General features: G+C 40.1%; 4 protein-coding genes and 1 long non-coding RNA gene across 5 annotated transcripts in view; 3 read left to right on the top strand and 2 right to left on the bottom strand.

Moving 5' to 3' along the window:
* Positions 1-17,724: 17,724 nt before the first annotated feature.
* On the top strand, positions 17,725-18,279 carry LOC109152043. Its single transcript, XM_019299626.1, has one exon. It carries the CDS (start codon positions 17,725-17,727, stop codon positions 18,277-18,279), a length of 555 nt encoding a protein of 184 aa, XP_019155171.1.
* Positions 18,280-26,016: 7,737 nt separating this feature from the next.
* LOC109152042 lies at positions 26,017-26,925 on the top strand. Its single transcript, XM_019299625.1, has 2 exons — positions 26,017-26,419; positions 26,561-26,925. The coding sequence occupies exons 1-2, from the start codon at positions 26,017-26,019 to the stop codon at positions 26,923-26,925; spliced, it is 768 nt and encodes a 255-aa protein (XP_019155170.1).
* A 3,950-nt stretch (positions 26,926-30,875) lies between these two features.
* LOC109152057 lies at positions 30,876-44,798 on the top strand. The gene is made up of 3 exons (XR_002049335.1): positions 30,876-30,973; positions 35,730-35,731; positions 44,788-44,798. It is a non-coding gene; the product is annotated as an uncharacterized LOC109152057 (long non-coding RNA).
* Positions 44,799-47,448: 2,650 nt separating this feature from the next.
* Positions 47,449-49,543, bottom strand: LOC109152074 (probable aspartyl protease At4g16563). Its single transcript, XM_019299654.1, has one exon. The coding sequence runs from the start codon at positions 49,280-49,282 to the stop codon at positions 47,825-47,827; it is 1,458 nt and encodes a 485-aa protein (XP_019155199.1). The 5' UTR covers positions 49,283-49,543; the 3' UTR covers positions 47,449-47,824.
* A 17,701-nt stretch (positions 49,544-67,244) lies between these two features.
* LOC109152041 overlaps positions 67,245-72,089 on the bottom strand; it is a 6,176-nt gene continuing 1,331 nt past the window's right edge. The window contains exons 2-4 of the mRNA XM_019299623.1: positions 71,189-72,089; positions 68,536-71,140; positions 67,245-67,249 (exon numbers count right to left, since the gene is read on the bottom strand). The exon at positions 71,189-72,089 is cut by the window's right edge and continues 83 nt beyond it. Of these exons, the coding sequence (XP_019155168.1) occupies positions 67,245-67,249; positions 68,536-71,140; positions 71,189-72,089 (3,511 nt within the window). The remainder of the gene's footprint in view (positions 67,250-68,535; positions 71,141-71,188) is intronic.

Raw genomic sequence — 72,089 nt, 5'->3', positions numbered from 1 at the left:
GGAAAACCAAAGAGCGTTATGCCACATTCACCTCAACGTGATTGCACAGGCAAGTCTAAAACCATCAAACCATTTTGTTCAACAACTGTGGCACACAGGCCAAAACACTAACGACATTGTTCAAGGGAGCTAAACTACCAACGGCTAACGCTTTCGCCATGTCTACTCAGGACCTGTAAAGCACATAAAGAAAGGGGATGACGCCCGGTCAACGAATATCGCTGGTAACCCATCAATACGCGTTCAATAGCATATATAGATAGTATAATACAAAATCATTTTCGAAACGGAATACAGTATATATCAGTTCAAACCGTAAAGAGAGAAGTCAACTACAAAGACTCTATTTCACTCTCAAAACAACAAGGGAAATCAACATCCCAAGACAACATCAAGACAAGAACAACAACAGTACAACTCAACACAGCTCAAGATATAATCTACTGATCACAAAGTAGAAAACATCGAGGCAAAGACAACCACAACACAAGTACAACTCGAGGTGTATTCTACTGATCACAAAGTAGAATACCACTCGACATGCTCATTAGAAAAGGATAGACAATCACACATTGGCACTACATGCCACCGTGACACTTCATGTCACAAATTCCAACCATATGCTCTGTTCCAACCTTATGGCTACCCACGGCCTTATTACAGTTCCAACCATTACCTCCGAGAACCCCTGTACTTCTGAGTCCAACCTTATGCCTCCGGGAACCGTTGTTCCCCCACCAACAACCACCAACAATTCCACCAACACATAGTACACGAGGGTACCGTCCATTTCAATCACACAACCACCTACAAGTGAGCCTGAAGCCCAGATTACAACTCCAATATCATTTCATGGCCACCACGAGGACCACATCTGTACGTTGGTGATTAATGTCCCATACCATTAACCGTGCAATCAAGGTACAACCAATACACACACATTCATCACATTCTTACCAACTAAGCTAATCATCCTATTGTGAACTTAGGCAACAATACTAGTAAATAAACTAATGACCAAACTCAAGATAAACTATATAATAAAAGCTAGCAATTAAAAACTTAATACCTTAGGCAAGGTTCAAACCTAGGCCACCCACAAACATAACCACCTCTCATATCACTAAGCTAATAACTCAATTGGTAACCTTACTGAACAACAACTAATTAATTCTAAAATAAATAGCAACAACCAAAGCCAAAGCTCACCACTGCCAATTCGCTTCTTCATCTTCTTCATGCAACCCGCGGGTGGAACACGGGTACTCCCACCACCCGTGCCTGCTCTGCTTCACCGGAGCCTCATATCACGCCGAGAGAGGAGAAGATGCCACCAACGCTGAGATACGCTGCTGCCGGAGATGCCACGCACCACCACCGCCCTGCATCACGGCAGTTGCTGCTGTCCAAAGTTCCGCCGCCGTCGACGCGAGGGTGAGCTCTGAACACTGCTACTGCCTAGCTCTACTCCGTTTGGTTTGATGGTTCTTCGCCGAAAACCGCCGCGAGAGGGAGAGAGAGCGAGAAGTTCTGAACGCCGACCAAGGTGTTGCCGTCCCACTCCATCATCGTTGGTTCAAGGCATTGCCAAAAGAAGAAGGGGAGCTGATGTATTTGCTGCTGACCAGGGAGAAACGAAGGGAAAGAGGAGCTTGTGCGTTGTCCAAGCTGTCGCCGAAAAGTTGCTCGCCAGTTGCTGCCGTTCAACGAGGGTCACGGTCATCATCAAGCTTGACGGAAGGTAGAAGAGAGGCGAAGGAGGTTGCTCGGTTGTTCTCGACAAAGCCGGGAGGGAGAGGAGGTGTTTGAGTTGAGTTCACGGCTGCTTGGATTATAGGAGAGGGATGATACAATGCATACACACACACAAGAGATGGTAGGGTTATCTTTCTAGGTTGGGCTTATGCTAGTTGGGTTTAAGGCTTGATAGAAAATACATATCATTTTGGGTATAAAATAATCTGGTGGGCTCAAGACCAACTTTAGCCTATAAAATACTTATATACAAATACTTTGGGCTTACAACAAATAGGTAGACTTTAGGTAATTAAAATCTTCTTTTGGGCTTAAGGCATTTGGGTACAAAATACTGGTTCACCATACTAAATAGACCCGAGCCCATTTTATATTAAATAGCTATATAAATATTTTTATTAAAATATTTAATAGCGGGACTATAATTTATTTTAGGAAAATACGGGGTGTCACACAACAACAAGCGCCCTCCTGGCAACCACGAGACACACGAAGACCATTATAGACCATATTCTGGCACCACATGATACGAGTATGGACCATATTCTAAGATACGACACACAATTCACATTACGGCATACAAGACATCACACTAGACCCAAAAACATCAACGAAGACACCACGGAGCAAGAGGTTCGACCCGCAGAGACCGAATGACCCTGCACCGCCAGGCTTCCAAACTAAAAATACTTCAAATGATGTTTATAAGCTGAATAAGGCTTTATATGGCTTAAAACAAGCTCCAATGGCTTGGTATGATACCTTATCTTGCTTTCTAGTAAATTGTGGATTCACTAAGGGGCAAGTGGATAAAACATTGTTTCGAATCAAGGATGGGAAGCATATCCTATTGGTTCAAATATATGTTGACAACATTATCTTTGGAAGTACAAATCCTTCCTTGTGCGAAACATTTTCTAGACTCATGAAAGGAAAATTTGAAATGAGTATGATGGGGGAACTAAACTACTTCCTTGGATTACAAGTCAAGCAGCTTCCAAATGGAATATTCATTAATCAAGCTAAATATACCAAAGAACTAATTAAAAAGTTCGGTATAGATGGCAAAGCATTAGTGAAAATACCAATGAATACTTCATTAAGAATGGAAATTGACAACGAAGGAAAAGAAGTTGATCAGGCTAGATACCGAGGCATTATCGGCTCGTTGTTATATCTAACAGCTAGTCGACCCGATATCTCCTTTCCTATTGTAGTTTGTGCACGTTGTCAAGAAAATCCCAAGGAAAGTCATCTAAGTACAACCAAGAAAATTCTCAGATACCTTAAGGGAACTCAAAGTGTAGGACTTTGGTACCCAAAAGAAGGATCTTTTGAATTAATTGGTTACTCTGATGCTGACTTTGCTGGTTTCAAAATTGACCGAAAAAAGTACGTCTGGAACATGCTAGTTCCTAGGAGGAGACTCGTGTCATGGTTTAGTAAAAAGCAAAACTCTATTACTACAAGTACTACTGAGGCAGAATATATTGCTGCAGGAAGTTGTTGTACACAAATCCTATGGATAATGCAATAATTAAAGGACTATGGTGTTATAACACAAGAAGTGTGCATCAAATGTGACAATACAAGTGCTATTGCTATTACAGAAAATCCTGTGTTACATTCAAGAACAAAGCATATTGACATCAAATACCACTTTATTAGAGATCATGTGGGGAAGAAGGATGTCACTATAGAATATGTTAACATAGAACATCAGTTGGCAGATATTCTAGCAAAACCTCTACCTGAGAATCGTTTCTCATCCTTGAGACATGAACTGGGGATGATTGAGTTAAATTAACTTTTACTAGTTAGTGGATAATGACTCAAATCAGCTCATTTATTTATGCTCTCAACCACCAAAAACTCATCTTTTTAAGTTAACCGAGAATACTAATGATTTGGAGTTGAAATGTCTCTCAAAGGTCACATCGAATTTAATAATCCAAGCAAGGAAGAGGCACTCCACTCAACTATAAAAGGAGACGACTCCTTGAGGTAAAACTCACTCCAATCTTATTTATCTCTATCTTGCTGTCTCTATTCTCTCTCCCTCTCGAATCCATGGAAAACAATAAAGGGAAAAGAAAAGCTAAGGAAACAGCTATCCAATATCGGAGGAGGTTCACCAAGCGACTAATGCTCGCTGAGTCACGTGAAAGAGTGTGAAGGATCGTGCTCAAGCTGGAGGATACCTGCCAGGGGATGGATCTAAGGCACCAGTCATCTGATGATGACAAAGAAATCAATGGTTTTCTTAACAGTCCCACTAACCAATCTGCCTACCCTCTTGTCCTAGAGAACGAAGCTCCTCCTCCCGCACCTTTCTCTCCTAAGCCCAATTCCCCATCCTATCACTCTTTCATGGACGAGTTCTTGCCCAATCCTCGGCACTTCTATCTTGGGAGTCCAGGATATGAACCACGAGCTCCTCATGCTGATCTTGCTTATCCAGATCTTGCATATTATCTGGACATCTTTCGAGACTCTCATGATGACTTCCAAAGCTGCTTCTCACCATCCTCCCCCACAGTGTCAAACACATGGTCTTCCATTGAAAAATCAACTGCGTCAAGCAAAAAGGCCAAAAAGACCTAGGGGTTGGTGATTGGTAGTAGCTTCCAGTAGGGTAGAAAGGTGGTGATGACCAGGTGTTATCTTGCTCCATGCTTGTTGAAAAATCTTTTTGTTAATCTATCTAATTAATGCTTAGATCGTCTTTTTATGATTGATTTAGTCTCCTGCTCGTAAAAAGAACGAATCGTCTAAAATCACAATATCATCAGATAGATTAGAAATGCTTTTAACACAAAAAGGGAAATTAGTCAATTTTGGTAACTGACAACTTTACTTGACCAATCTAGTATAAAAATGGAGTAGATCAAAGGTTGAAAATCCTCTAAGGCTCACACCACCTACTAAAGTTTTCTCCATTTAGTAATACAATCGGTTTACTTTCCACAAGTATAGGAGGATAAAGCTCTACTTAATTTACACGTGTCCTCTTCTCTTTGGGATAACTGAGTTGTAACATCAAAAGTCATCAGTTCCCAATGCACGTAGTGACAGTTCTGATGGATGGCTTGACGTGCGCAGCTGGATGCAAAGGCACTCGAGTAGTTTTTCTCTCTCCTCATTTAATGTGGTTTTCACATTTTGATGATACCCCCTCCATCTTATCAAAATAAACCGTACCTATTGACTAAAGTTAAACCTCTTTTGTAAAATTTTTAAATTTAGAGGTCCTCTATGAGATTAAGACTACTCTCTGGTATCTATCAAAAAGACCTCACACTTTTTGTTGTTTCATAAACCTCTTCTTCTCACTTCCTCTGAAAAACCTCAATCCCTCTCCTATGGCAAATAACCCAGAAACCCAACTCTCTAAACTTAATCAATCCGAGAATATGGAGAACCCGACCTCATCTATTGAACCTAAACCCTATGTTGATCCACAACCCGAATCTGAAATTCAAGAGATCAAGAAGAAAACCGGACCTAGAATCAAGACAGGGTCAATGTTCAATCTCGAAGGATTTCACGGATGGGTTCTTGACAAAGAATTTGGGAAAAGAGTATAATATCTTCTTGAGACATCTGGACTCTTGACCTTTGTCTATGATGCTCATTACCCAAAATCTTCCTTAACCTTTTATGAGAATGCAAAGCTGGGTCAGGATGGTGATTCCATTATCTCCAAAGTTCTTGATCAAGAAGTTACAATCACACATGAAGATATCCGAAAGCTCTTCAACTTTCCAGAAAGGCATGACACCTTTCGAAGCCACATTTATAACAAAGATACGTTTTATGCTTCCATTCATGCTCCTTCTGCTCCTAAACTTCTCACTTTTCCTATTAAAAAGAAAGATTTATTGCTTGATTATGAGTTCACTGTTCATATTTTCACCAAAATTGTTGAGAGTAAAGCTTCAGGATCAGATGATGTCTCTGAGGACAAACTGAAAATGCTGAGTGCATTTCTTCGTGAATATGCTGTGGACTGGTCTAGGGTTGTTTTTGACTTCCAAAAACTCTTTGTTCAAAAACCTTATATTGTTGATGGAAAACTAACAGAATTTGTAGGTTTTGGTTATATGGTTGGAGATATGCTGAAATCCAAAGGCTTCAAGCTTAAGGATGCAGTAGTACCCTACTAGTCTCATTACTTTATGAAGCCACAACCCCCTCTCTATGAGAAAAGGAAACGAGAATGCCTACCTGCTTTACAAGAACCATCTCATAAACATCCTAAAACCTTACCCAAACCAGCAAAGAAACCAACCTCACCCTCACACAAGACCAAACCAAAACCCCCACCTAAGAAAAATCCCAGAACCCACCGAGCCACTTCACAAAAATCCTCATATTTCCAAGCCGAATCATCTTTTGACTCAGAAGAAACTGTAAGTGATGCACTAGAGGATCCAGATGACAATGTTCCACTTATCATGGCTTTTGACAAGCTAAAGAAGAGATCATCTCAAAGCACTGACATCTCCAAACCAGATCGAGAAAGAAGGAAATTGGTAAAGAAGCACACTGCTGGAAGTTCTCAAGGGGAAGATGATTCTATTGACAATATCGAGTCCTTGCAATCTTTAGAACTTTTGGGTCACCAAGAGTTAGATGCCTCTCATTTACCTTCCTCAGAGCATATCCCAACAATGGATCTCCCACAAGAACCTGTGGACACAGAAGAGATTACTGAGACACTGAATCTTCCACAAGAACCTGTGCAAACAGTTGAGATTGCTACACCATTGGGTCTCCCACAAGAACCTGAGCAATCAGAAGAGACACCTAGGGATATTGCAACTTCGATCCAAATCCATATAAATCCTGCTGATTCTGACCATGTGCATGAAACTGTTGTTCCTCGCTTAATCATTGGGAACATGCTTGACAGACCACCCCATCCCATCAGCACGATGATTCATTTAACGAATCTATCTACTTAGCAAGACACTAGCATCAATCTCACAAACGATGAAATCGCCAAACGATTCCAACGAGTTCTCAACTGGCAACGATGGAGAACCTCAAAACTCACTCTTGTTGCTGAAAGACTGGTCAATATGTTTGAGGAAGAGGAGTTTGCACTGAAATGGCAAGGAACTGACGATGTATATGCTGCCTTACACACAGATGAAATTGAACGTGTTTATGCCTACAAGCTAGCTAGAAGGGATCCATCAAAAGGAAAGAATCCTACCATTGGAGATATGAAGACTCGAGATCAGACTATGAAAGAGGAATTTCGTCAACTAAAGGAAGCACTGATGTAGTCACGATTTGCTTAACTGTTTGTTGATCATAATCCTGAGACTGGAACGAGTCGCCTTCCCGAATCCTTACAGGATGAACATCAAAGGCTATCACAAGATCATAACTCTGTTCATGACAATGAAGATTTGCATGCTGACACTCACCCTGCGACACCTCTTGGAAACACTGGGAATCAGATCGAAGTATCTCATCCAATTGACACACAGGCATAACCAACCACTGCTGAGGAACAGGTCGAGGTCGAGTCCTTGCCAAATGAGTCTGTTCCATCCCCACCAGTTAGAAGTGTCACTCTCTTTTCTACAGATGTTGAGATCAATGCTTAATCTGCAATTGTCTCAATGCAAGACACTCCTGTTCCAAGACATGATACTGAAACCAGACAAATGGATTCTCCCCCAGCAGCGGGTAATGAAGTTCATGACACCCTGAGCTCTATGCCAAATCCCCACTCACCATGTCAAAGAGAGACACAACCACCTACAGATGATCCCAGTTCTCGTTCAGCCACTGATGGAAATCCGGAAGCATCACTTTGGTGCGAACAATGAAAACGAAAGATCACATCCTTCTGTTGGTTTAGCTTTGACAAATCTCCATCATCTCTTCAAAATGACATCAAGAACATTCTCACTTCTGTTGAAGCTTTATGCAAAGAGTGTGGAAGATGTTTTAGAGAAACAAGTCGAGTCACTCGTCATACTCGAGATGATGTTGAAAAAATGAAGTCTGTTGTTCTACTTGAAGCTACGGCTGCAAACAACTTCATTCAGACGAAACTATCTAAGTTGATGACTTCATCTCAAAGAGATCAAGCATTCCAGAGCAGTGTCCTAAGTTCCTTGGATACACTTCAAGCCCAGACTTCTTCCATTCAAGACTCTCTAACGAATCAACTTGTACCAAAGGAGGATGTTTTCAAAAAAAGAAAAAAAAAATAAATAGAGGACTAAAAGTTGACTGCCACCTATAAATCCAAAACAACAAATGAAATTAGATCATTTTTATTATTTGAATTTATAGTAATGTATAAATACATTTTTATTACATATACGATTCAGTTACATGTAATAACTTTGTTTTTGAATACTACTAACTCTATTGTAATATAGTATACTAGTATTGTTCATACATACTTTCTCGACCTATTAAAGTACAAAAAGTCAATATTTCGTAAATGACTATTAACTCATTGAGTTCATTCGAGGGTATAACTAGTTGATAACAATAGCTTAGTGTAGAAAGGTGTTTGGTAAATTAGTTGTTAGCTTATAGTTGTTTGATATAATTTCTTTTTGCAAAAAGCTCATTAAAAAAGTTGTTTTGAGCAGTTTTTTGAATTTTAACATTTTGAAGTTACAATAAGCTATTTAACCAAACACTTATATTAATTTTTTAACTAAGCCAAACAATTAATAATGATCAAATAAGCCAAAATTAACTGATAATCTAACTAGTTTATTAAATAGAACGAAATGACCAATGTCTTCACTGGGATGCCATTTGGCTACAATCTATTTGGTATTACGTGTAATAACATAAGACTTTAATAAGTATGCGATTTTTTAGAATTTCTTTATGGCGACAAATTACAAGTAGTACGAGTGTCGCTTTCATGTAATATAAAAGGGGAACCACATAATAATAATTAAGGATATAATAAATTAATAAAAAGAAGCGGACAAGGATATAGATTATAGAATCGCGCGCACGTATGGCAATGGAGTTATGGCGGACAGCTATCACTCACCAAACACACGTTTTATGTGTATTAAATTTCTTTTAAAAAAAAAAAAAAAAAGATGAGTATGTATTCTGCCTTTTTTTTTTTAAGGATGCATTATTTTCTTTTAAAATAAAATTCAAATAGACTATCAAATTACATACCAAATGTAAGGATCATGAACTATTTCAAATAATGAAATTAAACTAAAAATGACATGTTTACTCGGTCTCTATTTATGAAGCAGTTATCTTATTAAAAGTTTGTTTTTAACATTTATTTCAATAATTTAAAATAAAATAAAAACTAAAAACCCAACCCCCCACCCTCTCCTTCATATCCCGTCGAAGACCCAAAAACTTCACTGTCTCCAGGCTCGAGATAAAGAAATAATCTTTGTCTCTATGCAGATGAAAGAAAAATAAAATAAAATAAAATAAACAAGTTTCTTTGTCTCCATGTAGTAGGGAGGTGATGAGATTTCTTCATCTCTGAAGATGAAGAGGTTTCTTTGTCTCATGAGGGGTTAGGTTTTTATTTTTTAATTTATCTTATTTTATTTTAGAATTATCTTAATAAGGTAACTTCAATGTCAGCAAAAATAGAGTAATTTGAACACATTTTTTGTTTAATTGCATGATTTTATGCTGGTTAGAGATTCAATTGTATTTTTTGAATTGGATAGCCCAATTGTAGTTTTGCTTGTAATTCAATGCCCTATTTGATCCTTAATCATTTTCTTGATAAAAAAAAAAAAACAATATTGAGAAATATAATTTTCATTTTTAACACACACACACACACATATATAAGGATCCCATGAGAACAAACCCAAACAGAAAATTAAAAATCAATATTAAGCTTACATTTGTAAAAATTAAACGGATCATATCAAATAAAAAATTTGGTGGCATTTTCGTAATTATCACAAACTTTACGTTGCAACTTGTAACACTATACTTTGAACTTTGTAACAACTAAATATACATTTATGGATAACTTTTAAAACGTCAATAAAAAAAATAAAAAACTAAAATTTAAACCTAAATCATAAATGTTAAACTAACCCTAAACAGTAAAAAGTAAACCCCTAAATCAAATAAAACAAAAACAATCAAGCATAAACTCTAAAATCCAAACCCAATGTGCACTACACTTGCTTTCGCATTTTGCAAAGTGAAATTTTAATACTAGAAATGCATATTGTAACAACTATATGTGCACTTTATAGCAATTAAATGTGAATTTCTATAAAAAAAAAAAATAATAATAATGTGATGGCATTTTACAAAAGTGAACTTTGTAACAACTAAATGTACATTTCGTAACAACTAAATATGCATTCATGTAATACATACTGTTGGGCGTCTGCCGAGTGGGCTGAGTTCAACCCCTGCTCGATTCGAGAAGTGGTGTTGTGGCTTACCGTGGAGGGATGTGGTTAAATGGTTAATGTCCATCTACTTATCATCAGTTGGTTTTAAGTATGGTACGACAACCAGATAGCCAAAGAACTTTGTGGTTAAGCGTGCTTGACTTACAACAGTCATAGGATGAGTGATCGATGGTGAGGTGAAAGCTATGTCCAATCCCAAATAGGATATGGGCGTAGATCGGGCCAAATCCAATCCCAGGATATCAGGGGGATGTGCAATGGGCTTGGTTATCAAAAGTTGGGGCAGGTGCTGGGAGGAAATTGGGTTGGCTGAGTTCAGCCCCTACTCAATTCGAGACGTGGTATTGTGGCTCACTATGGAGGGATGTGGTTAAATGGTTAATGCCCACATATTTGTAGATATGGCTTCACTTACAACAATCACAGGATGGGTTACCCATTCGAAAGCAACGTTGAGATCCAACACATACTGTGTTAAAAATTGAAAAATAAAGTTGGTGATAATTACAAAAATATAACAATACTTTTATATTTGATCTAATCCGCACACGCACGCACGTGTGCGCACACACACACAATAATGTTACTACTCCACCCATCAAATTATTTATTGAAAAATTCAATTTAGTTATTGTTTTTAGTATTTTCTTATTTTTTAAAAATTTTGAATTTTGCATTTAATACCTCTCACTTAATTTTTAAATATATAAATTTTACTCTTATTTTATCTATGATGTTTACTATTCATTGGTCAAATAGACCTTTTTTTTTTTTTTTGTGGGTACAGTACCTCTGGATTGTCCTTTGATTCTTTAATTAGGTGTTTTTAACACTCCACCGAATGATCTCCGAAACTCAAGTGGCTTGATCTTTAGAAGAGCGTATATGGATTGTTCTTTGTTGAAGGGCTTCTGGACTCAACTTGATCTTCAATGGAGGGTTAGGAGATATTAGAAGTGTTTTATTTTCAGGGTCATGGTGATCAGCTTTAAAAATTTCTAATATGTTTTCAGGACGATCTTTCAATGATGTTTTTTTAGGATTTTCTCTCTATAAATTAGAACTCTTATTTATAGTTTGGATAAGAAGAGTTTGGATATGTTCAAACTCTTTTGATATTATTATCTAATTAAACAAATTAGATAATATTAATATTATCTAAATATATATATATATATATATATATATATATATATATATATATATATATATTAAAAAAAAAACATCTTTATCAATTTTTAAGTGTCTACAGTATCAATCTTAAATTAAATATTATAAAAATTTGAATTGTACATCATTTTAGTTAAATTTGTCAATAAATTAAACATATAAAAGGTGATAGAGAAAAATGCTTCGAAATGAAATATATATATATATATATATATATATATATATATATATATATATATATATATATATATATATATATATATATATATATATATATATAATACAGATCAAATGCTAATGGTGTGCTCAGGTGCAAACGTGGGGTGAGATGAGAACCATTGATCTTCCCAAGACCAATGTCTATGATTAACAAGGATTAAAAAAAATGCGGTGATTAAAAGAAAATGCGGTGGCAATTTGGTCTTTTTGCATTTAGGTCAAACTTAAGGTGCATGGTTTGTCCTTTTTAAGGTGTGTGATTTTTGTGCTTAAGGTGCGAGATTTCTGTGTTATGTGCTTAAGGTGCGTCAGTTGTTGAAACTTAAGGTGTGTCGGTCTAAAGCTATAGGTGCGTGGTTTTCATTCTTAAGGTGCATGGTTTTTCTTCTTAAGGTGCGTGGTCTGTGTGCTTAAGGTGCATCAGTTGTTGAAACTTAAGGTGTGCTGGCCTAAAGTTTTAGGTGCGTGGTTTTCCTTCTTAAAGTGCGTTGTTTTCCTTCTTAAAGTGCTTTGTTTTCCATCATAAGATGCAGATGTCTAAAGATTTAGGTGCGTGGTTTTAATTCTTAAGGTGTGTTGTTTTGATTCTTAAGGTACTTTGTTTTCCTTCTTAAGATACGTTGTTTTCCTTCTTAAGGTGCGCTATTTTTTTACAATTTGCCAGCTCTCGAAACTTCTTATAAATATCACCATTGTAAAACTTCCTAGTCCTGACAACCAGAACTACAGAAACGAGAACTCCAAAAGTCGTGATGACAGTGATGATAATGAAAGCCAACTGAAAACACTCACCCTCCCCCCCCCCCCCCCCCCCCTTACAACCAAAGTTTTCTCCAACTGACATGGTTTTTTTTTTTTTTCATTTTCATTGATTTGAGTCATTGATCAAGATTTAATCGACGGCTCAGATCTAACCCCATCTTTCACCTGGTAGGTCAGGTCTTCCCGTGCGGTCAGTGCGGCATACACCATTAGGTATGCATAAATGCACCATACAGTGTTCGAAAATACACCATTATGTGTGGTGTATTTATGCATACCTAATGGTGTATGCCGCACTGATCGCACGGGACGACCTGACGTCACACGAACCTAACCCTTTATATATATATATATATATATATATATATATATATATATATATATATATATATATATATATATATATATATATATATAGAGAGAGAGAGAGAGAGAGATTAAGGATCAAATGAGGACTCATTCTTAGGTGAGGACTAATCTTGTGAGTTCGTTTATTTATTTCGATGGCCCAGATTTGATTTTCAAAGATGACATCGATTGATCTTTTTTGTTAAAGTTGGGTAGTAGTGTCTTTTTCTTTTTTTTTTTTTAAGTATGAACGCATGTGTAATCCTTGCCTTAATTGGTTTCCTATTTGTTTGGATCACCACCGTTGCGATTTGGAGCCGCGATTTCTTCACCATTGATTGAGTGTTCGCCCATGCAATGTAATCGGTATTTCTTTATTTTTTTCGCTCGTTCTTTTGAATATAATATTGCATATATTTGGATGGTCGTGTATACGTACAAATGCCTGAATAGTACGATTGTGCATTTGTGTCATCGTGTGTGCTGGTTGTGTAACCTAGTGTTGTAAGTTATGCATTGTAGGCTGGTGAGTTGTGCATTAGTGCACATAGTTCAGTTCATCGTAGGACATTGAGATGTCAACTGTAGAATTTTTAGGTGGTGTTTGAATGCACAACTATAGACTTACCGATGCACAATACTCTGTATAGGAATGCACAATATTTTGTATAGTAATGCACAGATTCTAATAATACTAATTTACCCATAAATTTATATTTTTTAATATTTTAAAGAGAATTGTTTCTTAATCCATGTGATTTGTTCCTTTTAATCTCAACCATGCTTTATTCTGATTTAATGGTCTAGATTAGTCCTCACGTTCTCACCTAAGGTTAGGTCCTCACTTGATCGTCACCCGGGACTAGGGTGAGGATCAAGTGAGGACCTAACCTAGGTGAGGACGTTAGAAAATGCGGCGGATCTGTCCTGTGTGACGGAGTTCCAGAATACACCAACAGTGTTAACAATAAGCACCAACAGTGTAAGGGAAACACACCTCAATGAAATACAAAAATACACCAAAAATACAGCACACCCAAAAAATACACCATATATCTCACTACTCCTAATATTGTATTTCAGAACACAGTATGGTGCTTTTATTTACACCTAATGGTGTATTTTTTGTGATGCGTACCTAATTTGTGTGTATTTTGTGGTGCATTTTCTAATGTTGATGGTGTGTATTTGCTTAACTATTGTGACACCGCACCGCCGCACAGGAAGGGTCCACCGCACCTGAACCTTCATATATATATATATATATATATATATATATATATATATATATATATATATATATATATATATATATATATATATATATATATATATCAAATGCGGTAATAGGCTTCAAGTGCGGAGATGGGATTTATTCTCAGCCCTTGATCTAATCAAAATCAAAAGCCTAGATTGAAGTATAGATGAAAAAAATAGGGTGGCATTTTGGTCTTTTTGCATCTAGGTTAATTTAAGGTACGTGATTTTCCATTTTAAGATGCGTTGTTTTAGTGCTTAAGGTGCATGGTTTCTATGTTGTGTGCTTAAGGTGCATGGTTTCTATGTTGTGTACTTAAGGTGCGTCAGTTGTTGAAACTTTAGGTGCGCCGGTCTAAAGCTTTTGCTGTGTGATTTTCCTTCTTAAAGTGCATGATTATTATGCTTAAGGTGCGTCAAGTGTTGAAACTTAAAGTGCGTCGCCTAAAGTACTTGAAATATATATATATATATATATATATATATATATATATATATATATATATATATATAGAGGCGGGTTCAGGTGCGGCAGTGTCTTACGGTGCGGTTATTTCTTACGGTGCGGCAACACCAATAGTTCACCAAATATGCACCATCAACGTTAGGAAATACACCACACAAAACAGAGTAAACAGAGCCCTGCATCACCAAACACACACCATTAGGTGTGAGTAAAAACACCAAACACTGTTCGGAAATACACCATTGGGGGTGGTGAGTTATATGGTGTGTTTTTTTGAGTCTGTGGTGTATTTTGTGATGTTTTATTACATTTCATTGGGGTGTGTTTTTATTACACTGTTGGTGCATATTGTTAACACTGTTGATGTATTCTGGAATTTGACCGTACCATCGCACCGTAAGACCCCGCCGCATATGAGCGCTCTTTTATATATATATATATATATATATATATATATATATATATATATATATATATATATATATATATACAAATCATTGAAATACATAATATTGATGCAGGTCTCGAGTATAGAGGTTCATAAAAGTAAGCATCTCTTGGGGAATGGAAAAGACTGAAGCAATGACGTCATCTATAAACATACTCAGTTAATTGCTTAATACTTGGCGGCGTGCTTTGTCGTTTCTGCCATGTGTAACACATCTTTGAATACTGTAATACCAACTTCAACTTTTTTTTTTTAAAAATTTTTTTAATCTTAAAGTGATGTCATAGTTTTACGTTTTTCTCCACTTTAGGTATCTTAATTCTTAAAGAATTGAATTTTATCTTCTCTTTAACTAGAGTAGAGTTGAATTTTTTTTGAATGATTGTTCCGGAGCTCTCTTACATGTACTCTAAAATCTTACCCTCTCAAATTTACTTCGTGATATGAGGGGTACTTATAGAGTGTATTTTTTATGTGGACCACTATAAATATATTTACATCACCCGTGTGCGCATCTGCACAAAGGTGTGTGCATTGCGACCTGTGTAGTTTTAACCACCTAGACATAGTGCACAAATCGTTCACATACGTGTATAGGTGTGTGCTTCCCCCTGTAAACCACGACTTAGTCACCATACAATGTTGCATTAGAGAGATTAAGGCCACACATTAGTAAATTTATGACATTTCAAGCTCGTACAATTCTGGTAACATAATCCAATACGTCTTGCTTAGATCTCTAAAAATAATTGAACCATCCGATATGGCATACGTGCACACAAGTCATACCCTTCAGTACCTGTGTGCACAAGTACACATTTCTGTGTGCACGCGGCCTTGTTAGTGTACTTCCCATATTGCAGACTAAATTTCAAACCAACAACTGTAGCCTTCAATTTATTTAATTATGAGTCAGTTCAATAAGCAAACAAATTGCAGTCTATTTTCTACGCATTCTAAATACTTGTATAATAGTCTTTTTTATTGCTATTAAAAGTACGTCAGTTTAGTTTTCTGATTGTGCTATTTTGTCTGGAGTTGACTAAGCGTCGACTCCTTTTACAGGCCTCCAGTCAACCCTAAACACCCAATATTTTACCGACTCCCTTTTTAGGCGTCTAACTCCAAGTGAACTAACTTGTACTTCATTATTTGTCACCCTTTTGTACAAAGGGGCCAGCCATTGCGACTAATCGCCAAGCTCTAAAGAGCCGAGTGGCCAAGTGCTTTAATGATCGAGAGGTTGATCATTTTAGTATCTTGTAAAAATTTAGACATCAAAATTAAATAAAAAGCATCTGTACGAGATGTGTCCCCTTGCAGGGGTATGGTCTGGGCCAATTACTCCCTCAGTCCCGAAATGCTTGTCCTATTCTCTTTTTGCACAGAATTTTAGGCAGCTAAGCAAAAGCAATTTACCTTCCAATTTTGCCCCTCTTATTACTTTCTGTTACCAGACACTCAATAACTAATAACCCATTAAAGACTAAAACACACCATACAATTCTTCAGAGTAAAACACACCACACAATTCTTCTTCTTCTCTCCCTTTATCTTTAGCTATATTTTTCTGGGTCAATTTTTTTTTCAGATAAAAATTCTAAAATTCTTTCTTCCATGGAGACATACGCATCGCCATACTCATAAGAATTCTAAAATTCTACATCGCCATGGGAAGATATTGAAGATATGCATCGCCTAATTTCGTAGACATTTCAACACATGAATATGGAGTTTTGATGAAATTGGAGCATGGGTTCTGCAATCTTTCAATCAATTTAAAAAATTGATACTAATATTAGTGTTCTACCCTCAATCTATGGAGTTTTCTTGAGAATATTGACTTTAAGATTAAAACTTTTGAAAAATTATTCTTAGTTCTCCTTCAATCTAGGTTTTTTTTTTCCTTTTTTAAAAAAAAAAAAAAATTGATTGAATCTCAAATCCTACAAATTGAAATACAAAGCACGAAGAAAATCTGTAATTTTGAATCTCCTTTTTTTTTTCCTCTTTTTATTTATTTATTTTTTATTTTTACAGAGTACTCAATTTTCTCAATTTTGATGAGTATACATAGCACTCGTTTTTATAGTCTGTAATTCTCAAAAAAAAAAAATTATGTACTACTCTGTAGTTTCTATCTATATATGCAATAAGCAACCCAAGATTGAGAAAAAATAGTGGCAAAATTTTCCGCCAATTTTTGATATGACATTTACAGATTAAAATACTCTATTTTGTTTACCTTTTAGTCAATAGATTACTTAGTACTCTGTATATATAGAGTGTTTGTAGGAAGCCTTTTTGATTTCTTTCTCAGAGTACTTCATAACAGAGAGGTTTTCTATATTTAAAAAAAAAATTGTATGCTAAAGGACTCTATACCTGAAGAGAGTTCTAATGGTGTTCACTTAGGCATGAGATGTTTCAAGGATAAGAGGAATGTTATTTTTGAAACTTTGTTAAAACACAGTGTGGATGGAAAAGTAAAATATGGTTCAATCAAAGTTGTTGCAAATATGTACTCTGCTTCTACAAGAACTGTTAGTAGAATATGGAAAAAAGGGATTGCATGTGTTGCAAATGGTGTTCCAGTTAACATTTCTTTAAACTTGTCAGGTAATGTTGGAAGGAAAAGCATTGCGATTAATCCCGAAGATGTTGCTAGAATCCCGTTGAATCGCCGGACAACAATTCGTTCTATGGCTAGTGCACTAAGCATGTAAAAAACAAGCCTTCACCGGAGAGTTAAAGATGGATCTTTGAAATCCCACTCAAATGCTATCAAGCCTATGTTAATAGAGGAAAATAGGAAGGTAAGATTGCAATTCTGCATATCTATGATTGAATCAAGTTCGCCTCATAATAATCCATGTTTCATAGATATGTATGACCGTGTGCATATAGATGAAAAATGGTTTTTCCTCTCAAGAACTTCTCAAAAATATTACTTGCAGCCCAATGAAGATGAACCATATCGTACTTGTAAAAGTAAAAAATTTATAACAAAAGTTATGTTTCTTTGTGCTGTTGCTCGCCCTCAGTTTGATTTAGAAAGAAACGAAATGTTTGATGGGAAAATTGGGATGTTCTCATTTGTTTATAAAGAACCAACTAAGCGTAGAAGTAAGAACCGGGAAGATGGAACCTTAGAAACTAAGCCTATCGAATCTGTAAATAAAGAAGTTACAAGAAAATGGTTGATTGACTATGTATTGCCTGCAATACGAGCAAAATGGCCTCCAAGTAGTTCAAAGACTATATATATTCAACAAGATAATGCAAGGCCACATATTACTATGAATGATGCTGAATTTTTGGAGGCTGCAAAGAAAGATGGCTTTGATATTCACTTAACTTGTCAGCCTCCAAACAGTCCAGACATGAATGTATTGGATCTTGGGTTTTTTAGAGCTCTTCAATCTTTGCAACATCAATAAGCTCCTCGCAATGTGGATGGACTAGTTGCTGCTACTCTTAAAGCCTTTAATGAGATTTCAGTAGAAAGTCTCAGTAATGATTTTCTTAACATTGCAACTATGTATGGTTGAAGTTATGAAAAAGTTCGGAGGGAACAATTATAAGCTACCACACATAAATAAGCAAAAGTTAGCACGGGAAGGCCTATTACCTACCACTATTTCTTGTGATTCAGAAGTCCTAACTGAAGCAATTTCAAGTCTCTAGCAGTAAAGTACTGAAAATGAGGTTGTTCGGTATGACGTGTACTTGTAGTTGTATTTTTGGTGAACATTTGTTTCTAGCACTGCTTTGCTTTTGTAATGTACTGTATTTTGTTTGAAGTGTATGGCAGGAGACACTACGATGATTATAGTCTATTTTGCTCATTTTGTATAAATTGATCAATGTAATCTATTTAAGGGTTGCAATGCTTTTTAAAAATGCTTGTGTATTGTGTAATTAGTGCAAAATTTAATCTGTTCATCAGGAGGATTGTAATTAAGTGTTGCAATGCCTTTTTAAATGCTTATCCATTGTATAAATTGATATTCATATAATCTATTTTAAGTGTTGCAGAATGTACAAAGAAGCAGTCTCAGGTCCAGAATGGAATGATTTTTCTTAGTTTACTTTTTACTACTCCAATGGTCTCAAAGGATAGCAACAACCCCTTCACTAGCAAATGCACCATCAAATTCACTTCCCTTTACTTCTTAATTTTGCAGGTTTTATTGTTAGCAACATTCTGTTTCTTGCTTCTTGTGCTTCAGATCCTTTGCTTCCTTTCTTTTTCAGATATACAATTGCTCGAGCTATAGTAACTATTGTTGATGGATTCTTAGAAATGTGCAGTGCTCTACTTATGTTTATAACCCTTTTAAAATCAACTCATCGAATAATCGATACTTTGAACGTTCATAACTGGTTTATCAAATAACGAAAATTTTTTGATCGGAAATTTATCAATTAAAACTATTTTAGAGTAACCGATAATTGGTCAGAAATATTTTTTGATCGATTCGATATCGATTATTGATTTTGTCATTTTTTCGGTAAGAATGCTCACCACTAATTTAGCTCTCATAACCCTTTTAAATAACCCTTTTAAAATTAATTCATCGAATAATCGAAATTTTGAACGTTCACAATTGGTTTATCAAATAACGAAAAAATTTTAACCGCAAATTTATCAATTAAAACTAATACGGAGTAACCGATAATTGATCGAATTTTTTTTTATTGATTCGATATCGGTTATTGATTTCGTCATTTTTTTCCCGTTAAGAATGTTCACCACTAATTTAGCTCTCATAACCCTTTTAAAATAATTCATCAAATAATCAAAATTTTGAACGTTCACAATTGGTTTATCAAATAACGGAAATTTTTTGACCACAAATTTATCAACTTAAACTAATACGAAGTAACCGATAATTGATCAAATTTTTTTTATCGATTCGATATCGGTTTATTGATTTCGTCTTTTTTTTTTTTTTTTTTGTCTGGTAAGAATGTTCACCACTAATTTAGCTCTCATAACCCATTTAAAATCAATTTATCAAATAATCAAAATTTTGAATGTTCATAATTTGTTTATCAAATAACGAATTTTTTCCACAAATTTATCAATTAAAACTAATACGGAGTAACCGATAATTGATCTAATTTTTTTTTATCGATTCGATATCGGTTGTTGATTTCGTCATTTTTTTCGGTAAGAATGCTCATCACTAATTTAGCTCATCAAGAATGAAAGATTTAAATTGAAAAACAAAATTATCTTGGTTGTTTAAATAAAGAATAGAAAAGTAGGTAAAATGAATAAAAATAGTCTTATCATTTTTACTACAATATGTACTAGATAGTTCAAAGTACAATAAATTAACATAAAAGTACGAAATATATATAGGGGCAAATTTGGAAAAGTATAATGATAGTGGTGTTTAATTTTGGAAAGTGGACAACATTATGGGAAAAACTAAAAAGGAAAGTAAGACAGAAAAATGGGACGGATGAAGTATTAAAATATATATCCTAAGTTAGTTCACTCCTACTTTCTATGAGACAGTCCGTCAGCGTTTCACGTTCTCCAGCCTGCATAAATTCAAAGAAGACTAGTAAAAATCAACCAACCGTCCCGCGTTCGGGGGGGTGACTGGCTACTCAGTTTTACCGCACCATTTTACGGCCTGGCTGAGACCCAAGCTCAATTGTTTTGCTCAATCTCAACATGGTTCGTCTCGAACCTTTACTCGGTCAATTACTCAAAGGTCAATCTGAGACCTTAACCCCTTGGACCATTTAAACGGATAGCCAAGACCGAGGTTTGCTCAAATTACTCAAAGGTCAATCCGAGACCTTAACCCATTGGACCATTCAAAGACCAAGGTTTGCTCAAATTACTCAAAGGTCAATCTGAGACTTTAACCCCTTGGACCATTTAAACGGAAGGCCAAGACCGAGGTTTGCTCAAATTACTCAAAGGTCAATCCAAGACCTTAACCCATTGGACCATTCAAAGGGCTAGCCAAGACCTGGGTTTACTCACTCATTTTGCTCAAACCATTTATAAGGCTGGCTAAACCTGAACTCACGCAGACTAGTTTAAAGAGCTGGTTAGACCACCCGAGTCAGTCTTGACTCGACCGGCAACTTGATCGACCAGGAGGTTTTTCTTCATCTTTTTGTTTTTAGTACAATAAATATTACAATTATGTACATCATAAGGCACACGCTACAAAATAAATCACGAAGTTAAGAACACCACTCAGATAGTTTTCCTAGAGCTATTTCCGTGAAGCAGTCTGCCACTGCTCATTATTCCATGCGAGTGCACAGTCAAGAGATACTAGTAGAATGAATAGTCTAGGCTCCCTCCAACTAATGGGTTTTTAGTGGGTTTAAATGAGAAAATAAATAGGTGATTAATAGGTTTCATGGGTAATAATGGGGGAGATTTAATAGGGTAATGAATGAGTAATAAAAGGTAATTATTTGAGGGTTATGGAGGGGTTTTGGGTAATTTAACTAGGGTTTCAAAACTGACTGGTTGGTCACGTGAGTGTTGATTGTCGAGTCTGAGTGTCACGCCCAATTGGTTGCTAGGTGGTCCAACCGGGTACCCCATGCTTGGTATCCATCAGTTATCATTTTTCACAAAGTCACTATACGGAGAAACTAATAAAGAAGTTCAATAGTTTTGATGTAACCTCAACAAAAATCTCATATGATCCTAGTATAAAATTGTCAAAAAATATGGAGATAAGAGTATCTCAAGAAGAATATGTAAAAGTAATCAAATGCCTAATATTTTAATAAACTATACTATACATGATATTTCTTTTGCAGTGAATAAACTCATTCGCTATACACACAACCCAAGTGATTCACACTGGAAAGCACTGAAACGAGTGCTTCAGTACATCAAAGGTGCAATGGACTAGGGTCTTGAGTATACAGGATTTCCAGCAGTAATGGAGGGGTTCTGTGATGCACATTGGGTCCATAACAGTGAGGATGTTAGCTCCTCCAATGGATGTGTTTTGATGAGTGCCAAAGATACATCTTTCTAGGGGTCAACTTGGGGTTATTTAGTCTTAATTGGTGTTCTTTGTGTTTGATTGAGATGCTATTTGATGCAAATTTGTATAATTGAGGTACATGGAGTAACGGTGAGTGTATTTTGGTGTTTTATAGGATTTTGGGCTGAATTAAAAGCATTTGGACAAGATTTGGAGCATAATTGGAAGAAGTCCCACAACAGCAAGGATCACAACCGAGTCCACGCTCATGGAACTGGATGTGGAAAAATATCAGAGAGTTGCATGCCAAGATCCACGCTCGTGATTTAATGTTCCAACGATGCACGACGGGAATCACGATCATGGATCACGTCGTGCATCCTGGGCGCGAAGTATTTAAGTGATTGATGAAGTTGACTTTACATTTAGACTTTAGTTTTTCTTTTCCACTTTTCGTCACATCCCTACAAAATCTCCAATTTTTTAGAGAGAAAGTAGCTCTAGTGTTCTAAGTGAATTGACAACTCATCTTGATCTTGGAGCTTTTTCTTGCTTGATTGGATATCTTGTTGGATTGATTGTAATTGCTCTTGAAGCTAAATAAATTTCCTACATTTTGATAAGTGCTTATTTGTCTATATTTTCCCCCTTTCACTAAGCCATTTTGCTTATAGACCATTCCAAATTTCATAAGATTATGATTAAATTGTGTTATTTTGCAAGGAGTTTTGTTTGGAAACAAAGATGAGTATTTTCAGGCATTTTGGTGGACATTGGAGTCAAATGGAGCATTTTGGATGCATTAGGAGTCCATGGGAGCCAAGGAGAAGCTATGGAGATGGGCAAAACACTTCCATGGAAGCCTAAGGGTGGTGGTTTGAATGGTCTTGGTCATTTGAGCAAACCAAAGCAAAAGAGAAGCAAAAGATCAATGCATTGCAATTCCCGTCCTGCACGTCGACGTCATAGTATTTGGATCATATCTTCAGCTACAAATGTCCATTTGAAGTGATTCTTATGTCATTGGAAAGCTAACTTGAAGGGCTACAACTTTGATTCAAGAACCAAATGCTAATCCAAACGTTTCGAGGGTGAAAATGACCTAGAAGACAGACTCAGTGCACAGACAGTGCACACTGCCTTGTGGCCACGGGTCTGGCCACGCCCGTGGCCACTGGGCAGTACACACTGCCTTTCTGGCCACAGGTGAAGCCACGCCTGTGGCCACACCAGTGGCCAGGCCTCTGCAACTTTTCTTAGCTCGTTTTTGCTCATTTAAAAGGGGATTTTTGACCCCAAAAACATATCTTTCACTTCCTTTCATTTCCTTAGCTTAGATTAGTCTAGTATTTCATCTCTAACTCATCTACAAAGCTTGTAATCATGGATTGGAATGGGATTCAACCACAAAATCTTCATCTTCAATAGAGAAGTTTCTTACTCTTCTTTTTAAGCTTTTGTGCAATGTTTATGATACTTTCTTGTGCTTTGTTGTTATTTATGTTTATGAAGTGTGAGTAGTTCATTTTTGGGCTTGGATTAGGGTGATATTGCCAACCTAGATGCTAAATAGGTGATTATTGCATAAGGGGGAAGAACCCTAACCTAGGGTTCATTTGTTTGAGTTGGTTTTTTGTTGAATCTTGCTAATATTTGGTACGTAACTCTTATTAGCTTGCTTTTGGATAGTTCTTCTCCACAATGAAAGTTGGGTGAAGAACTTAAGCCTCATCTTTCTCAAATCCCATTTTCTTTCTATGAAAATAGGGAAGAATTGGGGGCCTAAATGCTTATGTGCTTTAAGAGCTAGGACTTGATACACCATGAAAGTGGGGCAAGCCTTGCTCTAATCCTTGTTCTTTAGCTTATGAAAATGGCTTTAAGCTAGGATTTTTATGTGCTTTGCCCTTATGCTCCCTTGGTTGATGTTCTCCCCTAATCCCTAAGTTGTTAAAGCATCTAGAAGGCAACATCCCCTAATTTGAGCCCATCTTTTATCATTGTGTTTACTTGTGTTTAAATTGCATTGTCTTAACTAGATTTTTAGCCTTTAATTGTTGACTTTACCCAACCCTGAATTTGAATTTGCTTGGATTCTTGTGGGCTCCAATACTTTGGTGCCTAGAATTTTAGTTGTCACTGAAGTACGTGCCATAATCCCAATCCCTTGCGGAACGACAATTTACACCCGTTACTCACCATCTCTTTCCCGTACATCAACTTTTTGGCGCCGTTGCCGTGGATTGGTTTATTTGGTTGTATTGTGTGATTGCTTTTTCTTTCTAGCATTAGAGTTAGTGAACTCGAAGGAGATCAAGTTTTTATTTTCTTTTATTTTCTTTTGTTAATTTGTTTTAAATTGTGACTAAGTGCTTCCAAAGTTGTCTTTGCTTGAGTTTGGTTGTAGGTACTTCTCTTGGTGCATGCAAACTAGGTCTAAAGGGAGCCAAGACCTTCACCCTTTCAACCAAGAACTCTCTAGGGAGCTAAGGAGACAAAGAAGAGACTTGCTCGGTTGGTTGAAGGAGTTTGGATCATTGGAGATAAACATGGAGACGGGTGACACTAGCAATCCCGGTCAAATCTCTCCCAATGATACAAGCACCCAACATAGCCCGACAAGAGGAATTCAATGAAGCTCATGTTAATGTCTCTCAAGTGCCAATTGCTCCCGTTCAAATACCGGCACAAAACTTCATGGCAAATCATAATGTCAATCCTTATGTTGGAGGAGGAATGGGGTTTCCACAAGCTCAATACCCATTTTATCCTAACATGAATCAAGGGGGCATTCCTCAAGGGTATGGGCAACCTCAACAACAACAACAAGGCCAAGGGGTTGGTATGCAAAATCTTCTTCACCAAATGAACCCCAACTTTGCCAATCCTATATTCAACATGCCTCAAAACTTTCCACAAGGAGTTCCTCCTATTTTCTATCAAGGTGTTCCACAAAGACAACCCATGGCGGCCCATCTAGCTCCGGAGTTTGAAGAAGAGGATTGCATTGTTTACCCGGGGGTGGATGCCAATAATTTTGAACTCAAGACTTCTCTTATCCAAATGGTTCAAGCCAATCAATTTGGAGGTTCAAGGGTTGAGGATCCTAAGGCTCATGTTGTCCACTTTGATCGGATTTGCCAAACAATCAAGATGAATGGGATTCCTAGTGATGCAATCAAGTTGAGGCTATTCCCTTTTTCATTGAGAGACCAAGCATTGAGTTGGCTCAATTCCTTTCCGGCCAACCACTTTACAACTTGGGAACAACTTTACAAGGCCTTCATGCAAGAGTATTGCCCTCCTTCCAAGACCGCCAAATTGAAGAAACAAATTCAAAATTTCCAACAATTTGGAAATGAGAATTTGTATGAAGCTTGGAAAAGATTTAAGGAGTTGAGGAGACAATGTCCAAAGAATTTGCTAACTCCGGGGGATTTCATCTCATCCTTTTATGAGAGATTGTTGGATAGCTCAAAAACCATTCTTGACACATCTTCATTTGGAGGCATTTTTATTGATATTGGTCCGGAGTATGGTGAACAATTGATTGAGAGGATCACTTCCAACACGGCATATTGGTATGATGAAAGAAGTGACCCACCCAAGAAAGAAAAAACCGCCGGGATGTTTGAGGTTGAAGAAAAGATGGCCATGCAAGCTCAATTGGATTCAATTCAACACATGCTCAAGAATATGATGCAAGCTCCAAAGCAAAATGTGCAAGCGGTAACTCAAACTCTTCCTCAAGCATCCTACATGTCTACTCCTTATTCCTTGCCACAAGCTACTTACAATTCTCCCGGTTCTCAAAGCATGGCAATGGTAGCCTGTTGTGCTACATGTGGTGGAGCTCATGCTTCTCAAGCTTGTCTATTGTTGGACCCTAGTGGTCAAAGCTCTTTACCAAACATGGAGCAAGTGGATATGATTGGGTACTCTAGACCTCAAAATCAAGGGCAAGGATATGGAAATTATGGTCAACAAGGAAGAAATCAATGTGGGTATTCTTGGAACAATCAAGGTGTGCAAGTAAGAAATCCACCTCCAGGTTTTCAAGGAAATCAAGGAAATAGAGGTGGAAATCAATAGAATCAACAATGGAGAGGAAACCAAGGACATGGGCAACAAAATCAAGGACTTGGGAACAATCAAATTCAACAAGGATCTTCCCAATCTTCTCAAGATGCGGACATGAAGACATTAATGAATATGATGATGTCTCAAATTAGCAAGTTGCAATCCCAAATGGAGAATCTACAAGCCCAAAATCAAGGAGGAGGCACTGAAGGGTCTACACAAGCCTCATCTTCTAGTGGTAGACTTCCGGCTAACACCGAAAATCCTAGAAATCATGTCAACGCCATCACCACTAGAAGTGGAAAATCTTTGAAAGATCCACATTTCCCTTCTAATGATCTTACACTTGAAGAAGATGTTGAGAAAGATGAAGATGAAGAAAGGCCAAATGAAGAGGAAATTGAAAAAATTCTTGAAAGTGAAAATGATGATGAACCTCTAATTCAAAGAAACAAGTCAAAAGGGAAGGAGCCAATTCAAGAAGGAACCAACTCAAGTAAGAAGAATGTGAACAAGGGTAAGTAAATAGATGACTCGGTGATTCCTTGCAACTTGTTGCCATTTCCACAAAGGTTGTGGAAAACAAAAGAAACCGAGAGAGAAAACAAGTTTAAAACAATGCTTGATAAGTTGGAGATTTCTATGCCCTTTGTGGAAGCCATTACTCAAATACCTTCATACAAAAAATTCTTGAAGGATATTTTGAGTAACAAGAAGAGATTGGAGAAGAGTGCGGTAGTGGACCTTAGTGAGGGAGCTTTGACATGTGCCGTTCTCCAAAAGAATTTGCCTCCTAAGTTGAAAGATCCGGGAAGTTTTTCTATCCCTTGCATTGTTGGAGGATTTGTGGTGAGCCATGCTTTGTGTGATCTTGGGGCTAGTGTGAGCCTTATGCCATACTCTCTATGCAAGAGGCTCAATCTTGGAGAGCCCAAGCCCACTACCATGACACTCCAAATGGCGGACCGTTCCATCAAGCGCCCGGTGGGAGTACTTGAAGATATCCCGGTCATGATTGATTAATACTACATCCCGGGAGATTTCGTGATTCTTGACATAGAGGAGGATGCCAAGGTTCCAATAATCCTTGGTAGACCATTTCTAGTCACCGCCGGGGCAATCATAGATGTCAAAAGAGGGAAGCTTGTGATGGAGGTAGCCGACCATAAAATTGAGTTTGACATCTTCAAGATGGCCAAACACCAACCTTCTTACATTGATGAGTGCAACATGGTGGAAGCCATAGAAGAATGTGTTGGAGAGGTGCTTGGGATTGGAGGAGATAATCAAGGAAGCTCTCTTGTGGGAAATTTCTTTGAAAAGTTGGGAGAGTGCACCCAAATCAAGGTGGACCTTGGCATGCAAGAGTGGAGAAGAAACTTTGAAAACATAACGGGAGCTCTTGCCATTCTTGAACCCCTTGGAGAGGAGCATGCCCCAAAGGTAGAATTAAAACCTTTACCTCCAAATCTCCGGTATGCTTTTCTTGGCTCTAACTCTACTTACCCGGTGATTATTAACTCTTCTTTGCACAATGATTAAATTGATAAATTGCTTAATGTGCTTAGAAAACATAGGAGGGTAATTGGGTACACAATTGGGGATTTGATTGGCATTGATCCTAAGTATTGCATGCATAGAATCTATTTAGAGGACAATGCCAAGCCCATTGTGGAGCCCCTTAGGAGGTTGAATCCTAACTTGAAAGATGTGGTAAAGAAAGAGATTATAAAGTTGCTTGAGTCCGACATTATATACCCTATTTCGGATAGCAAGTGGGTTAGTCCCATACATGTTGTTCCGAAAAAGGGCGGTATAACGATAATTGAAAATGAGAATAATGAGTTGATTCCTACTATACTTGTTACCGGGCACCGAATGTGCATTGATTATAGAAAATTGAACAAGTCTACTAGGAAGGATCACTATCCCCTCCCATTTATTGACCAATTGCTTGAAAGAATGTCCAAAAACAAATAATTTTGCTTCTTAGATAGATTTTCAGGATATTTTCAGATTTCTATCCACCCCGAGGACCAAGAGATGACCACCTTCACATGCCAATATGGCACCTTTGCCTTTAAAAGGATGTCATTTGGTTTGTGTAACGCGCCGGCCACTTTTTAAAGATGCATGATGGCTATTTTCTCCGAGTTGGTGGAAGAGATCATGGAGGTGTTCATGGATGACTTCTCCGTTTATGGGAAGTCATTTGATGAATGTTTAATCAATCTTGACAAAGTTTTGTGTAGGTGCAAAGAGGTGAATCTCGTGCTAAATTGGGAGAAGTGCCACTTCATGGCAACCGAAGGAATAGTTCTTGGGCACAAGGTCTCGGCAAGAGGAATTGAGGTGGACCCGGCAAAGATAGAAGTCATATCAAAATTGCCACCGCCGACCACCGTGAAGGGAGTGAGAAGTTTTCTTGGGCATGCCGGGTTCTATAGAAGATTCATAAAATATTTTTCCAAGCTTGCAAAGCCCCTTACTCATTTGCTTGCCAAAGATGTTGATTTTCATTTTGATGAGTCTTGCCTTGTAGCATTTGACAAGTTGAAGGAGGCCCTATGCCATGCTCTCATCATTCAACCCCCCGATTGGAGTCTCCCGTTTGAGTTAATGTGTGATGCAAGCGACTATGCGGTTGGGGCGGTGTTGTGCCAAAAGAGGAACCGGAGCTATCATGTGATCCACTATGCAAGGCATACACTTGATGAAGCCCAAGTGAATTATGCAACAACCGAGAAGGAGCTCCTAGCGGTGGTGTTTGCCATGGACAAATTCCGGTCTTATCTCATGGGAAGCAAGGTGATAGTTCACACCGATCATGCGGCTTTGAAGTATTTGTTCCAAAAGAAAGATGCCAAGCGGAGGTTGATCCGTTGGGTTCTTCTTCTTCAAGAGTTTGATTTGGAAATAAGAGACAAAAAAGGCTCCGAGAATGTTGTGGCGGACCACCTTTTAAGACTTGAAAGACACAAGGAAAATGAGTTGCCAATTGATGACTCATTCAAGGGAGAAACACTTTTCATTTTGAGTGAATTGGGAAGAAATTATGTGCCTTGGTTCGCGAACATTGTGAATTACCTTGTGAGCGGGTACATCCCAAAGGATTTCAATTTCAACAAGAAAAAGAGATTTTTGCATGATGTGAGAGATTACTTTTGGGATGAGCCCCTATTGTTTAAGAGATGTGCCGGTGGAATTGTGAGAAGGTGCATACCGGAGGAGGAATTTCTAAGTGTTTTGAGCCATTGCCACTCTTCACCATATGGAGGACACATGAGTGCCGACCGCATGGCTCTAAAAGTGCTACAATCCAGTTTATTTTGGCCTACTTTGTTTGCTACCGCTAGAGAGTTTGTGCGTAAGTGTGACAAATGCCAAAGGACCGGCAATATTGGAAGAAGACATGAGATGCCTCAAAAGGGTATACTTGAAATGGAGTTGTTTGATGTGTGGGGGATGGACTTCATGGGTCCATTTCCTCCTTCTTTTGGGAATGAGTATATCCTTGTAGCGGTGGATTATGTGTCAAAGTGGGTAGAAGCAATTGCAACTCCGAGGAATGACTCAAAGACCGTGCTCAAGTTTGTCGAGAAGAACATATTCTCCCGGTTTGGCATGCCAAGAGCTTTCATAACCGACAATGGCACACATTTTTGCAACAAGCTTTTGGAGAAACTTCTTCTCAAATATGGTATTCATCACCGGCTCTCTACGCCCTACCATTCACAAACTTGTGGGCAAGTAGAGTTGGCCAATAGGGAAATCAAATCTATTCTTGAAAAGGTTGTGAGTCCAACAAGAAAGGATTGGTCTTTGAAGCTAGATGATGCATTATGGGCCCTAAGGACCGCATTCAAGACTCCTATTAGTGTTTCTCCATTTAAACTTGTGTTCGGGAAGTCATGTCATTTGCCGGTTGAGTATGAACACAAGGCATATTGGGCAGTTTCAAGTTTGAATTTGGATGAGGACTTGGCAAGAGAGAAGAGGTTGTTACACTTGAATGAGCTTGAGGAATTCTGGATGGATGCCTATGAGAATGCAAGGATCTACAAGGAAAAGACCAAGTACTTTCATGATAAGAGAATTTTGAGGAGGAACTTTGAACCGGGTGACCAAGTGTTACTCTATAATTCAAGACTCAAGTTGTTTCCCGGTAAACTCAAGTCGAGGTGGTCGGGCCCTTTCCGAGTAGTGGAACATTACCCATCGGGCGCTGTTTCAATTGTGGCTAAGTCGGGAGATCCTTTTATGGTGAATGGGCAAAGGTTGAAGCTCTTCAATGAGCCGGAATTCAAAGAAAAGGAGGCTAATGTGGTTTGGGATCTCTTCTATCCCTCATACACTTGAACACAAAAGGTCAAGTCGAGTTAGCGACGTTAAACGTAGCGCTTCATGGGAGGCACCCCATGTTATCTTTCATTTTATTGCACTTTACTTTCTTCTTTATTTTCTTTACACTTTTATTTTTGATATATCATGCTCTCACTTGTGCTTATTGTGCTACCTTTTCCCCCTTGTGCTTTATTTTCTTTTACATCGACGACGATGTAATTTCTAAGTGTGGGGGGTGGACAAAATATTGATTTTTTTTTTGAAATTTTGAAACTTTTTGAAACTTTGCTTGGATGACTCATTGTGCATAGTGTTTGGTAAATTGTCTTTCCTTGCTTGAAGTTGTGATTACTCCCTCTTTGTTGGTTTGTGGTTTGTTTTGGGGGAACTTGTTGCAATTCAACTTGTCATTGATGAGCCAAGGGGTAATACATGATTGATCTATTCTCTTGCCAATAGCCTTGTTAACCACTTAATAATTGAATCAATTCTTGATCTTGTGTGTTATGAATTGCTAGTGAAAGCTTATGTGAGATTCCGGTCACGGTTGTTTTGCTAGAACTTGCCTCATTACTCCTCGTGTGAAGTCTAAGGTTTGCATGTTTTTGAAATGATTTAGGCCATTTTTGTTTAGCCCGAGACTTTCAAGCCTACCCTTTACACATGTGTTTACCACTAGTTGTCCCCGTTGAGCCTTTTGTGTTTGTTTAATAAGTGCTAAGCACTTGTCCATTCATTGTGATTGTTTTTCCTTGTGTTAACCCTCATCATTTAACCCTTAACCCCTAGCCAAAATATTTCCCTCCACCCTTGAGAGAATAGAACATTTATTCTTTTTCTTTGAAGAGATCTTTATTGGAGCTTGTTTTGTTAGCAATACTCTTGATAATTTTGTCTAAGTGTAGGGGTATTGGTTCATGAAATAAGTTTGTTTATTGTGTTGAATTAAAGAAAAGAAAAAAAAAAAGAATGATGAGAAAATTGAGAAAAAAAGTCTTGAAAAAGAGATTAAATGAGAAAAATGAAAAGAAAAGGAACAAGAATAAAAGTTTGAAGATTGATTATAGTTTGTGTTGAAAGTTGTACTCAACCCCCACCTCTTTAGAGTGTTGCTTTGTGTTCCATTGTAATTGCTCCTTAGTTTATAGTTGTCATATCTCTTCTAGCCTCAATTGTGAATAAATGTAAAATTCTCTCCTTTGTTTATTTCCATACCCCTTCATTGTTAGCCATTCACCCTTAGCCCCATTACAAGCCTAAGCCTAATAAAGACCTACTTGATCTTAGCATGCAATCTTAGAGTTGAACTAGTGGGAGTATGAAGGGCAAGCCTATGGAATCTCATTCAAAGCCAAGTTTTGCATAATCTCAACTTAGCATTTGTGCACACTTGATCATCATACACTTAAATAATTTTGGTGCTTGGTTATTGGCTTGAGAATTGAACTTGTGTAGAAGGCTAAAATGATTCTTGAAACAAGTTGTCTTGTAGCAAGTTGGTTTGTGGTTTGATAGGTTGTGCAAAGTGGGAGTGTGATCAATTTCAATGCTAGGTTGGTGATTTATTTATTGTCTTTGCTTGAGGACAAGCAAATGTTTAAGTGTGGGGGAGTTGATAACTGCTTATTTGTCTATATTTTCCCCCTTTCACTAAGCCATTTTGCTTATAGACCATTCCAAATTTCATAAGATTATGATTAAATTGTGTTATTTTGCAAGGAGTTTTGTTTGGAAACAAAGATGAGTATTTTCAGGCATTTTGGTGGATATTGGAGTCAAATGGAGCATTTTGGATGCATTAGGAGTCCATGGGCAGGGCCGGTCCTGGGGCAAGGGCAGGCTGGGCCCTTGCCCAGGGCCCATGCTTGGGGGAGGGCCCCATCCTATCTCTTATATATATAGTACTAGTTTTTTACACACATTGCGCGATTGGGATAATGCCCAATGTTTTTTTGTTAAATAAGTACTTTAAAGTATATTAAGGCAGGATTATATTGAAATTGTTCATGCATAGATAATTGAAGGTTGAATTTGCGTATTTAAATAGGTAATTCTTCTCCCAAAGGTTGAGTCCCAACCCCAGGGGGCCCCCACACTCCGACCCGACAGAGCATTGTGGGAAATTGTAAATCACGGTGACTTAATGGTTCACCAGACAGGGCCAAATGCTGATACGCACAAGGAATCTGCCCACTTTGGACATAATTCCCGCACTGCCGCCGCCGAGGTTCAAACCTTGGTCTCTTCTCCCAAATACTACCCACTAAACCATTGAGCTAAGCCCGTGCGAGTTAAATAGGTAATTCTAAGTTTACAAATGCAAGATAATATAGTCAAGATTGATTATAATTGTCAATAAAATAATTGTATAGGTATAGTTGAAACCAAATACGGGACATAAGGGGGAACAAATAAAAATTAGGGCATAAAATATTAAATATATACTAATATTGTTTGAGGAGATTCCGACATTAGGATTTGTGGTTAAGTTCTATTAAGATTTTAATATTAGAATTAGATTAATGGTGTAGTTATAATTCTATATTAGACTTTAATATTAGAATTAGACTAACGGTGAATTAACGGAAAAGTTAAATGGATAATCATATAATTAAGGATAAATTAGAAAATCTTAAAAGAAAAAAATTAAAACCTGAACAATATGAACCATTCATTTGATTTAATAATTTGGCGATCATTTTTTCTACCCAATTTTAATAATTGAATAAATTCGCTAGTCAAATCCGCTAGTATAATTCGCTAACGCTAACCGCTGATTGTCAAACAAGGACATTGCGAGGTAGTTCTCACTTCAATTTGTTGTGTGATTTGAATACTCTCTTTGTCACAAAATCTCTCAAGTAGTTAATATGGTTGGCTTTATTAATTATATTTTTGTAATTTTTTCATGGTATTAATAAAATACTTGGTAAATAAATATATAGCATTATTTTGTATTATAACTTTGATATTTAATTAGAAAAATAGTGCACAAAAAAGATAATAGATAATGTAGTGAATATAATCAATTGATGAATTTGAATGTAAAAAATTTTACATTTGAGAAAAATAAAGACAATATAACTAATGAAAATATTTCTTTTAATTAATTTATTGATAATTAATAATTTTTTTCACTGAATAAAGACATTGTAAGGACAATGTAGCGAATATAATCAATTAATAAATTTGAATATAAAGAATTTTTTATATTGAAGAAAAATAAAGACAATATAACTAATAAAATTATTTCTCTTATTTAATTTATTGATAATGAATATTTTTTTTTTTGAATAAAGGCATTGTGGACACATAATTCTAAATTAAAGAAATGCATATGTATTATTTTTTGTTGTAACTACTAAATTATTATTTATATATATAACTTAATTAGAGTAAAATAGATTACTAATTATGCCAACTTTGATTGGGATGAGGTTCGAACCTAAAACTTTTTTTTTATTGAAATCAATGAGTAAGTTAATGGTGAACTAACGGCAATTCTTAAAATTTTAACGGAATTAGTAACGGTGTGTGGGTATTTTAAGAAATTTTAGGGTAAAATTAAATCTGATCAATCTTTTAATCAATCTGAGCCATTCATTTGATTAAAATCTGTGACCGCCATTTTTTCTACCCATTATAGGCCTAACTCTCTTGGGCTCTTATTAGTATAGTAGATAGTAGATATATGTATTGAGTATAAGTAATTTAAATACATATATTTTATATTAAGGTAAATTAGCTTGGTTGATAAGATATTTGAATTTTAACCTCATTTAATCAAAGGCCGGTGATCCAAACCTTCTCTACACATTTTAGAATTCCTCAACTTTACTTCTTTGCTTATATTCTAATGTATCTTTTAAAAAAATATTTTTATTGATTTTTTTGTGTTTAATACGGAGTAGTATTTTTAATGTAGTTTTTAAATATATAAATTTTCATATATTTATACTAAACATATTATGAAATTTTTTTATATTAAATATATAAATCTTTTTATTAAATTTTTAATGCAGTTTGTAAATTTATAAATTTTTATATACTTATACTAAACATATTATAAAAAATTGAATTAAAAAAAATTCAATCAACTCATGTCAACCAAACAAGACACGTAAAAATAGGATGGAGGAGGTTATATGATATATTTTGAGATTGAATTATAAAAAAAAAAAAAATTAAAAGATAATTTACTCTGTACCTTTTTATGAATATCCAATCAATGTAATATAGAAACTTCTATCATGTGTCATTGTATTAAAATTATTCTAAAAATATTTGAAATTTATGTATTTAAAAGAAAAAAATATTTATAAAAATCATATAAATAATATAGAAGATGTGTGATTTATAATATGCTTTATGTTCAAACTATTTTATATAGATAATTGTGTTTCATATCTTTTCGCATTTTTTTATTGCGTTTTGGAATATTTTAATTTCTTGCTCCTAGTCAAAAAAGATTTTTAGCTTCACATATGTTTGTAATTATTGTTTTATCAATTTTTAATAATAATTAATTTATTATTAATTATGATAACAATGTTATTGTTTATAAGTTTACTTGATTTTAAATTATTTATTCATCTTTATAAAATATAATAATTATTTATTTATGAAGGCACTTATACGATTATTTATTATTTTGCATTAAGGAAAGCACCTAGAATTTTTTTCAATGATTATTATTGTGTATGTAAAATTGTTAAAAACTTGTTAATCTTATTTAAAGTTATTGATATTCATAATTTTTCCTTATTTAATTTAAATTTTAGGCATGAAATATATATATTAATCGGGGCCCATTTTTTTGTCCTGCCCCGGCCGGGCCTATAAAATGATAGGACCGGCCCTGTCCATGGGAGCCAAGGAGAAGCTATGGAGATGGGCAAAACACTTCCATGGAAGCATAATGGTGGTACTTTGAATGGTCTTGGTCATTTGAGCAAACCAAAGCAAAAAAGAAGCAAAAGATCAATGCATTGCAATTCCCGACCTGCACGTCGACGTCATAGTATTTGGATCATATCTTGAGCTACAAATGTCCATTTGAAGTTATTAGTATGTCATTGGAAATCTAACTTGAAGGGCTACAACTTTGATTCAAGCACCAAATGCTAATTCAAACTTTTAGAGGGTGAAAAATGACCTAGAAGACAGACTCAGTGCACAGACAGTGCACACTGCCTTGGGGCAACGGGTCTGGCCACGCCCGTGGCCACACCCGTGGCCACTGGGCAGTACACACTGCCTTTCTGGGCACAGGTGAAGCCACACCCATGGCCAGGCCTCTGCAACTTTTCTCAGCTCGTTTTTGCTCATTCAAAAGGGGATTTTTTACCCCAAAAACATATCTTTCACTTCCTTTCATTTCCTTAGCTTAGATTAGTCTAGTATTTCATCTCTAACTCATCTACAAAGCTTGTAATCATGGATTGGAATGGGATTAAACCACAAAATCTTCATCTTCAATAGAGAAGTTTCTTACTCTTCTTTTTAAGCTTTTGTGCAATGTTTATGATACTTTCTTGTGCTTTGTTGTTATTTATGTTTATGAAGTGTGAGTAGTTCGTTTTTGGGCTTGGATTAGGGTGATATTGCCAACCTAGATGCTAAATAGGTGATTATTGCATAAGGGGGAAGAACCCTAACCTAGGGTTCATTTGTTTGAGTTGGTTTTTTGTTGAATCTTGCTAATATTTGGTACGTAACTCTTATTAGCTTGCTTTTGGATAGTTCTTCTCCACAATGAAAGTTGGGTGAAGAACTTAAGCCTCATCTTTCTTAAATCCCATTTTCTTTCTATGAAAATAGGGAAGAATTGGGGGCCTAAATGCTTATGTGCTTTAAGAGCTAGGACTTGATACACCACGAAAGTGGGGCAAGCCTTGCTCTAATCCTTGTTCTTTAGCTTATGAAAATGGCTTTAAGCTAGGATTTTTATGTGCTTTGCCCTTATGCTCCCTTGGTTGATGTTCTCCCCTAATCCCTAAGTTGTTAAAGCATCTAGAAGGCAACATCCCCTAATTTGAGCCCATCTTTTATCATTGTGTTTACTTGTGTTTAAATTGCATTGTCTTAACTAGATTTTTAGCCTTTAATTGTTGACTTTACCCAACCCTGAATTTGAATTTGCTTGGATTCTTGTGGCCTTCAATACTTTGGTGCCTAGAATTTTAGTTGTCACTCAAGTACGTGTCATAGTCCCAATCCCTTGCGGAACGACAATTTACACCCGTTACTCACCATCTCTTTCCCGTACATCACATTTCTTCTCTTTTAATTCATCATCCATCTCCATTGTTAGCTCAATTGTAATTGCTTTATAATCTATAACATTAGTGGCTAGATTTTCTTAGGGATTTGATTAACATTTGCTTGCATGGTGCTACTTTCATTATTAATTTCTATTAAAAATGTATATGTGTTGATTGCTTGAATTCTTGATGGAAGTAGAAAATTTTGTTGATCTCCATGGGGTTAGGTCCCAACCACATGGAAGATCTAGGAATTAGCCTAGTTGCAAAGATATTGGGACTAAGCTAGGGCCTCAATCTACGTACTTGCATTTCTCGCCTTAGATCTAAGAAAACAAAGTCCAGAATGAGGTGTAGGCAAAGTGTTCGAAAAAATCTCTCATGGTGGTAACATGGGTACTTGGGTGCTATATTACTCCATAATAGGCCAAGGAGACCTAAAATGACATTGGCAATAACAATCATCTCTCTTGAATCACAATTAGCACATTATGCATTTCTTATCTAAGACACTTTAAGGCACTAATGTAAGGAAAGGCTAATCCAAGGCCCATTTCATTCTACTTGATTCTCTTTAAGTGATTTGTTTAATTGCTCTTGTCCTTGAATAGTTGATCTTTGCACACTTGTTACTTTGAACACAATGCTCTTGCACACACGTGGATTTAGCTCTTTGTAGGTTCATGACTTACTTGTGATCCGCTATGCATCAATCGCTCCAATTATGACATCCTTTGAGAACGATATTCATGGGGAATCTTCATTCTCTAACCTACATTCCATCCACCGCACTAATACGCTTTGTCATGTTCACAATGTGGGGAGTAACCATATCGTGGAAATCAACCAAACAATCATGCATAGCTAAATCAACTATGGAAGCAGAGTTCATAACACTTGATCTAGCAAGCCAAGAAGCTGAGTGGTTAAGAAATCTGTTGGCAGATATACCATTGTGGGAATGTCTAACACCTTCTGTACCTATACACTGTGATTCACAAACTACCATTTGCGTTGCAAAGAATAGTGTTTACAATGGAAAGAGATGACACATAAGAGTTAGACTGAGTCTGTACGACAGTTGATTGCTACCGGAGAAACCACAATGGAGTATGTGAGATCTAAGAGGAATATTGTATATCCTTTCACAAAATGTCTAAACCAAAAGACCATCCTTGAAACATCAAAGGAGGTATGTTAAAACCAGTGAGGTAAGGAATTCATGAAGGATACCACTTATGTGGTCAAATGAAATCATGGAAAGACTTATACCAAATTTGTGAAAATAAATGACCATTAGTGACTCTGTAGCCTTTAATGGGTGGTCTATATATTGAGATAGACTTGATAGAGTTAAAGTCTATATTGAGATAAACTTGATAAGGATTCATGAGAAGTCAAAGAGTTTGATTTTCGTAGAACCTGCAACTGTGAGAGTTGATGTGTGCATTAGAGTTAAAATTTATGTAACCGATGAGTTCAAGAAACATATCACTTTCGAGAAGAAAAATTACTCAATGTCACTACGTATTAGTTCAAAGTTTCAAACATTGACATAAAGATCAACTCTTATGTATTACTCGGACATTATTGTAACACCCCAGATTTTCGAAACTTTTAAAGCTTATATAATAAAGGTAATTTCTCATAAAATCCCAAACAGAGTAATACTAATCGCAAGTATACGGGGTGCTATGCCACATCTGAGCTGGAGAACTCAGATGCACAGGCTAAACTAACTAATATCCTCAATACATCATTATGGCACGCAGGCCGAAAGAAAAGACTATCTATCTAATCCACGATCTTCTAGCGTGCTCTGGGATCTACTCGTCTGTGCCTGAAAGCCAAATATATCTGTTCAGCGAGAGATGCTGGTAACCCACTCCAACGCGTTGAAATACATTATAGATATATATATATATATATATATATATATATATATATATATATATATATATATATATATATATATATATATATATATATATATATATATATATATATATATATATATATATATATATATATATACGAAAACCATTTTGAAGCAGGAAGATATATACTTAGGAGACACTAGTTTTAAAACCAAGAATAGACTCGACAGATAGAGACAAACACATTCAACAGTTATAATCAAGCATATAAAGATACTAGCATGTATCCTATGGTCACAGATTCACTTCATCTCATTCATATCAACATCCCAACTCGTATCTCATCACACACAAGCACACTTTGGTGGCGCCACAGGACTAATCGCATGCCCATACATGAGGGTAGCGCATATAGCTCTGACACGGCCCCGCAGCACCCTGCCTCGTATTGCAATACGAAGGGGTCGATCGCAGCCAACTTTGTCTTTTCTTGTCTTGATTAATGGCAAGCCTTTTCGGTTTTTTTCTTGAAGTTTGATTTGTCGTCCGGTCCCTGTTTAATCCTTTAGTGACCAAATTCTTAGTGATGCCTTTCTCTTCCTTGGAATGCATTTGATTGGATGCTATTGATGTCGCCTAGCGTTTGGCAATTTTGCGTGTTTCATGTACTTCTTACGGTGCCTTAAAAACATCAAGGTCCTCATTTGCAGGGTGAGATCTTTATTGCAGGGAAGCCTTAGTTGTACGACACTCTTCATGCGTCTGTTGCTTCTTCCTGTGATGCCGAGTCATTTCCGACAATTTGCACCAAAGATTAAGGAAAGACTACTTCATTTCCTTGCATCTAATTGGTGACCTAGTTTTCCTTACAGGTAGTTTCCCACTCCCGTTACTCCTTCCGGGTCTTGTTCCTGAATTTCCCTATTGTAGAAGTTGGATTCGGTGAAGATCAGCGGTGCTAGTGTAAGCCGTTACGGTTTAAGTCTTTCGAGTTTCGAAGTCGAGACCACTGTAGTTATCCATGTTTTAGGCGGAGGGATTCCGCTACATGGTTGTCCTTTCATGTGCGGGGTAGAGATGTCCCTGTGACCAAGCCTTCAGGGTTTCCCAGTTGAATCCCGGTTCTCGCCTATAGGTAGGTCCTTCTACCAAAGATCGGCCTCGTGTCTGAAGTAGAATGAGGCTATCTCTATGCGGCGTTCCCCCGGGCATTCCACTAACCCGAGGATTTTGTTGAAGGTTCGGCTTTATTCTACGAGGATCGCGGGGTACTCCTCCCCTGAGAAGGTGGGTGGCCGATGATTTGAAATTTGTCGAGTGAAATCCGAGTTCCCGCTTGGTGGTGGTGGTCGGTTGTTTTTACGGATGATTGCGTTGCTTTAGTGCTTGGGCGACCTGAGTTTAGTCGTTGTAGATTCTGAGCTAGAGATTTGTGAGCGGAGGGATCAGGGGTCTTTGACTAACTTCTTGTTGGCGTCATGCTGATGGTTTTTCGGGCCAATGTTTATTGTAATGACGAGTTAGAGTGTTGTACCCTTACCTTGATGCGGTAAGCGAAGGGGAGAGTTCTTTAAATTAAATGGAGGATAGAGTGAGGGGAAGTTATGTGGTGATAGGTAGGCCCACAATCTCACTGCGCGTCCTAAGATTCCTGAATCCTATGTTCCTAAATACCTAGAGTTCAAGCCTAATGTCCTAAAGTCTGGTCTTAAGAGTCTTATCCTAGGGTCAAACTTAGGCTCTGATACCAACTGTAACACCCCAGATTTTCGAAACTTTTAAAGCTTATATAATAAAGGTAATTTCTCATAAAATCTCAAACAGAGTAATACTAATCACAAGTATACGGGGTGCTATGCCACATCTGAGCTGGAGAACTCAGATGCACAGGCTAAACTAACTAATATCCTCAATACATCATTATGGCACGCAGGCCGATAGAAAAGACTATCTATCTAATCCACGATCTTCTAGCGCGCTCTGGGATCTACTCGTCTGTGCCTGAAAGCCAAATATATCTGTTCAGCGAGAGATGCTGGTAAGCCACTCCAACGCGTTGAAATACATTATATATATATATATATATATATATATATAAATATATATATATATATATATATATATATATATATATATATATATATATATATATATATATATATATATATATATATATATATATATATATACGAAAACCATTTTGAAGCAGGAAGATATATACTTAGGAGACACTAGTTTTAAAACCAAGAATAGACTCGACAGATAGGGACAAGCACATTCAACAGTTATAATCAAGCATATAAAGATACTAGCATGTATCCTATGGTCACAGATTCACTTCATCTCATTCATATCAACATCCCAATTCGTATCTCATCACACACAAGCACACTTTGGTGGCGCCACAGGACCAATCGCATGCCCATACATGAGGGTCAGCGCATATAGCTCTGACACGGCCCCGCAGCACCCTGCCTCGTATCGCAATACGAAGGGGTCGATCGCAACCGACCGATGAACCGCAGCTCATCATAATGTTTGATCGCAACCAAACAGTGGACCGCAGCCCAAGAGTGATCATCAGACCGCAGCCAGGAATATGAACCGCAGCTCTTGTAAAACGTTTGATTGCAACCAAATGGTGGACCGCAGCCCAAGAGTATAATTATGACCGCAGCCAGCTTCTGAACCGTAGCTCAGGAATAACCAATTTGATCGCAACCAAATTGGGGTAACATGCACACATAACACATAACAAGCACATGCAACCCATATTAACACATTGGGAAAGGGGAGAAAATGTATAACGAAACCTATGCGTGGTCATCCACATACTAGGAATAATCCTAAGGGGTTCATACTTCTTTCACCTAGGCCAACGGGATACCAATTTCACTAGCATGCAACATATATATACATATATAAGACTCATTTATCCTACGAATGGTACCCGAAACATCAAACTAGACTTTAGGCACGATAAACGGAGTCCGTTGGGACACCACGAGGGTCGGGGAAACGTCAAACGGGGAAGCCGGAGTCCCGAGTCGGGATAATTTCCAGCGGGTAGCCGGTGGGTGGTGAACCACCCGCCGGCTGCCCGCTGGCGTTAGGTCTCCGGGCAGCGGGTGCCCGGCGGGCAGTCGCCTGCCCGCCTGCTACCCGCTGCCGGCGACGCCCTTCTCGGGCAGCGGGTAGGTGGCGGGTCCCCCTACCCCCACCTACCCCCCACTGACTCTTTATCAAAAATAAACGTCCCGGGATCCGTTGTGGAACCCGAAACCATGCTTAGACACTTTTAAACGCAATTGATGACACCACGTAGACAATTAACGGATCAAAAGCAAGAATCATATAGCACATATCCTATCATGACTTCTAAACAAAATCAACACCCGAACATGCGAAATCCCACCCAATTATACCAAGAATAACACAATACGAAATTCCCAATTTTAACCTAGGGCTCTAATCATATTCAAATCAATAAAATTATAGTTTTCTCTTAATCATCAAAACATCAAGATTCATCAAGAACATCACATAATCATCAAGAACCTCTTGTCATCATCAAGATCACACATAAAATCATCTCACAATCATCAAGAACATATCATCAATATCATAAACGACTCATCAAGACACAAGTATAGAGAGGAGGCCAAAGAAGATAATTATAGCAAGGAAAATAGGTTTTGTTGAGACATGGGTTACCTCTTAGCCTTAATTAGATTCCTTGGCTATTAAGGCTCTTTTCTCTACGATCTCTTTTTCTTGATTTCTCCTACGTTTGGTGGTGGGGAATTCTTGGGAATTCTTGTGTGGTGCTATTTATTATGGTGTGGGTTCTAATTGCTTTCTAATCCCCTATTTATAGAATCAGGAATCCTAATCATACTCTGAATAATAAAGGCCTACTTTCTTTATTCCTAATAGGTATATAGGTCTAGGATTCCTAATTAGAATCTGATTAGTAAAAGGTTTACCCTCTTTATTCCTAATAGGCTTAAAACTCTAGTTTAGGCAAGGGTCCACAGCCCATGGTGGACCACATTAATTAATTAAAGGAAATCCTAACCAAATTGAATCCTTTTTAATTATTATTAACATAATTAATTAAATAATTAATTCGGGATTGAAGGCCGTAACACGGGGTGTTACAACTTTAATTACAACGGAATAACACTTGTATTATTATTCGAATTTGAATTTTTTTTAAAGGAATTTTAATTTGAAATAACTACTTTAATTATATAACTAACATATTTAAATAAAACTTGTAAATAAAATAACAGGCGATATTTGTCGAAAATCTCCACAAAAAACTTATTCATTTGAAAAAGATTATTTATGTAAAAACTATATTTATTTTATATCTAATTTCTCCTCTTTATATATGTGGAGTCAAATTAAATATAATTGAGGTTTAAATGAATATATACATAAATTATATTATATTAAATTTAAAGTTTACCAATAAATTTGAACACAATAAATTTTTTTCCATACTTCATTATGCTTTAATATATATAGAGATAGAGCATATAATAATAAAATATAATTTATAAAATATAAATACACATAATAACTTCAAAAAAATATGTATAGATACATCTACCTACATAATTAATGGATTCATACTTGCTAATTTTGTTTCTATCAAAAATGCATTTACACTTTGGAGGGAAAATTTTGTAACTAGATTCTGCTTTATTTTATATATATAAAGAAAGATAAAAATAAAGATAAAGATACCAGTGTATTAAATTTGTGATTATAGTATATCACATTTTCTTTCATAAAATTGAGGTTCAAAAATAGAGAGAAAGTTTGCTACTTCCAGCTAGGAAATCGACACTTGTTGAACCAATTTGTGTGCATTGTTTGGTGGAAAGCAGAAAATGAGTAATCAACAGCCACTTTTCCTTCTTTCAAAAAATAAAAAATAAAAAATAAAAATAAAATAAAAATAAACAGCCACTTTTCCTGATTCTATGGTGGAATTTCAAAAAATGAGATTCCCTGCAAATTTTCTTTCCAATCTCTATATATGGTCCTCCGTCACTCCGTGTATTGCATCCCAATTCCCAAAGCATAATACTCTGATCCCAAACAAATAGTGTGGTTGGTAAGTGGTAACACTATATATTTACAATAAAATTATTTGGATCATGAATCAAGTATCCAATTTCTTTTAGATCTTTAACAAATACTATAGATTATAAGGATATGTATTATGTCATTTATATCATATAAATATATAATATGAATTTTTCTTCAATGTTGATAGAATGAAGGACAACAATGTATTAACTTAAACTAATGTTAACAACACATGATGATATTATATATAATAACATATAGCTAGTGTTGGTACTTGATACTAGTATCACCTTAACATAATAAAAAATAAATTCCTTTATAATATTTTAAATTTTATAATACTGTGATGGGGTGTGAACGGCAAATTATATTATGCACCGCGGTGCATAATCGATTATGCACCGCGCGTCTTTTTTTTTTAAATGAAAATTAACAGTGTTTATTTCCGCCGTTTCGCACCCTTTTACAAAAAGTAACTCTGTTATTCAGTGTCATTTTGTATACACTGCAGTTTCAGTTGAACACAACTACAGTTTCATTTCGATATAACTATAGTTTCATTCGATATTTTATAGACTCAAATATGTGAAAATGTTATTTAATTTTATTTTATATACACTATAGTTTTATTAAAACACAACTACATGATCATTTTTGATATAATTACAGCTTCATTGTACAATATACACTCAAATATGTGAAATTTTATTCAGTTTCAGTTTATATACACTGCAGTTTCATTTCACTATAACTATAGTATCATTTTGATATAACTGCAGTGTCGGTTTGGATATACTGTAGTGTCAGTTAGTGTTTAATACACCAAACAAACGGACTCCGTTAACTCTAACGGCGGGCCGTTTCTTTACTTAAAGAAACGGCGCCGTATATGGGCCGCGGTGCATAATTGATTATGCACCGCGGTCTATAATATAACAACTGGGTGTGAACCCCGTGGGCTCGGGGCCCAAGAAGAAAAGAGATCAAGTCCAAAAAGAAGAAGCAAAGCTCAAGAGGAAAATGGAGTAACCTGCAAGTACTATTCACTCATTCATCTACATGTGGGAGGACTCTCCCAAGTACTATTCTCCCACTCACTACTCTTTCTCCTTCAAGAAGACATATCATTCATCCATACACATCGAAGGACTCTTCCACACCATTCCATCACTCTTCTTTCTATTATTATTGCTATATTATTAGAAACACAACACTTTGTATAGAGAATAGCCCTACAAGTATGTACAAAGACACCTACAAAATACATAATGGAGTTAGGCTCGGCACCGCCCAAAAAGGCCCGTGATTTTCCTTTCGGTTTCCACGTCAAAATCGTCGAGCTCATATTATTTTAGCAAGCTTTTTATTGAAAGGTGTATCCTCCAGCTAAAGGTTGTGTTGGACCTCCTTGGGCTCGAAAACCCAAAAACCATCATACTGCCTGCACATAAAAATTCTTCCTATTAAAGATAGAAAGTTGTGAATTGAATATGATCTTATAGTCTTAAAGATTTAGTTAAACAAGCAGTGTATATATTGTGTGCTGCTAAATGTGACTTTATATTTTTAATAGACACTAGGTTAACCTGCAATCATTGCAAGATACTAAAAATAAAACTTTAACAAAAAAAAAAAAAAAAAAAAAAAAAAATCAATTAGACTCTTAAACTTTAAAAAGTTATAATTAAATCTGTAAACATACTATTGTGGAGCATTGAAGCCCAACAATTGATTGGTGACCTACAATTGCAGGTCACTAGGGTTTCGGTGAACTCCAGACCAAACTTCAGCGAAAAACACCGGTGATCTAATCGCCGGTTGCGTTCACCTTCTCTACCGAAAGAGAAGGCAAACCAACTGGTCTACCTTCTCCTTCACCAGAGGGAGAAGGCAACCAAAGTGTTTGTCGCCTTCTCCGGTCGAAGGAAAAGGCAACCAAATTGGTTGCATTTTCCTTTTGGGCTTCAATGCTTTAAAATAGTATGTTTATGTGTTTAATTGTAACTTTTGAAAGTTCAAAGTCTTAATTGACTTTTTTATGAATGTTCAGGAGCGTATTTGACCTTTTTTTTTTTTTTTTAGAAAAAGACTTTATACTCGTGGTTGTTAAAAAAAATGTTTGCAACAAATACTTGTCGATTAAGGTTTCAATAAACACATTTGAATTATTAATTTTCAATTTTTGAGGACCATAATTACTTATAGAGGTTGTCATTTTCATTTCATAATTTGAGTGGACTGCCTTAATATGAGCTGCTGGCATGAAAAGTCCATGAAATTTGGAGACTTTTGTCCACCGCCACCCTTCCATACAAAATTCGACTCACTTAGACCAAACATCTCTATCAAAATATAATTATTTTTTAAATTATCTTTATAAAATAATAAAAATATTTCTTTAAAATAATATTTTCAAGAGCAAATATCAATTTTGGTCCCACAAATATTAGCAAAATGACGGCTTTGGTCCACATATTTAATTCCTACCAATTTTCATCTATAATTATTATTTTAGTACCAACTTTCATCCACAATTATTATTTTAGTACCAATTTTGCCAAAATTTATCACACCGGTCACCTCCTCAGTTTAAGATATGCCGAAATATGAAATTATTAAAGGTATTTTCGTCTTTTTTCAAATTAAGATCCCAATTTGAGCATTAATAGTGAGATTTACGCCCTATGATCAATCTCAATTCACAGTTCTCCTCCTCATCCTACCTTAATTTGAGGAGGAGAGCTGTGAATTGAGATCGATCTTAGGGCTTAAATCCATTTATTTATGCTCAAATTAGGATCTTAATTTGAAAAAAAAAAAATACTCTTAATAATTTCATATTTTTGCATATCTTAAACGGAGGGGTAACCGGTGTGATGAATTTTGACACTAAAATAATAGTTATAGATGAAAATTGGTAGTAAAACAATAGTTATGAATGAAAATTGATAGGAATTAAACATGTGGACTAAAACTGTCCTTTTACTAATACTAGTATAACCAAAATTGGTATTTGCTCCATTTTCAAATTTAATTTTGGGATAAGGGTCAAATAGACCCTCCAACTATATACTAAAGTGCAATTAGCCCCTCGAACTAAAAAAATCTCCAATTAAACCTTTAAACTAGTTGAAATAGTGCAATTAACATATTTGACCTATAATAACATGTTATCTTCAAGTCACTTGCCACGTAGGATTCCACGTAAGATGCCACGTCAATTAATATTTTAAATTTATTTTTTTAAAGTAAATTAATTATATTACAAAATATATATATTAAAAAAAAAAAAAAGAAAGAAACGCCATAGCAGGCTGGCAACTTGCTCAGCCTGCTGACATGGCTTCTCCATGAACAAAGCTTACGGAGAAGCTCCGTTCATGGAGAAGCCAGCAAGCTTCTCCACCCAGATTTGGACGGAGAAGCTCGATGGCTTCTCAATGAACGGAGAAGAGAAGCCAGCGAGCTTCTTGTTCAAATGTAACAGATGGATAGACAGTGTAGTTGAACTGATGAATCTCTACGAACGGACGAATGGGTTTGATCGAAGAAGTCGGACGAACGAACAAAGTAATCGAATGGAACGGACGAATTCATCCATCGCTAGCAACTACGGAAGAATCGGGTGACATGGAATATGTGAATCCGGCAATTTTTATTTAAGTTTTTTTTAAAAAAAAAAAAAAAAAATTCCACATAATTGCCAAGCAAGCAAAATTAACTTGTTACTTTTTGGTAACTTGTTAAAAATGGTAATTGCACATTTTTAACAAGTTAAAAGGTTTAATTGAAGGTTTGTTTAGTTCAAGGAATTAATTGCACTTTAGTATATAGTTGGAGGGTCTATTTGACCTTTATCCCTTTAATTTTTAAGGATAATTTTGAATCAATCAGTACATGTAGCTTGGGACAACTCAGCGAATTTAATCAGTAACCATAAAATTTACTTTTGGTCGGACTTCCCATAAATCAAAGAGATAAATTAATATTACGGAGTACTCTTTGCAACAATATTTCATTCGCATTCTTTTAACATAATCAATTCTTGCAGGAAGGATTTTTAAAAATAAAAAATGAAAAGCAGTAACTTTCTCCGTTAACGTTGTTGTTTATTTACTCTTTCACCAAGCTTATAGTTTAACTGTTATTATATTTACCACCATTCACTGTACAACCATAAACGTGAAAGTGGAAAATGGAAACTATACAAAATATTAACCCACCCGCTTTCTCGACCCGGTTCGAACCTTCACTTGACTTTGTTGAAGTCAAAAGTCAAGCAAAATGTCAAACGTGATGGCGTTGACTCTTGGGGCCCATCGGGAGCGGTGCAAGTTAGTGCCGGTTGAGTGTATCCCACAAAGATGCGCACTTCCTCCGGGCAAACCCGACCCGTCTCTTCTCCAAATCATAAACAACTTCGAACCCTTGCTGCTGGTAATTCCCCAGAAGACCGGCGGGCCCTCCGGCCTCATCGCCGCCGTTCATCAGCATCATGCAACCCACTCTCCGTTTCGCCTTCGCCTTATCGCCGCCGTAGGAAAATTCGTAGAAGTAGTTTCTGGTGGGCATCGCCACACTGGAATTTCCGCCGAAGTGTAGCAGAAGTTGAGGAACGTTCGAACGCGAAGAAGAAAGCTTGCCGGAATCCATGAAATAGCACGGCCCGAGTCCGGTTTGGTCTTCCACCTCGGCGGCGCGTTTGAAAACCGACCCGACTCGGTTGTCGAACTCGGTCACCACCGAGTTATAGAACTCCTGCGGCAGCATAGTGAAGGTAGTCCCTGAGTCGACTACCATCCCGCCGTTCCCTTTTCTGTCCACCCGCCGGAGACTCTCCGGGGCCGCGATTCTTCGCCGGCCGACGGATAAGGCCTGGAGTCCGACACAGTAGAAATAAGGGTGTTTCGGGTTCTCCAACATTGGGGTGTACGCAAAATCGTCGGTTGGGAGTTGTTTGGCCTTGTTTTCAGCGACCGAGTTGCGGCCGAGGATGAGTGGACTCGGTCGCCGGACTCGGTCGGTGTCGAACGAGTGAGAAACTAAACAGTAGGAGAAATAGTTACCGATATCGGGAGAAGAGGTGGCAAGCTGGGCCGGCATGGAGAGGACGCCGCGGCCAAACCCGGCGACGCCAATCGGCTCGCCGAGAGCGCTGTGCGCGCAGCCAAACGTGAAATTCCTCAAAACCAAGGACGGCGACGACATCGGAACCGTCAAGCTGTCGCTGTAAAGCGTGGCGATAAAGCTGCCGTCGCCGTAGGCGTAATAAAACGGCGGGCAAGAATACTTCCGGCAATCGGAAGTTTCAATGTCCTCCAGGGGGCACCTGGCCATGGCGCAGAGGTCGGAGGAGCGGGAGGAGTGGACGGAGGAGCATGCACGTGACTTGCACGAGACGGGGGCGGCGGAGCTGAGGTTGAGAGGGCCCGGATTAGGTATGGCGGCGGGGCTGTACTTTCCCTCGCAGAGAATACAGTCGAAAGGGTGACAGGGGAGCCAAACAACGTCGCTCCCGGTATCCATATACAGAGATATAGTCTGGGAACCCAAGGAGAAAGACAGAGTATAATCGCTCCCCGGAGCTAGCGGGAGCGAGACTTGGCGGTGGCGGTGGCGGTGGAGTCTGGTGGCGGAGCGGGCGGAGGTGGACTTAAGGAGGTGGTGGGTAGTGTTGAATTGGGCTGTTGAAAGGGAGTGGGTGAGGGGAAAAATCAACACCTCAGATAAACACAAGGGAAGAAGAAGAAGAAAAAGAAGAACCATGAAGAAGAAGAAAACAGAGGAAGCCATTGAAAAACAGAGCAAGTGAGTATATACAATTCCGAGAAGAGATATGTATGAAAAGCTTTGAAGTTGCAAATGGCTTTGAAGGTTATTTAAGGGGGTGGTAGGGGTATGGGTATGGGTATGGGTATGGGTGGTGGGGGGTGGGGTGAAGACGGCCAAAGTTTCTGCTGTCTGCAACGTCTACGTAGGAATTGTTTGGTGGATTTGGGGTTGGGGGTTTTGGAATTTGGAGTGATATATGATTGAAATGGAGGAGTCGAATCCAAGTTAAAATGGATCGGAGTGAGTATTTGTGTCCCTACAAGATTTGATTATGTTCAAATTCCCCACTCACCCTTCTTTCAATACTCTAATATTTGGATACTTTTTATGGAGAGTTTTAGTTGGGCACCTAAAGTATACACTCAATTGTATGTCATTTATAAGTTAAATAATTGAAAAATTTTAAACGTATTCCTATTGTGTCTCTTATATTAGGTATTGATAATCTAAATTATTTAGGGATAGTACTTTACAAAGGTATCGATGAACTGAAATCTTGGTAATGGTCATTCAAGTTGATCACAACACTTCTTACGAGCTCCATTGTCAAATTCGAATCTAACCATTAAATAAGAAGCGATATGAAAGACGGAACCTGTGAATGAAAAAGATTTCATTAAAAAAGAATATTAAAGATTCACTGGTCGGATGACTGAATGAGCGGGAGATCTATTACATCAATTCTGAGATCTAAGACATTACCAGCTAGTCCTACAATTGAAATAGAGATTGAAAGAATAAATATTTAGCGAAAATTGTCTTAGGATTGCAAAAGTAATAGAATAAAAGACACAATAAGGATTAGTTACAATAATAATGATACAATATTAGTAAAACTAATATGAAAATGTTGAAGGTCCGTCAAGTTGAACACAACACGTGTGTTGATTCTAAATTGAGTGGACGTTTTAGAGCCAATACTCAATTAGAATGATTGATACTTTACCTAGGAGCTCGAGAAAAACACCAATTGAGTCAAATTGGTCGGGTGGGGCACAATATAAGCTCTTTCCATTGAACACCCTGAGTCCTCAGATCACCTCTCGCCGCCGTTAGGTACCCTGAATCGGCAAGCGTGTGAAGCAGAAGCAGAAGCAGTACGTGCTCCACATTCAATTCACTGCTGTTTTACCATATACTATACATACAAGTCTGCAACGAAAACGATAATGTAGTGTATGTGTTCGATCTGTCACCCCAATCATATATCACCCATACTTAACTGCACCAACCTCTTCCTTCAATCACCATGTCTTTTCTGTTGTTTCACTCACCACATCTTTTTTTTTTTTTTTACTCATATCCGCATCAATTCCCTATTTTATTTTAATTCAATTCCCTATCTTTTGTGATTGGTTTTCAATAATTTATGAGGAAAAAAGAAAACTTTTTTACAAAATAATTAATTAAACCTAAGAGTTATTAATACCCAATTTAGTTTTATAATGATTTTTTTTTTTCAATTTGGTTATAAATGACTTTTTATGTTTAATTAGGTACTTGAATTTGATAATTTTACTCAATTAATTAAGTCTGTCAAGATAGTTTGGTAATTTTACATCTTCTCCCAAAAGGTTGAATTCCCAACCCTAAGGGCTCCCCATACTCGGCATGTGAGATGATGTAAATCACGGTGACTCAATGGTGTAGCAGACAGGGCCAAATGCCGGTGCGCTCAAGGAATCTGCCCACTTTGGACATAATTCCCATACTGCTGCCGCCGAGGTTCGAACCTTTTATAATACTTAATGTAGTCATTCGGCCACTATAATAGTTTACTCAAGTTAGTCTTCAAATATAGTGGTTTTACTCAATTTAGTCCTTAATTATAGTAAAATTTCTTGATTTAATCCTTGATTCTAACACCCAGGACTTAAATGGACAAAATCATCAAAACGATGATCTAATTAAGCACAAAAAGTCATTTAGAACTAAATCGAGAAAAACACTATAATTGAAGAATAAATTAGGTATTAACTCTTTCTTTACACGATTCTTTCTTAAAAAAAGGCATATCACAAGAGAAAACATTATAACAACATATTTCAAGCACTTTAAAAAGTTACTCCGATTATATTTATATTAGTATAATAACTTACATAATTTTAAAAATATACTTTAAATTAATTTCTCATTCCATCAATTATCTATTTTGAGTGTATAAATATATGGCATTCATTACCTTAACTATTGTCTCAAAATGATTACTTACATATTATTTTTGTTAATTTTTTAACGTATAATTGGAGAACTAATTTAAATATTATTGTAATAGTTAGGTGACAATAAAATACAAATTTTTTCAGAGATGGAGAGGACAATTGATTGTAGTATATAGTTCATAAGTCCCCCACAGGCCACAGGCTGACCCGCCATAGACAAATTTAATAATAATTATAATAGGTGTACATGAATTTTGCATGGGTGTAATTTTTAAATTTTATTGTTTGGGTTCCATTTATGGTCCCCCACTATTAAAACAACTTGCACGTTTCCTTCTCTAAGTACACTAAAATATTTTCTCCAAATAAGGCCTAATGACAAAACGCCAAACTTTCCTAACCTTTTATACTACAAATAAAAGCATATGGTACAATTCATGGTGTTACAACTTTAAACTTGACACCTTTTTTTATTTTTTTATTTTTTATTTTTATTTTTTGAAAACTAAACTTGACACCTTGTTTATAGGACAAGTAAAATCTTTTTACTTTGAATTATAAATTGTTGGTATATCGATAGTGAGTTGTAATTATTGCGATACTATATTCTCTTTCTGATTTTACCTCTTATATATATATATATATATATATATATATATATATATATATATATATATATATTATGTAGCAATATTTTTTAGTTTAATTAATAAGTAAATTCCTTTTACGCAAAAATGAACTAGTCAATTCACAAGTAACTAATAAATATAAGAGTTTTATTGACATATAAGGTGAAATCAAGGGGGAAAAAGTATGTTTGTTATTTTGTTTTGATTTGTTTTGTTTTGTGACGATTAACGAGGGAAACTAGTAACCACTATCCGAAAATATGCATTAGGTAAACTCTACTCTCGTGTAATAGCTTATAAACCACATAGGAAAGACAAACGGTACTAGAATGTTCTGTCTTAATATTACAAAAAAGGGAAATATGCATTCTTAATCCATCAATTATGTAGCTCTAATCACTTTAATCCATGTTTTTCAATCATTACAAAATATATCCTTATCTTTACAAAGAGAATCATATATGCTAGAAATCCCTAAGTATCATCTTTTATTAGATAATTACGTGGATTCATTATTAACTCATGGTAGAGTCAACCAAATTTACCAAGCCGTATTTCATAAAAATAAATACTTTTTTCTTTTTCAATCTGAGAATAATTAATAGGGGAGTGTTAGTTATAGGGGCATAATTGCATAAAGCATTTTCTTTACAACAAACATGGTGATTTTCACCTATGGAGCAACAAAATCGTAATAAATCTTCATTGCAATTGACTCGTATTCTATATCTAATTAATAACTATTTTTGGTAAGTTACAGCATTTTTGTAAAGTTAAATATGTACTCACAACAATTAAACAATAAAAATTAGTGCAATTAGACTTGTATAATTGAGCTGAGGGAGTAAAAATCATGTTTGGTTATAATTTGGTTTAGCCTTTAGGTGGGTACTAAGGCGGCGTATGAGGACGAAAATTTAACAGCGACCGATGGAAAATGTTTTTTTTTTTTTTTTTTTTTTTTTTTTTTTTTTTTTTTTTCAAACTCTTGAGGCAACAAGTGGATGGATCGAAAATCAATGAATGAAAACCATCACACAATCAAGCATCCTTAATCATCATCGTCATTATATTTTTTTTAAAAACATCACATGTGATGGTTTTAGGGTTTTCGGGCCCAAGGAGGTCCAACACAACCTTTGGTCGGAGGATACACCTCTCAATAATATTTATGTCTAACTCGGAGATAATAACAGTGCTCAGAAAACTCTTTGTTATTTTCCACTCCTCCGGGTGTCCTGAAATGTCTGCCTTTTACAAAAATGGAGGAGCCTTTATATAGTGGCTCCTCCTCTGCCGACTTGAAGGCCCTTAATGGCCGACTTCAAGGCTAATCAAGGTGTGGAGCCGTTGGATGCCATTACTCGGTCAACCAACGGCTCTCCTGGGCTTGTAACAGCCCGACCGGGTCCTGTCTTTAATGCTTCAACGGCTCTCTTTTAAAGGAACTCTTTTAATGCCCTCAACGGCTCCTCGAGCCGGGTCCTTTCCTAGGCTTGGGCCTCGGCCGACTCCTGGACTTGACCTGACCACTCTTTGGGCTCCTCTCGATGCTGGCCCACTTCTATTTTCTTTGGGCCCCTATCTCTTGGGCCGGGGTCCTTACCCCATCAACTAGTCCCTCACTTTTCCATACCCGGTCCTCCAACCTGGGTTTGGAAAAGTAGCAACCGCTTGTCTTCTTTGATTACCGTATCCGTGCCCTGAATAACCCCCTGTAACGTCCGGATCATCAGCCATCCTCCCCGGATCTCGCGGAGCCGTTGAGATTCTTTCATCTAGGCTTGGCACCTATAAATGGCCTCCTTCCTTCTCTCTTTTCTTCACGAGTTCATTATGGGTCGCTCTCCCTTGAAAGGGAAGCGAATTGACTTCGGGTCTCCTCGGCGTCCGCTGCCTTCTAAGCGGACTCGACCCGAGAGGGAGAGCAAGAAAAAAGCTTCTCGTCCGGCTCCTCGAAGATCTCCTGCTGGTGCCACCTCCTCAGCTTCGCAGCCGCCGACCCCACCTCAGCGAGAAGTCGCGCCGCCTTTGCTTTGTCCGCCGACTCCGGCAACCGCCAGGGTGACTTCTCAGGATGGATCCTTTGTGGAGGTGGCCGTCCCTGAACAATTGACTTTCAAAATGACTTTCACCATCCCACTGGACGACCTGGACGGGCCGGTCACGGGTCTTATGGATGACGAGGATTACACCCGCTACCTGGAGGCGTATCCGGATGATGAGGAACCCATTCCGCCGCCGCTCATGCCGGCTTTCTGGGACTCGTTCTGCCCCTCTCCCCCTGGACCATCGGGGGGATTCTTTGGGGGCGACTCCTCCTCGCCTGGCGAGTGACCTTTATATACCGGGGTCGGTCATAGCTCGGGGAAGTCCTTTTAGGAGCATATCCATAATTTGTAATAAGCTCCTTGTTGCTTGTACCCTCCTTTTCTATGATAATAATAAAAGCGCTATTTTCGTTTTGCCTTGTGTTTTGCCGTGTTTTGTTGCGTGCCCATTCGGACGACTGGTCAAGGAGTCGGTCACATCGTCAGACTCTTTTCAGTCTGACATCTGCAAGATTCCCCATAGCTCAGGTAAATCCGATCTTTTTTATGTTGGCGTGCGAATCTTACTCTTCCCGGGCGAATCTGATGGAACTAATCTCTGACAAAGATTCTCATCATCCGTCCAATCCGGCTCAGTTATACCAGTCCCCTCCGTAATTATCGCCTAGATATTCGCCTTCCCTGGGCTATATAAAGACCCTTCATAGTTGATGCAAATCGCAACACTCTTCATTTTGCGAAAGCACGGCGCTATGAGTCATAGGGAGGGTGATCGCCGCTGGTCCATTCGCAACAAGGAGCATGCTCGACTGGAGCGGTTGAGGCAGAAGAGGCTGGCTAACGGGGGTCGTCTGGTGGGCGACTCGGCTTCAGACCCTATCGTGGTGCCTCCGGACATGCTGGACCTGATGTGCAAGGAGTCTATCGATGTGGAGATGGAGCCTGTGGTGGAGGATCCCGGACCAGAGGTCGAGAATCCTGCTCCCGAGGAGGAAGAGGTGTGGGAGGTTCCTCCTCTTTTCGGCGTTGCCATGTCGCCGAGCGCTCTGGAGAGGCCTTTACAAATGATTGACGATGGGAAGCCGGCCGTGTATCTGGATGAGATGCCAGAGCCTGAGCCGAGTCCTCTTCCATTCCGCCCCCAGTACTTCCTAGAGGGTCCTCCGGCTGCCCGCTCGTCGACAGAGAAGGAAGCCAAGCCATGACTCTGTTTCTCTCTTGTAATTTGCACCGGCCGAGTTCTAGGCCCTGTACTCTTCGTGTTGATTTGAATAAATAATGTGCTTTTCTATCCGACCTCGCAGTTTTTTATTATATTTTGTCGCCCGACCCCGGATCCATGAGACGGACCCCTAGTCTTGCTATGGCGAGGTCCTCCTACCGAGGGAGTGGCCGAGTCTGACCGTCGACCCCGCGACCGGTATTCCTTCATGAGCTCGGCCGATATCATTTGATGAGCCGGGCTCTACCGGGTCGCTTCCAGAAGCTTCCAGCTCGTATCTTGTGGGCTCAGAGGCCATGGCCCACTACGGGCTTCCAGCTTAACAGGCCGGGTCACGTGACGTTCGTCCCTAGCCTAGAGCAGACGCGCCGTCTGTGGGCTAACCCTAGGCCTGAACCGTCGCCCCGCCTTTTGAGGCATTAAATGCGGCGTCCCTTCACGTCTCGTCACCTCCAGCTCCTCCAACGAGAAGGTGGCACTTGGCCGCCCTTTGACATTCTTACCCTTCAAATAGCCACTTCGTCTCTTTCCACTCTCTTCTCCAGTCTTCTCCTTTTCAGTTTCAACTTCGAGCTTCTCCGGCCACTTTGTTCCTCCTCCAATTTCCTTCCTGACCTAGGTAATGTCTTCTTCCTCGCATTCTTCATCTTCTCGTCGTTACTCGGTTGACAACACCGAGGCGACTTCTCCTTCTTTTTCTTCTCCTTCTTTGTCTTCCTCTTCTCCTCCACGTCGTATGGAACTTCCGGCGGACGTTCCATTGACGTCTTCCCTCCGTCGCACGGAACTTCCCTCGGACGTCCCATCGACATCTTCTCTTCCTCCGACCCCCTCTTCTTCGGGGGCGGTTACTCCGCTGAGCCCCGCTCCTCTAACGACGGTGGCGGCTCTGCCGGGTGGCGTTATACGGCCGCGGGGCAAGTTCGATCCAATCGTTCGACCCTCCGGGCCGCCGTCCGTCGCTACTGCGGCGGATCTGGAGATGGCCCAGTATCTTCTTGGGCCCTCGGCCATAGTCCTTGCCCCGGAGGGCCGAAAAATTTATGACCCACCCGAGGGCTGTGTCGGCATCCATCTACACTCGGTTGCTTTTGGCTTCCGAGTTCCTCCATGTCCTTTTCTCTCTCTTTTTTACCGCCATTATAACTTGGTTCCGGGCCAATTAGTGCCCAATTCTCACCGACTCCTTACTTGTTTCATCAATCTCTGCCACTGGTGGCTGTGCGAGCCGGACCTCGACCTGTTCCGGTATCTTTTTACCGTAAACAAGGTTGGCTCGCACTCGCCGGGCTTCGTTCAAGTCGTCGCTCGCCCCTTTTTGAGGGGCTGTCCGATTCCATCAAGGATTGGAAGCTTCTTTATTTCTTCGTCCGCCCTGCCCTTTCCTCTTTCACTTTTCCGACCCTGTGGCCGGCCGCTCTGTTCAAGCCTTGTCCTCGACGTGCCGTTCCTTCCGACGATGCGGTCTTGGGCGGCGAGTTCTTGAAGGGCTTCGGGCCGTACTCCGTCAAGTACTGGTCCCGAGTCCGGGCCATGGCTAAGCGTGGCTTGCTACCGGAGGGTGCGGCCACCGTAGGTAGTCTTCGTTACCCCTCGTTCTTTTCCTATTTCACCATATTCCGACTCGGAATACCTCATGCTTTCCTTTTCCTTTTTACAGGTCCATACGACTCTGACTCCTCCAGCTCCGGCGAGGCAGTTGAACCGACTCCCGAGATGGCAGACAGAGCCGAACAGATGAGGCGTCGGCTGCTCCAACGCTCTTCCGGTACTGCTGCTGCTTCTTCCTCCCTGCCGTCTCCGGCTCCCAGGCCGACTCCTCCTCCTCCTCAAAACGTGGTGGATCTGACTCCGTCGCCAGTGGTGTCGCCCACTCGGCAGCCACCTCCTCCTCAGACAGAGAGCTCTGGCTCTAAGCGCCCGGCTGCTCAAACTGACGAGCCGGCTCCGAAAAGGATCCGGCTGTGCCATGAGGTAGAGGAGGATGCCCAGATCTGGATGGGCACCTCCTCTGTCCGTAAGTGGTGTGCTAACGTCCTTTTACCTAAGGACGTGGAGGCGACTCATGCTCTGGGGGACGGGTATATCCTCAAGGCCTCACTGCGCCAATCATACCGCGTAAGTGTTTCCTACTTGACCTTCCCTTCGTCCCTTCCTTTCATTACCTGACTCGCGTCTGTTTCGCAGAACCTCACCTTCCAGATGGAGATGAGTAAGCGGTTGCAGAATTATTTGACCGACATGCGGTCTATGTCCAATAAGCTACGTCAGACGGAGGATGCCTTTTTGGAAGAGCAGGCGAAGCACCTCAAGGTGGTGGAGGTGCACAACTCCGAGATGCTGAGGGTTACTCGCCAGTGGGAGGAGGAGCGAGACAAGGTGGCGACGATTGCTGCGACGTCTGTCGAGGAGTACAAGAAGTCGGCCGCCTTCGAGGCGGAGGTGAAGGCGGCGATAGAGGCTCGCCAAAAAGAGATCGCTAAGGAGTGGCTGTCGACGCCGGATGGCGACGAGTTTCTCCTGGACTTGGGCGAGCGCGACTATCGCCTCGGCTTTCGCGAGGCGCAGACAGAGATCTATGCTGCCTTGCTGGTCCGCGACTCCTCTTTCACTCCCGAGAGTTGGGGCCTCAAGCCCGTGATAGATGCTCTTCCGGCGACTGAAGGACAGTCGGCGGCTGCGGATCCGGCATCTCTTCCGGCAGCCTCTGATCCGGCGACCCTTCCTTCAACGACACCTCCTGAGCTCGCCGAGTCCTCTCTTCAGGCCGAGGACCCTTCTTCTGTTCCCCTGACTGGACCAACGGCAGGGGCCCAAGTCGAAGGGATTGATGTCGACACCCCCTCCCCCGTAGTTTAGGGCTGTTCTATTTGGGGATAGCCCCTATTTTGTAAAGGCTGGCCTCCTTTTCGGGCCTTTTTTAATGAAATTCCCCCTTTTTCCTTTTCGTATTATCTTGAGCTCGATGCTTTGTCCTTTAACCTGATCTCTTTTAACTACTCACCGAGTCCCTCGGTCGAGGCGACCCATTAGGCTTTTTCTATCTCAGAAACAGTTTAGGGTCAGTGCCCCGTCGTTTCTCTCAATACTCGCCGAGTCCCTCAGTCGAGGCGACTCCTGTAGGCTTTTTCTCGGAAACGTCTAAGGGTCTGGGCCCTTGTTTCCTATCTTTTCTTGCCGAGTCCCTCGGTCGAGGCGACCCATTAGGCTTTTTCTATCTCAGAAACAGTTTAGGGTCAGTGCCCCGTCGTTTCTCTCAATACTCGCCGAGTCCCTCAGTCGAGGCGACTCCTGTAGGCTTTTTCTCGGAAACGTCTAAGGGTCTGGGCCCTTGTTTCCTATCTTTTCTTGCCGAGTCCCTCGGTCGAGGCGACCCATTAGGCTTTTTCTATCTCAGAAACAGTTTAGGGTCAGTGCCCCGTCGTTTCTCTCAATACTCGCCGAGTCCCTCAGTCGAGGCGACTCCTGTAGGCTTTTTCTCGGAAACGTCTAAGGGTCTGGGCCCTTGTTTCCTATCTTTTCTTGCCGAGTCCCTCAGTCGAGGCGACCCATTAGGCTTTTTCTATCTCAGAAACAGTTTAGGGTCAGTGCCCCGTCGTTTCTCTCAATACTCGCCGAGTCCCTCGGTCGAGGCGACTCCTGTAGGCTTTTTCTCGGAAACGTCTAAGGGTCTGGGCCCTTGTTTCCTATCTTTTCTTGCCGAGTCCCTCGGTCGAGGCGACCCATTAGGCTTTTTCTATCTCAGAAACAGTTTAGGGTTAGTGCCCCGTCGTTTCTCTCAATACTCGCCGAGTCCCTCGGTCGAGGCGACTCCTGTAGGCTTTTTCTCGGAAACGTCTAAGGGTTTGGGCCCTTGTTTCCTATCTTTTCTTGCCGAGTCCCTCGGTCGAGGCGACCCATTAGGCTTTTTCTATCTCAGAAACAGTTTAGGGTCAGTGCCCCGTCGTTTCTCTCAATACTCGCCGAGTCCCTCAGTCGAGGCGACTCCTGTAGGCTTTTTCTCGGAAACGTCTAAGGGTCTGGGCCCTTGTTTCCTATCTTTTCTTGCCGAGTCCCTCGGTCGAGGCGACCCATTAGGCTTTTTCTATCTCAGAAACAGTTTACGGTCAGTGCCCCGTCGTTTCTCTCAATACTCGCCGAGTCCCTCGATCGATTAACTGTAACCCATGTGCTTTATTTAGATTTTTGGAATCCTTGAGCATGTACACGGCCTATCCTTTTCTACCGATAGAACCTTTTCAAATGGGTGGCGTTCCATATGTGATCGACGAGCTTGCCTTCCATGGTCTCTAGCTTATAGGTTCCGGCTTGGACCTCTGCTGCAATACGGTATGGCCCCTCCCACTTAACCGCAAACTTGCCCCCTTCGGTGGGCTGACTGGCCCGTCGATCGCGTAACACGAGGTCGCCAACCTGGAAGGTTCGCGGGCGAGTCCTCCGGTCGCGATATCTTTTCTCCGCCTGCTGGTACTCAACCATCCGTGCACTCGCGGCTTCCCTCCTTTCTTCTAGGAAGTTTTTCTCGATCCGCAAATTCTCCTCGTTCGCTGCATCCGAGTAGGTGCGAACCCGGTGGGTGGGTTCGACTACTTCGACCGGAACTTTGGCCTCGAAGCCGTATGCGAGCGAGAACGGGCTCTCCCCCGTCGCTCGCCGCTGGGTAGTGCGATAAGCCCATAGGACTCGGTCAAGCTCGTCCGCCCAACTTCCTCGGATGTCTTCGAGCTTCTTCCGGATCCCATCGACCAACGTTCGATTCACATTCTCGACCTGCCCATTGGCTTGTGGGTATGCCACCGAGACCTTGGTGAGCTTGATACCGTGTCGGCGGCAGAAATCAGCGAAGGCCTGGCAGTCAAACTGTCGCCCGTTGTCGCTGACGATGTGCTCGGGCAGGCCGAAGCGACATATCACCCTTTTCCACAGAAAACGTCGACATTGGTACTCAGTGATGGTAGCCAATGGTTCTGCCTCGACCCATTTGGTGAAATAGTCGATAGCCACAACGCAAAACTTCAGACCTCCCGGGGCGACGGGCAATGGCCCCAACAAGTCTATTCCCCACTTGGCGAAGGGGATGGCAGTGGTGACCGGTGTATAAAAGGTGGCCGGCCGGGTGTCTTTCCTGGCGAATGCTTGACAAACACCGCACCTGGACATCCATTCGATGCAGTCTCGCATCATGGTCGGCCAATAATACCCTTGAACGACTAACTTCCGGGCGAGTGTGTGGGCGCCCTGGTGCGCGGCACAAATGCCTCTATGAGCTTCGTCCATTATTTTCTCGGCCTCGGGTCTAAGCAGGCACTTTAATAAGGGTCCACCGAACGACTGCTTGTATAGCAGTCCGTCGATGATCCGGAAGGAGGGAGCTTTCCGCCGAACTCTCGCGGCGACTCCCGGGTCTTCCGGTAACTCGCCTTTTTCTATGATGCCGGATGTCCTCTATCCAGAACATTTCGGGATTTTTCCCTCGATCCCATTCCCCGAGATCTACTTGCTGGACTTCCGGTGGTGTCTCTCCAACACTCGGCCGATGTAACTCCTCCTTCTGGCAAATTTTTATCAGATGGTCCGGTATCCCTTCCAAGGCAATTTTGGACAATAAGTCGGCTTCCGTGTTGTCCGTTCGGGGTATGTACTCTATCTCGTAAGCCCCGAACCCTTTTAACATCTCGACCGCACGCTCTTTGTATAGCACCATCCTTGCATTCTTAGTTTCACACGTACCCGAGATCTGTCCGACTACCAGTCTGGAGTCAGTCTTGATTCGCAGCCGCTCGACTCCCAGGGCCTTGGCGAGTCGGAGGCCGTTTAATACCGCTTCGTACTCGGCCTCATTATTCGATGTCGAGAACCGATATCTCAGAGCGTAATATAGCCGGAATCCTTCCGGAGTGATGAGCATGACGCCGCCTCCACAGTGCTGCCGGCTCGACGCTCCGTCCGCGTGCATTTCCCACCACTCGCCTGGGCAGCTCTTCGAGGCGTGTTCCTTTTCTTCTTCACTTGCTGTGCATTCGACCAGGAAGTCGGCCAAGGCTTGACCCTTAATGGAAGGCCGGGGTTGGTATTCAATCCCGTACTGAGTCAACTCTACGGCCCACTTTACAAGTCGGCCGGAGGACAAGGGGTTTCTTAGCACGCTTCCGAGCGGTTGGTCTGTCAAAACTCGAACGGTATGAGCTTGGAAATAGGGTGCCAGCTTGCGCACGGTGACTACCAATGCATATACAATCTTTTCCAACACCGTGTACCGCGTCTCAGCGGCCTTCAGCGAGCGACTTACGTAATAAACCGGGTGCTGGACTCGGTCATCCTCTCGGACCAACACCGAACTCACTGCTTTGGCTGAGGCGGCGAGGTACAAGAATAAAGGCTCGCCCGCCTGGGGGGTAGACAGCACTGGGGGCGTTGAGAGGTACTGTTTCAACTCTTCGAACGATTGTTGGCATTCGGCAGTCCAAGCGAATCCCTCCTTCTTTTTCATAGCTTCGAAGAAAGGTACGGTCTTATCCGCCGCTTTGCTCAAGAAGCGGCTAAGGGTGGCCAATCGGCCAGTCAGTCGTTGTAGGTCCCTGACGGTTGTAGGAGGCTGCATGTCGATGATGGCCTGTACTTTTTCCGGATTAGGCTCGATGCCTCGTTTGGTGACCATGTAGCCCAAGAATTTGCCACCTTGGACGGCGAACGCACACTTTTTGGGGTTCAGCCGAAGGTTGTATTTCATCATTACCTTGAAGCAGTCGGCCAAGTCCTCCGCGTGCTTATCTTCCTCCCGGCTCTTGACGAGCATATCGTCGACGTATGCCGCCATCGATTTCCCAAGCAGATGTTGGAACAACCGGGCGACCATCCGGGTGTACGTAGCCCCGGCATTTTTAAGCCCGAAGGGCATGACTCGGTAACAGTAAACTCCATCCGGTGTCAGGAAGGCGGTCTTCTCCTCATCCGCCGGGTGCATAAATATTTGATGGTACCCTCTGAAGGCGTCCATGAAACTCAGTAGCGCCGACCCGGCCGTTTCGTCGACTAACTGGTCGATCCGAGGTAGGGGAAACGGGTCTTTCGGACAAGCCTTATTAAGGTCGGTGTAGTCCACGCACATTCGCCACGCCGGGGGCTTGGGCACGAGGACCACATTGGCCAACCATTCCGGGTACTTAACCTCGCGGATGTGCCCGGCCGCTAGTAGCGTGCCAACCTCCTTCTTCACGAATTCCCTCCGGTCGTTGGCTAGGTATCGTTTCTTCTGTACGACCGGTCGGTGCTCCGGATCTACGGCGAGTTTGTGGGATATGATTAATCGGTCGACGCCAGGCATGTCCTCTGGGCCCCAGGCGAAAACCGTCCGGTGCTCCCGGAGCACCTTTACAATTTCTTATTTCAATGTCTCGGAGAGGCCGACTCCAATTCGGACCCGTCGGTCTGGCCGTGTAGAGTCGATCTCGACTTCCTCCAACTCGACGGCAGGCTCTGGGCGAGGTAGTATCGTCTTCTTCGGGGGCCTCTCAGTGATCTCATGGATCCGCATCCCGCGTTTGCCCATCCCTCTGCATGCCTGCAGATAGCAGTCGCGGGCGACCTTCCGGTCACAGCGCACCGTACCTATTCCATTCGGTGTGCGGAATTTCAGGCAGAGATGCTCAATTGAGATCAAGGCTCCTAAATCCTCAAGACCCGGTCGGCCAAGTAATGCGTTATGCGAGCAGGCCAGGTCTACCACAATAAATTTCATGCTGAGTTTCTGTACGTCCGGGTACGTGCCAATCTCCACTAGGAGTGTGATCGACCCTTCTGCCTCCACCGAGTCCCCTGTGAAGCCGGCGAGGGGGGTTTTGACGGGGTTCAGCTGTTCTCGAGTCAACCCCATTTTGGTGAAGGTTTCTTGATATAGCACGTTGACGCTGCTTCCGGTGTCCACCAGGATTCGCCGAACGACGATGCCGTTGACGTCCATAGCTATAACCAAAGCATCTCGATGCGGTATTTCTCCGGCTGGTAAGTCTCTGTCGGTGAACACGATGGGCTCTCGACACACCTTTTTGGAGTTCTCCTCACGCCCGTACACTGTCCCGACGTACAACTGCCGAGCCCAAGCTTTTCTGGTGTTCGCTAAATCACCACCTTCCGGCCCGCCAACTATCATGTTGATAACCGGTTTTTGGCGCCACTGAGCCTCCTCCTCTTCAGAAACCGGCTGTTTGCCTCGACCGCTTTCGGCAACTGTGACGGGTTCCTCATCCCCTCGACTGCCCGGCCTTCGCCTCCACTGGTTAGGAGGCGGGGTTCCTTGCTGGATGATGCCCTCCATGATCTTCTTCAGGTAGAAGCACTCCTCCGTACTGTGGGTATAAGATTTATGATAACGACAATACTTAGCGTTCTTACCCATTTCTTCGTTTGTCGCGTGATCGTCGGTCGGCGGAGGCGGAGGCGGGGCAACCGCTTGTACCTCGTGGACCGGACGCTCGGGAATCGGCCGATAGGCGTGGACCACTGGTCGGTCGTGCGGCCGTCTAACTTCGGGTCGCCGCGCCATGTCCGGGCGCCTTTCTTTGGCTTCCGCTCGCGTTCTCTTTCCGCTGGCAGATCCGCCGACTTCACGCTATCGCTTGTACTTCATAGCCTGCTCCGTATTGGCCCTCTTGTTGGCCATATGAATGGCTTCTGCGTAGGTGGCCGGCCGATTGTCCCTCAAGTCTCGGTACAGCTGGCCGGACCGCAGCGACTCAATGAAGAAGGTGAGCGCCGTCTGGTCCTCGACCTCTTCTATGGACCGGATTTCTTTCTGCCAGCGGGCCAGATAGGTTTTCAGAGATTCGCCTTCGTCTTGACGGATGTCACCCAAGTGAGTTAGGTCCTTTTGTGGCTTAATATTAGCGGCGTAATGGCTCATGAAGCGGTCTGCCAACTCTTCGAAGTTGTGAATTGACCCTGAGGGCTGCGCCACCAGCCACCTTTGTGCTGACCCCTTCAACGTGGGTAAGAAAGCACGACACATGACCGGGTCTCGCACCCCTAAAAACCTGCATCTTGGCCTGATAGCTCAGCAAATGCTCGTGGGGATCGCCGGTTCCATCGAACGTGGCTTGTTCCGGGAACTTGAAATCACTCGGTATCTTAAAAGCCATAACCTCGTCTGAGAAAGGTAAGGCGGTCAGCAACGTACGTCCTGGGGATTTGGCTTTTCCCTCCATCCGTTCTCTCAGATTTCGCACCTCCTGTACTAGGTTAGCCACTTCGACCCTCTCCCGGGTGCGATTTCCCGTGGATTCCGTGCTTTCGCCGACTTCAGACTTAGCCAGTTGATCGGGGTTGCGGGGAGGTTGCTCCACGCGACGAGTCTCGGTCCTGGCTCTTTTGGTTCGGCTCTTCTCTCGTGCAGCCTGTCCGTTGCGGGCGGCTAACGGGGCACGACTGGGCTCCTTCTGGCCCAATCGTTCCCTTGCCGGCCGACGCCCAACGCTGGGACCTAGTCGGGAATGAACAGATTGTGCCGGTTGGCTTTCAGCCCGTCAGCTCAATTGTCGGCTGTCGGGCCTCTGAGGCGGTTGCAACTCGCGTTGCGGCTGGCGAGTGATGGACTGTTCTCTCACTCCTAGGCTCGCTTCGGCGCAAGCGCGCCCGATTGCACGTAACTGCTCCGGGGTGAGCAGCACCTGAGGTAATTGTGGGTTTATCTGCGGCGTCGGCGGCGGTGTCGTCTCGTTTTCTTGGCTCCGAGCATTCCTCCTATTCAGCTGGCTTCTCAAGTCGGCCTCTCGTCCGTTGTCGTGACGGCTCGACTGTTCTTCGCTTCCTGCCATGTCTGGAGTCTTTCTGATTCAACTATTGTTCCTCGGACTCGCCTCACTCAAGAGGACACGTGACTCTTCGTTTCGATCCCCACGGACGGCGCCAGTGATGGTTTTAGGGTTTTCGGGCCCAAGGAGGTCCAACACAACCTTTGGTCGGAGGATACACCTCTCAATAATATTTATGTCTAACTCGGAGATAATAACAGTGCTCAGAAAACTCTTTGTTATTTTCCACTCCTCTGGGTGTCCGAAAATGTCTGCCTTTTACAAAAATGGAGGAGCCTTTATATAGTGGCTCCTCCTCTGCCGACTTGAAGGCCCTTAATGGCCGACTTCAAGGCTAATCAAGGTGTGGAGCCGTTGGATGCCATTACTCGGTCAACCAACGGCTCTCCTGGGCTTGTAACAGCCCGACCGGGTCTTATCTTTAATGCTTCAACGGCTCTCTTTTAAAGGAACTCCTTTAATGCCCTCAACGGCTCCTCGAGCCGGGTCCTTTCCTGGGCTTGGGCCTCGGCCGACTCCTGGACTTGACCTTACCACTCTTTAGGCTCCTCTCGATGCTGGCCTACTTCTATTTTCTTTGGGCCCCTATCTCTTGGGCCGGGGTCCTTACCCCATCAACATGCTTTTAATTTGAAGGGAACACAATAAATTAACGAATAATGAAATTTAATCTTCAACTTCTATGTCTGGATGAAAGTTAAAAGAATGTGTGCCATCTAAATGTAAAACTAAAAATTTATTATTATTTTATATATTGAAGAATGCGTTTTGTGTCTAATTATAAAAAAGTTTAAATTTATACTTTTTAATAAAAGTATATATTTATTATTTCATATATATTTATACTTAATGGAGATGGATCAAGTAATTAAGAATTAAACTTTAGCTAAGAACTACAAATTAATGTTAGCTGTTGATTTGGGACAATCAGCGACAGTAACGTAAGGAAAAGAAACATGCTGATCTGACATTTTGCCATTTTAATTTGCTAAGTATTTCAAACTTAAAGTGTAATGGTATAAAAGAGTTTTACACACTTTTGATCTCATGACTATAGTGGTACTATTTGAATTGATTCACAACTTTTAAACTTTACAATCTTGGTTCATGACTATTGGCTTTTTTTTTTTTTTGTTTTTTTTGTTTTTTGTTTTTTTTGTTTTTTGCAAAAAGGTCATTCCGGCTCATTTTTCGTCAATTTATCACCGGATTAAGAACCATTTCCGCCAAAAGCGGGCCGAAAAATTAACGATAAATGGGCCTGAAGGACAATTTTTACAAAAAACAATAGTCATAAACCGAAATTGCAAGGTTTAAAAGTCGTAGATCAATCCTGATAGTGCCACTATATATATAGTCGTGGGACCAAAAATGCGAAAAACTTTGGTGTAAAATTATAAGTACATTTGCTGATATGTAATGGTGAAGCGTGTAAAGAATGCAAAGCTAGCTTGACTTTCTCATTGATAGTAAAGAAGTATAAAAACTAGAGTTAATACCCAAAATGGTTCCTCGATTATAGCTAAATTCACAAATTGGTCATCGACTTTTAATTTCAACCAATTAAGTCCTTAACTTTGCAATTTTAACACAATTTGATCCTTTGTCTAGTTAATACCCAAGCGAAGTAGGCAAGCTGAACCGGCTCGGGATCCCCAAGCAGCAAGCGGAGAAGCACTTTCCCCCTCCGAAACGGCGCTGTCATCTCCAAGAGCATTCTCTAAGCTGAACCGGCTCGTGATCCCCAAGCAGCAAGCGGAGAAGCACTCCCCCCTCCGAAATAACGATGTCACCTCCAAGAGCGTTCTCTTGAGCTTTGCATGTGAAACTACATATATATCCTCAAAGATCGCGGTCAACAAACGGTCAAATAGATGGAGGACCAAATCATGTCAAAATTACAAAGCTAAAGACTTAATTGGTTGAAATTGAAAGTTGAAGACCAATTTGTGAATTTAGCTATAGTCGAGGGACCATTTTGGGTATTTACTCTAAAAACTACAAACAGTTGCAACAAACACATAAAAGTAGTAGAAACAAAATACTAAGCAGCCTAATCTACATGAAATAAACCAGAAACAAAGACTAAACAACCCAATTCAAACTATCTGCTTAATAAAATGCACCTTTACATATCAACATATGGAATTGCAATTTTGCACTATTACATATAATTAAATGTATTTTGTAGTATTACTCGTTGCTCGTTTGCATTTCTTACAGAAAGCATATAAAGTGCACTAGAATAAGCTCATGTACTCAATAGCCACAAGTTATATATCAATTTCATTAGCAACCGAACAATAGAACTTTATCACGGTCACAATATTATTGAATCCAACTAATACTCCATACAATATTAATCAAGTTAATTGACGTTAAATTCTTTTGAAATTTTTCTTTTACCAAGAATATATAACTTTGTTGTAGATAATGTTGTAATGATATTAAATAATTGGGAAAATGCAGGGCAGTTTTAGTCAACCAATTATAACCATATTGTATACTCAGTTTGTGAATTATTATCATAGCAGTGGTTCTACCACAATTGAATTTTTAATTTTCCATTTGCAACAAGACATCACAAAAAATAAGCATATTAGATACCAAGACATCACAAAAAACAAGCATATTAGATCATTAATAAATATATAAAAAAAATGTTACGAAATAGTTTGTTCTCATAAAGAAATTTTAATATGAAAAACTTATATGAATATACACATTATAATTAACAAATCAATGTATTTTCTTTGAGCATCCATTTTGCTTAAATGCTCTTCAAGAATCTATATAAGAAACAAAAACATTACAAATAATATATATTGGTCATATATTACACTAATATATAAATATGAAACCAAGCGTATAAATATCACCTTGATTATTTAGAAAGATAAATTCATTTTCTAACCAGTAAATTGACATTTAACTTTGAAATTAAGAATAAGTAGATACATGTTTATAAATCTTAGAAAACTAGCAATTCTTCATTACAAATGAAAAGAATCGATATATATGAAGGTTTAGTTGGGGGAATTTGAGAAAATCCTATGAAATGACTAATATGTCTTTTAATAATTTGAGAATTTGAAGTGCAATGTTAATTTTTTAGCTACACTCCAATGATAAAAAAAAATGTGTCTGTGAAACTCAATGATTAATTAATTATTTAATACAAAATGATAAATAAAAAATGACTAAGATATCTCTCAATAATTTAAAATTTTAAAATGCATTATTATTATTATTATTATTATTATTATTATTATTATTATTATTATTATTATTATTATTATTATTATTATTATTATTATTATTTGGTGAATAAGGAGGAGCTAAACGCTCCAGAAATTTAAGAGATCCTTCTAGTGGCCACAGAATGGCTATCACGAGCAGGAGATTGTTTAAGCCATCCGGTGGTTGCGGCCAAACCGTAGTCCCCCAAGTAGTGTTCTGGCCCAGGTTGGCCAGAAAATCTGCGCATTGGTTTCCTTCTCGTAGGACATGGATGAGCTGGCAAGCTTGGAAGCTCGTCATCAGGTTCTTACAGCCAAGGATTAAGGTATCGGCTTCCGGACTAGACCCCGAGCAGTTAAGGATGGCTTGCACTAGCGCTTCCGAATCAGATTCTGCCACGATCTTATTGAAACCTCTGCTTTTTGCAAGGCGTAGCCCCTCGCGCATTGCCCAGAGTTCAGCAATAAAGCTGTTGGTCGGGCCTATTTTAGTAGAGAACCCAGTGATCCATCTACCATGCCAATCTCGAATGAGCTCCATCCGTGTTAATTTTAAGCCAGTCTTGCGAAGGAGGTGTCTAGTGAATCCATTTGTGCGTGCCCCCTCCCATATCCGCAAGTCTGAAAAGGTACCTCCTGGCTTCCTCGGCTCCAGCTTTTGCCCGTCTGATAATATCTGTTGCCCCGACATCTTTGGTGTTGAAGATAAACTCATTTCTGGCGATCTAAAGGCTAGGTTCCAGAGGACGTGTGGGAAGAGACCGTTCCAGGGTATGCCTAACGTGTTTCCCTCCTGCCCAACACAATTAAGCCGCACCCAAGTCTGCAGAGGTGTGATGGCTGATGGATCGAAGGAGGCTGGTGCTCCAGCAATGTTCCAGCAATCCACCGCTTTGTCACAGCGACGGAAAACGTGGTCCAAGGATTCGCTGACATCAACACACCTCGGACAATTGCCATCTATTGCCAGACCGCGTCTCTGTCTTTCCTCGTTGATTAGGAGCCCATTGTTCATCATTTTCCACAGGAACATCTTGATCTTCTCCTTACACTTTAGGGTCCACACCCACCCAAGGTTGGTGGGTTCGTCATGGTAACCTGCAATCAAAGCATGAGCCGAATTAACAGTAAAGGAACCCGTACCTGAGTGAGGCCAAGTTATGGCATCGTCCTGCGTTGCGGCGTAACTAAGCGGGACTGCTCGAATGGCCTCGACGATTCCTGCCGACAGTAACGTTTGGATAGCGTTAATATCCCAGGTATTCTCTCTCGTGATCATGCACCCTACAGTTGTCGCATGGGCGTCCAGAGGGATAGTAACGTTAGGTAAGGAGCTGATTGGTCCCGAGCCCATCCAGTGATCATGCCAGAAGTTAAGAGAGTTGCCATTCCCCACCTTCCACCTGATACCACTTCGAAGAGACTTGGCGCCCTTAATGATGCTTTTCCACGGCCAAGAGGAGTTTGTGGTTGCTGTAGCGTTAAGGAAGCTGGAATCTTTAACGTATTTTTCTTTAAGGACTTTGACCCACAGTTTATTCTGATTGGTTGTTACTTGCCAAGCCATTTTGGAAAGGAAAGCCATATTGCAATTTTTGGCTTGACGAAGTCCAAGACCACCACATTCCCGAGGCATGCAAACGTTGTCCGAGCTGACTGTGTGAATTTTCCTAGTGTCTTTCGAATGACCCCACAAGAAGTTCCTGCAAATTTTATCTATGGAATTGCAAGTACTTACCGGCAGTCGCATGTATTGCATCGCATAGGTTGGGGTCGTAGCAAGGGACGTCTGGACTAAGACCCTTCGGCCAGCCATGCTAAGGGCACTGGCTTTCCAGGTAGCCAACTTCTTCCTCATTTTATCAATGACACTAAAGAAAGTGTTATGGGAAACACGCTTGTGAAGTAAGGGAATCCCGAGGTAGGTCCCTAAGTTTAGATATATAGGAATCCCCATTTTCTCGCCAATTTTTCTCTTCAACTCTGCATTGGTATTATTAGAACAGAAGATCTGGGATTTAGACTGATTTACCTTAAGACCGGAGGTTGCCGAAAGATTGTTGAGACACTCCATCATAATCTTGGCTTGACACTCCGTGGCTTCACCGAAGAGCATCAGATCATCTGCAAAAAAGAGATGAGAAATACCGATACCACCTCGAGAGACATTGACGGGTTTCCATTGTCCAGAGTTAACCGCTTGTTGAATGTCAAACGCCAGCCTCTCCTTGACAAGATTGAAAAGATAGGGAGCCAAAGGATCGCCTTGCCAGAGGCCACGACCCGGGGCGAACGAAGGGAGACGTCCCCCATTCCATAAGATGGAAATGTCACTATTCTCCAGCGAGAAAAGGATGAGCTGCACCAGGCTAGTAGGGAACCCAAACTCAATTAGGGTGTCCTTCAAGAAAGACCAGCTAACACTGTCGTAGGCTTTATGGCGATCTATTTTAACCACCATCAAGCCCTTACGACCTTTCTTCATGTTCATCGTATGAATCACTTCCTGTGTAAGAATGATGTTATCCATAGTGGAGCGGCCCGGGAGGAAGCTGTTTTGATATGGACCAATAATACGGCACATAATTGGCCTCGGCCTATTGACAAGGACTTTGGAGATGATCTTGAAAGCCACATTTAGGAGAGTAATGGGGCGAAAGTCTGCAGCGGTTTCCGGAACCTCCTTCTTGGGTATGAGCGTGATGAAAGCCTAGATGAGGGATAAAGGGACGGTTCCACTGAAGATTTCCTAATTGACCATGATAGTAACTGGTGACCCAATATGCTCCCAAAACTTTTGATAGAAGGCCGTCGGAATACCATCTGGGCCGGGACTTCCAAACTTCTTCATACCAAAGACAGCTTTTCTAACTTCTTCACTAGAAGCAACTTTTAATAAGGATCTTGCTTCGATTGGGGAGATTTTTTGGGTACCTGTGACCGGAACCATCGTGACCCTGCTGTCCGTAGCTACTTCTTCAAAGAGATTGGAGAAGAAAGAGGTAATGTGGTCAGCCAAAAGAAGAGGATCATTTGACCAATTGCCTTGAATCTTGAGGAACCTAATCCTGTTTTTATTTCTTCGAATCATCGCTGAATTGTGGTAGAAACGGGTGTTTCTGTCTCCATCCCTAGTCCAGTCCATTCTAGACTTTTTGTGCCAAAAAGTCTCTTCCTGGTCCAGGAGAAGACTGAACTCAGTAGTGAGCTTTTTATTTAGCGCCTGTAAATTCCCGGAGATCATAAATTTAGGATGTTGTTGAATGCCCCAAATTCTCGCCTCCATCTGTCTTTTGTTCTTGAAAATATTTCCAAAAACATCCTTATTCCACTGTTTGCTCTGCGTGATCAGGTCTGAGATGATGGCATCAATGTTACGGTCCTCCAACATACTAGCAGCCTTCCAAATCAATTCATAGTCATTTCTGGATAGCCAAGCCGCTTCAAACCGGAAAGGGCAGAGTTCCCGATTTGGCGGATCCCCCGCCGAGTCTTTAAACATTAAGGGATTGTGATCCGAATGCAACCTCGGGAGGGTCACAACTTTTGCCTCTGGGAAGGATAATTGGGCAGTCATATTCCAGAGAACCCTATCCAGGAGACGAAGCTGAGTGACTCTATTCCCCACATAACGGCACCAGGTGAATTTGTTTCCCGAC

The sequence above is a fragment of the Ipomoea nil genome, unplaced genomic scaffold, assembly GCF_001879475.1.
Source record: "Ipomoea nil cultivar Tokyo-kokei standard unplaced genomic scaffold, Asagao_1.1 scaffold2360, whole genome shotgun sequence".
Taxonomy (NCBI): domain Eukaryota; kingdom Viridiplantae; phylum Streptophyta; class Magnoliopsida; order Solanales; family Convolvulaceae; genus Ipomoea; species Ipomoea nil.
Note: the sequence above shows the minus strand (reverse complement) of the source record. Positions and strands in the feature narration are given on the sequence as shown.

Coding starts and splice junctions, on each gene's coding strand:
- LOC109152042 (XM_019299625.1), top strand. CDS start 26,017: ATGAAGACATTAATGAATATGATGATGTCTCAAATTAGCAAGTTGCAA. Junction 26,420..26,560: donor TAAGAAGAATGTGAACAAGG/GTAAGTAAATAG, acceptor CCTTTGTGGAAG/CCATTACTCAAATACCTTCA.
- LOC109152043 (XM_019299626.1), top strand. CDS start 17,725: ATGTATGACCGTGTGCATATAGATGAAAAATGGTTTTTCCTCTCAAGA.
- LOC109152074 (XM_019299654.1), bottom strand. CDS start 49,282: ATGGCTTCCTCTGTTTTCTTCTTCTTCATGGTTCTTCTTTTTCTTCTT.